This window comes from Neopsephotus bourkii, unplaced genomic scaffold, assembly GCF_033783945.1.
Source record: "Neopsephotus bourkii isolate Nb327-2 ecotype Australia unplaced genomic scaffold, CSIRO-AGI_Nbou_v1 NB_1780, whole genome shotgun sequence".
Taxonomy (NCBI): domain Eukaryota; kingdom Metazoa; phylum Chordata; class Aves; order Psittaciformes; family Psittacidae; genus Neopsephotus; species Neopsephotus bourkii.
This window is the reverse complement of record NW_026902254.1, coordinates 1,932,947-2,005,035: the sequence shown is the minus strand read 5'-3', so window position 1 is coordinate 2,005,035 and position 72,089 is coordinate 1,932,947. Positions and strand designations below refer to the sequence as shown.

The following is a 72,089-nucleotide window of genomic DNA, read 5'->3' as shown; positions in this document are numbered from 1 at the left end:
GTTTTCCTAGATCCTTTTCAAAATTTATGCTTGGTTTGTAAAACTTAAATCTCATGTTACAAATTCTCACATGAATACAGATCTGTGCATACAAATCCCATTACTGACTGCACAGATGGTAATGGTAGAACAATGTATGCAAAAAGTAGAACTTGATCATGTACAAATAGAGATATCATTAAGGCCACCTTTAAAAACAGGACCACGCTGTATACTTTCGGATGCTGGTCATAGTTGTCATCACATCTTCAAACAGACTAACACCTGTCAAAACTGATGCAATTGCTCCTCAGAATAGATGATAAATCAAGTCAAGTCCTTTCCTAGTCTAGCTAAAAGTATTCAGAAACAAAAACAAAAACAAAACCCAACAACCAAATGCATACATCTTGATTTTTAAGACTCCAAATAAAAAAATGCGCTCACTTTTTTTCACAGCCTCTTCTGAAGATTTGCATTTCCATGAGTCAGGAATTATGAATAAGGGGTAAGTACTGTACCTGAATGTTTGCCAACCTCTTTGGCACTCTATACTTAGCTGTTATTGCATTTGATTATTGATGTTAATTTTATGCTTCACTCATGCTGGAGGTTATGTAGCAGTCTCACAGTCTATCCACATCTTCTGTAATCTGTTACTGCCTTCTACTTTTGTCCTTTCTGAAACCACCCGCGCCTGCTTTACATCCTAGTTCTGAAATCACTCCTCCAGGATGATTTCTGAAGGGTGTCCTCAATTCCACCACACTTCTTCTAGAATCCAGTACATAAAACTTATCTGTCTTTCTAGCAGAGTAGTTCAGAGATTTTAAATAAGGTCAAAGAGCCATCAGCCAGAATCTAGTCATACAGTGCTACTGCCAGTGCTGATGGGATGCACTGAGGCAGCGAAGCCAAGAACGAATTACACATATGCAACTTTGAACAGACCTCAGAAGAAAAGGAAACTTATGGATCTTCCAATTCCTGGGAAAAACACCTGCAGCACTCTAGAATCATAAAATCGACTAGTTTGTAAAAAATCTTTAACATCATCAAGTCCAACCTTTAGAGTTAGCTTGTAGGAACCTCTAGTAGTAACAGTGTGGATGGGCAAACAAAGTCTAGGCTTAATTGTGAAGCCAGCTAAAATACACTGAATGTATGGCCAGAGTCATTTATCCAAGGTCATACAGGGATTCAGTAGCATGTGCTAGCAAGGAATACACTTTCCAAATCCCACTCTAACATTCCTCTTCACTGTCTCCTGTGCCCTCTTGTCAACAGGGACATTCGAATATTAGGTTTTTCAAAGCAGTTACAGATTCATATATTAATGGATAGCTCTAAGGATATGTTTTAAATAACCTGAAGCCAAAGGATTTTTCCATGGGTAATAAATGTACTTTACAATTATTATTGTGTCACAAATTCTCCCTAAACATATTTCTCTTGTGTAAACCTCTGAAGTGAACAACTCATCTGGGATATGGAGTCAATAACTTCTTGCTTTCTTTATGTGCTTTGGTTTTTTTCTCACATACTTCTCCAAACTTATATCTGTCTCAGACAGAATTGAGAGGAAAAGACTGAAAGAGGCTTTTGTGTTTGTCTGAGATATCTTTCCAAAAGGAAATATTATTTTCTAATAAGGTGACCCATCTTTCTTCTGTGATGCGAAATCTTCATCTTGCCTCTTACCCACAGTGAGTATACTATCTAAACTTCCACTCAGGCTACCTCACTTACACCACTTACCTTGGTGTTGCAACACTGTACCGCTGTAATCTAACTTCATTTTAGGGTGGCTTTGCTTCTGGGTAGCATCACAAACATGTTCACTACATGAACATCTAGCAGCATACTGACTGCCTGGAAGTGCTATGTGCTGCATCAGGATTCAACAGCACACAGAAAGGAAATATTCAACACTGAAGTTTATTCCCTTTGTTGCAGACCAGTTATAAGCAACAGAGCAACTCAAATGCTGTCAGAAATGTGTTTTTTATTTCAAAACATGCCTTAGGTAACTGAGAGTAATTGACAGTGGGAACAACTCTCCAAATTAGTCTTTAGTTTTAGATTTTTCTGTCTCAGACTTTTCATAGATTTACCTTTTTACTTCTTTATATTTCTCCTGATCTACTTTTTGCATCTCTTCCCACATTACCTCTTCTCCATGGTTTCTTTTCCACGTTTCTTGCAGCACACCCAAATGATGGGAGCCATCATGCAGGATCTTGTTTTAAAGACACTTCCATTCCTTTAACAGCTCCTCTGACTAATATGAAAATGTGTTTTAACAATTGTAAAGCTTTAATTTGCTGTAATATGTAAGTGAACAGAATGGTTGAGGTTGGAAGGGACACCTGGAGGTTTTATCTAGTCCAGCCCTGCTGCTCAAGCAGGATCAACTGGAACAGGCTCCTCAGGTCTGTGTCCATTTGAGTTCTGAATATCTCCGAGGATGGAGACTCCTCAACATCTCTGGGTAAACTGTGCCAGTGTTTGACCACCCTTACAGTAAATAAGTCTTTTTTTCTATACAAATGGAATTTCTGGTTTTCAGTGTGTGCCCATGGACTCTAGTCCATCACTGCACACCACTGAGAAAAGCTGGGCTTTCTCTTTGCTCCCTCCTGTCAGGTATTTATAACACTGATAAGATCCTCTGAACAGTCTCAGCTCTCTCAGGCTCTCCTCGCATGAAAGTTGCTCTGGTCCCTTAATCATCTTTGTGTCCTTTCACTGAACTCACTCCAGCAAGTCCATGTCTTTCTTTTACTGAAGTTCCATACTCTAGGTGTGGCCTTGCCAGTGCTGAGGAGTCACCTTCCTCAACCTTGATGGCAACACTCCTCCTAATGCAGCTCAGGATGCAGCTGGTCTTCTTCGTTGCAAGGGCACATTGCTGGTTCATGTTCAACTTGGTCTCCACCAAGTAGTATCAAAGACTCCTCCCAGTTTTTTATCTCCTGAAAACCTGCTGAGTCTGCACTCCGACACATCATGAAGATCATTAATGAAAGTATTAAATATTATGGGCCCCAGCATCAACCACTGGAGTACACTACTAGTGACTCCAGGTGGACTTTGTGCCACTGATCACAACCCTCTAGGCTTGGCTATTCAGCCAGTTCTCAGTCTTCTTCAATGCCTGCTTATCTAATTCACATTCAGCTTGTCTGTGGGGATGAATCATATACATATATGCAAATCCTATTATGCTGCAGCTCTTTCTCCTTTTCTCATTCTTATGATAGCATGTTAGAAAGCATGCTATCATATCCCATGCATATTTCAATGCCCTTGCAATTCCCAGAGTGGGGCAGGTGTGTGTTTGGATGAAGGAATTCACCCTCTTATTGATATAGGAGCTGTGCAGCTCAGAGAGCAGTAATAGTTGAGTGTCTAATTTTGCTTCAAGTTTTGAGTTATGCTAATTGGTAGTTTTCTCTCAGGGACACAACCATATTTCACTTTTTTCATCTGTTGGCTTCAGGGTAGAACTCAAATTCACAGGGAACATACGGAAGGCCATGTAATTTCTTAGTTACAGGCTTGTAAAACCCTCAGGTTGTGCATGTCATAGAGGCTGTGACAGAAGCTGTAATTCAGAACATGTTATTTCCAGCAGCAGCAGATTGTGGTTTAGGGAGGGGGAAGTTGTTGGGGTTTTGTGAAGCTATGGCACTCCTTTGTTCAGGTTCAGTTCCATCATCAGGATCAGCTCACATTTCCACAAAGAGCAGGATGCTGCAGCTTCTGCTTACCACCCCAGTAGAAACGATACAGATCTGTGAAAAGGGGTGGGGTATTTTTCATGCAAAAGTTCAGTCTCTACTTCATTTTTTGCTGTGGTTATTTTTAGGCACTCCAGACACCAAGAAAATGTTACTGAAGAAATACCCTGTAGCTACCAGATCTTGTAAAGAAATAGCCAACTTATTTAAACCAGTTAGCTCTCTACTGATAGTAACATACTGACAGCAGCTCACTGCTCAGTAAAACCAGAGTATTTACCCCCATAAACTGCAGCTCTCAGTTTAAAACTAGCTTCAGCGGATTCACCTTGGCTGCAGTCCCTCTAGTAACTGAATTAAAGATATGCAGTTAGGTTTTATGCATGGGGTGGAGAGTGAATTTGTGTGCCTGTAGGGGCACTACCATAAGAACCTAGGAAAAAAATCATGTTCTGCCAGGTAACTCTGGTCAAATCTTTACAGTAAAAGTTGTGTGTATAAATGGCAATATCAGGTCATTCTGACTGAAAAATTATACCTATGCTGCACTTGCAGATGTTTTTCTTGCTCAGCTAGGGAAAGGGAGACTTCTTCAATTATCAGTGCTCAGGCTTAGCTAAATGAGACGACTTCACAAATACCCATCTTATGAGCTATCACAAAAAATATAATGCTTGTTTTAGGAAGGTAGGCTTTCATGGGGCTCTGGGCCTAGGAACAAGAAGTGGCAAATCTGATTTATTAAATTATGAACAGTTTCTGAGGTCTTGCCAGGTTTATACTTTGCTATAGCAAAACAGGTTTATACTTTGCTATACCAGACATATACTTTGCTATAGCTTTTATAGATGTCAAGTGTATAGCTAGCCAGCTTTCCATCCTAGTCTGCCCACCTTTTTGAGACTGATTGATCAGTAGCAGGACTCACCCAATGTGAGTCTATAATTTTGAAGGTGTTTAAACACAACAGCAAAAATTATGATAAAGCACAAGTTTGGACCACAATACACAGTATTCTGTAAAAACAAAAATTCACTAATCACTGAATGAACTGCTGTAATCCCTCTTCCAGCAGTAAAACACATGCTTGTGGACCTGACCAGTATAATTTCTGTGGAAAAACCCATGTGTATAAAGTCACTTAGCATCTGTCATATCAGAGTTATAATTAGCAAAATAATACATAACGCAGATGCACATATTTTCCTCTCCTATCAAAAAAACCCAAAACAAAACAAAAACCCAAAGCCATTTATTCCCTGTAACTTGGAAATCAATGGGAAATAAATACCTAAATACCTTTAAATCCATGAGCTTACAATATGTTAAAGTCAACATTCTCTTTCATCCTCGAGCAAAGACATTCTGAAAATCTCTCAAAGCTTTGCTGCAGTCAGGCCTCTAGCACAAAAAGCAAAGCTGATATTTTTAACTGAGACCACAAAGCAAAATAATGTCTAAAATTGTACTGTCTTATGAAAGAATATAAAAGAGAACAACCTCTGTGGTTCACCCTTCCACATACTCTTGTTCTGTGGGTGCAGCATAGAAATGGGGCTAACACAGAGTTTCTGGAGCAAGGCACTCATCCTCTTTTCTGTTTCTATTTCGTTTTCTCACAAAGCTGACCAGAGGGAAGGAACGTGTGGCCGCGATTATCCTCTTCAAGGTCTCATAACAGCCATGCAATATAACACCTTAAAAAAATGGTTTTTAAATGAACAAGTTGCCCTCAAGGCTGAGGACTGGTGAAACCTCCCGTGCTAGATAAAACCACTGCTTTCAGTTCAGCTACAGCCCCTGCTGTGACTGCTCTTTTGAAGTGCTCACAGGTAGGGGCAGCTCAGCACAGAAAGCCCTGCTGTTTTAAAGCAAGAAACCTGAACCCAGGGAGCAGCTTACATTCTACCTCTTCTGGAAAAACTCCCGCTGAGCTACAGGCAGAGGTATTCAAATAGTGATGGGTACATTGGAAATTTTGCAATTGATTAAATGACATTTTGCATGGGAAAGAGGCTTAAATTTAAGCCAAGGTCTTTGCACCAAACTGTAACATAGTTATAAACCGAATTTTAGCCTGTGTTTCAATGCCGGTGGCTTACTTTTGCTATGGAAGTGGATTGCTAACTACACCTGAGACTGAAGATGTTGTGGCATCAGCTGCATCTAAAGTAGATACAGGGATGACTCTGCATTGAAAGGCAAGTCTTTAAGTCAAGTTCCAACTAAGATACAGCAAATTTAAAGCCAATGTTTTAAGACAGCAGGTTTCTTTTTCTGCAGAGAGGAGCTTCAACCCCAGCTGTGAGTACTTCAAAGGCATAGATGCCACAGCTGGAACTAGAGCTAGAATTAAGATGCCAGCTTCAACACATGCTAGGTTTTATGATCCAAAGTTTTCCAGCATCAGTTTTATGAGTGTACACATTTTAATAAATTAGAAGTCATCTATAACACTAATTTTCAGTTTCAAGTATAGCTACACTCAGATGAAGTAGACATTTTAGCATTTTTTAATTATTTACATGTCAGAGGCCTTCCTTTCCAAAGGATCACAAATATATCTCCTATAGTTTTGCAAGAGGCTGAAAGTAAGGTTTGCCTTTATTAGCATGTCAGGTAGAACTGTTCCTATGATCAGTCAGAGCCCCTGAAATACTTATACAATATACTGAGGAATGACTTCACAACCTAGCCAAGTACAGTGTTTACTGCAAAAGGGCCAGTCCAACTATACAGATCTCCCTATCTTATCCCTGTTTCACAGACAGGTAGTTCTGCCATTGGCCATCTGCTGAGCTTGGCATCTAAAGAAAGGATCTAGACATAGGCAAGACACACAAAAGGAAAACTCCCTGCTGGTTCATTGTCCACAGGGTATTGAGCAAACAGGAGCAGAAAAGTATTTTAAGAACAGGCTTTTTGGGGGCTGTCAATTCCAATTTTTAGTCACGAGTTTTCTTTCCTCTGAAATGAAGCTCAACTTTTAAGAGTTTGCCCTTTTATTTCTAATGAAAAAGCTAAGTCAATAATTTACAGCCTTGCTGACAAAAAGGTCTCTTAAAAATCTTCTGAAGTTTTTCTTGGTGAATTAGATTTATTTTACTTTGTATTAATTATTTGGTGAACAAAGGATTCTGGTTTGTTTGGTTTTATTTATATGTTTTCCCTCCTTCAGAAAAATAAATTAAAAGAGGACAAAAATATAGAGGATGGGATGAAATTAGAAGGGAAAACTACATTAAACTGTAGACAGCTTGATGCTTCCTAAGAGTCTCCACTACATACTCATTATAGCTTCCATTTCCTCCCTTCCTCCTCTGGGCAAGAGGCAATACTCCATTTTACTAGCCCACAATGAGAAACAATACAATGTTTTCTATCTGGCTAGTCTAGAATTACTGCCAATTAAGCTGCTCTGTGCAAGAGACATTAAAGGGTATCTCTTGTTCTATACTGGGGTTTACGTTTTGTCTACAGCTACGAAGCTTTTTCAGTCTTTTTAACAAGGGCAGTGCAATGTCTTTGAAGGGATTATATGCTTGCCCTTTTCTTACTGCGACTTAAAGTATAATAGAGAGCTATGGAGTAAATATAATGCTGTAATTAACTGGAGTGGCTCTGCTGATGTTATTAACCATGAGCGTGTAACTCAAGTGGCTTCTGAATAGCCTCAAAGCCCAGGAGTGAAATACAGCTCTGTATTCACTTCATAGCCATCTGTTATTATTAAAATATGCTGGAAGTTTTAAAGTAAGGCATCATGATGAGATGCTGGAAAATGGTTTTCTAGATGGTACCTGATTGCGGGACCAGGCAAAAATTATAATACATTGCTACTAAACATTGGTTTTATTTACTGTGTCACATCAAAAACATGCTTGTAATGCTGATTACCCATTTTTTCCCCAATGATATATTCTTTTTCATTCTAATTCTTCATTCCGAGCAGTTTATGTACTTGCAACATAACTATAGCCTGCATTAGGGCGGAGTGAAAAGCACACAGTTCAAAGCCATTATGGCTCTCTCTGCTCTGTGGTACAGAGCCTAGCTGGTGTGAGCTGTTGCAGCATTATTAAGGTCAACGTTCCAGCAACTAGAAGAGCAGCTGATGCTCCTGTGGTTTTGATCTGAACGCACTCATGATTTCCTTCTCATCTGTTTTCCCTCACATACTAAACATTTATATTTCAGAATTGCATGCTGAAAATTTCGCCTTTTAATTCACATGCAAACACTTAAAAGTTTTTAAGGTGTTTATGCCATCTCTGGCCCCTGGGAAATCAAGACAGGAACCCTGGCTGGGAGAGCAAAACTTTAGCAGGTATCAATCCTTAAGCTTTTAGCACAGAATTGGAATTTCTTGATTTTTTTTGCAGCTCCCCTTATTGCATGCAGCATCACTCCAGTGCTACACTTAGAAGATATTTCAGGACAAATTGCTGAAAAAAATGAAACTGGTCACAAGAAGTTGCTAATCACTCAAAGGAATCTAATAAATTGGGAAAGGCAGACCTCACCCTTCTCCTTTAGAACAGTATTTTGGCCAAGTGCCTCAAGTACAACCAAGTATCCATGAGCCTCTGTCAAGCCACTGTAATTGTCTGGAAAGAACTGGGGGCTGAAATGAAGCCAATCAGTAGAACTGTGAATCCAGTTGCTGATGGGTGATGTGAGCGGATGGGATTGTGGAGCATGTTTAGTCAGATCTAGGAGTGGAGTTTGAGAATAAAGTAACACAACTCTGCCAAGGAGTTTGCCATCAGATGAAGGATGCTGCTGCTATGGACAAAGACCTTATGTTTGTTTGGGGCTATATTAAAACTAGTACTAGAACTGGAGTTAGTGTAAATCTTTCAGAGAGTAAGAACTGAAAAGATGGTTGTGTTGCTGAATGCCAGTGCTACCCACAGGGCCAGCAAATGCATATTATTGAAGGTTGCTTTACAGATGGATATGTTTTGTTAAGACACAATAACATCTGGGGCAAAGGTGAAGGAATTAGATGAGCATGAACTGAATTTAATATGCTGATGGATTTGATTGGACTGGGAGATTTAGGATGAGAACCACCCTGAGGGATGCAGAGCCAGAAGTCAAGGGAGATGCTGCAACCACTAGGGAAGGGGCTTTGCCAGCCAAAGCTCATCATACCACCCCAGTGGGACAAGCATGGTACCCAGGGGTGGTACCCAATGCCAAGCTGGGAAGTCAGCTTGCTGATCAGGGCTACAATCATGTCTGATGAGGGCAATCAGGGTCAGACACAGCCCAGTGGTTCCTGGACAGGTTCAAAGTCAGGCTGGGAAGTCCTTTTGTGAATGAGGGTCTGAATCAACAGGGTTCATGGCCAGACATGGGCATGACTGTGGCTGAGCTGGAGACTGAAATGTCTGTAACATTGTCCATTGGGTAGGGTCTGACAGCCCCCAGGTTAGCTGAAAAGGGGACCCTGGGCCATAGGCAGGGGTGTGGAAAGGCCCCAGGTGAGGCTGGTCAGGGCCATTAAAACCTATTAGTGTCCTTGAGGCCTTGACAGTAGAGATGATGAGTTACAGGAGTCCCTGAGCTATCTTTAGGGTTCAGAACTGGGACTGAAGCTCAAGAACAAAACTCCATGGAATTAGGATGTGGGCTTACAGCAGCAGCAGCATGAGTATGTCTGTGGAAGATTTCACTGAAATATAGTTAAGTTCCACTCAGGGGATAAGTGGTTAGTAAAAGGCATGGTTCTCACCTGGTTAGTCAACACCAGAGGATCTGCTAATCTAGCTGGCCCTGCCCAGTCAAAACTTTTACACACAGTAGAAGGGGATAAAATCCCTGTAGTGCACATAAAGAATATGTTGTGGACATACTGGGCACAGATGGGGTTATGCATGCCTTGGGCAGAGGCAAACCCATCTGTGGGATTGCTTCCTCAAGGACCTGGGTGCACTTGGTGGGTAATGTGGAAGGGTGGGGAAGTCTGATGTGTACCTCAAAGGGATTTGACTTTGGATGAGAACAGCCACTGATTAGAATTGTATGTTTATTGCTATATGATAACTACTATAGTTGCTGTATGTCCTATCAATGGTATTATAGTAAGGGTGAGAATTTCCCAGATTAATGAAGAACGAATTCTGATGAAACCGAGCAAAGTGCACCAGTGATAGAACTGAAAAAACATAGCAGTGATGGAAGCAGAACCGGCTTCAACAGTTTTTAGTATATTAATTTATGTTAGTAAAATAAAACCATTTTCTTGCAGCACATGCTCATATTTGGCAGCCTTTTGGCTTCCAAAGGGCTCCTTCTTCTTTTGGTAGCATCCTGCTGATGCTGCTGGTGACATCTACAGAGAAAAGTACAAGACTTTTGCAGCCCTCTGTCTGCAACATGAAATGTTTATTGCTGTCAAAAGAGAATATCTCTGTGGCTATCATTGACACCTTGACAGCAGGAAGGAAAAATAAAAGTATTGACGTACATGAATACAAACGCAAAATCAAACCACTTCAGAATAGATATTTTTAGTAACAGAAAGTAATTCTTTTGACAAAATGTATACACATGCAGAACAAGGCAAAGAGTTTGTGGAATGGTTCTATAGTGCTGGTTCATAAGGATAAATGTTACTTTCCTTTTAAATCTCCTGGACTTCTTCTTCTAGGTTCTGTTTCATATTCTTATGAAGGAAAGAATACAAAAAATGGTCATTTTGGATGTATAGATGTTATTGAATAAAGCTTTATTTGTTGTAAGTTGATTGAGTTTTACTTTAAAATATAGCAAAACTCTTTTCAGGTTTCACCCAAGATACTGCTGAAGTATCTTCTCCCCTGCAGTGGAGCTTACCAATTCTCATCTGACTGCCTTTCCCAGCATAAGCTTTTATTTGCAGATATTTTGGAAATGCTTCCTTGATATTTAACCTTGTGTTGTTCAATTTGGGTGTGGAGGTTGGAGTTCGGTTTCACTGGCAGGGTATCTCTGTACAGTAGACATTTGGGATAGCATTTTTTAAAGTGTCATGTTATGGCTATATGGTGAATCTCCAGGTCATTTTGCTGTGTTCCTTTATTTAGCCAGAATGTATATCATATGCAATAGCATGTGCATATGAAAGTATTCTGAAGTATGCCAGAATAAGGACATGCAGTAATATAACCGCTATTGAAAATGGCAAGTTAGAAAAGTATTTTCTGTTTTTTGACAGACCCCTATTGCAAAGAAAGAAATTATAGGAATCTGATCAAAACTCTCTTGAAATCAGTAGGGATTTTCCCATAAACTTATCTGGCTGTAGGTCATTCATTGGATTATGAATGAGCTTGCTGATGAAATGATGTAATATTAATGATTCTGCCATCAGTGCAGAAATAGCAGAGGTGAAGGAAATGTTTTGAGAAGGTTATGCCATTAAGTCAGAGCTATTGATTTTTACCAAGTAGCCTAACAACTGTGCTCTCCCCAGATATGAAAACACTATGATTGGTCTCTGCTCCCCTAAGCAATGTCTAACAGCAACTAAAGTTGCTACATGCAAGAAATAAACACAGAAATAAAAAATAAACAACTGAGAATAACTAGAAGAAATTAACTAGTCCAGTGGGGAGCCAAGCCCATACCTGGTTTGATTCCAAAACCACTTCATGCAGAAAGGATGGGTACAGAGGACTTACAGGCTTTATCCCCTTCAAATCTCCGTTCATCACAGACAAACCTGACCTAACCAGTGTGTGCTGATCCAGAGTGTCCAGTTATTAAGAGAACAGTTTGTTTGTTTGCAGTTCCTGGACTCTGCTTCTGCTTCTGTTGAATGCCTTTCAAGGAGAGAACTGGGACAAGGAGTAAAGATCAACTGAAAGTGATGATTTAAGAATTTGTTTGTAAAAGGAAATTTGTGCCACTTGTGAAATGTATCCGGTTTTTATTTTTGCCAGCTGCCAGAACCAGGCACTTACAAAAGCTTCAGAAACAGCAAGCTCTATTCCCCCCAGCCCCTCACCTTTTGTAAGCTTTTCCTGTAGACATCTAACATTTCACCTACACATGTGTCTGTAGCTGTCAGCATGAACTGAAATCCCAGGCAGACTGGGCAGCTGGCAGTGCAGAGCCAGTATCCAGCCATGACTTCTGAAGGGTTTATACCCTGCAGAGTGGGGCACGACTGTTGAAGAGTGAGTGGTCAAAGGCAAGAAGAGGATCAATCAGGAACAGACACAGACGGCAATCTAGGCCTGATCAAGAACATGAGTTTTTTGTATTAAGTTGGATAATTGAAAAAGAGAGAGGAAAAGAGAGGAAAAAAAATCTCCAAATGGAGGTTTGTTTGTTGTTTTTTTAATTTTCAGGGGCACTTAGGCAGAGCGAGAGAAAAGCCAGTCTTCAAACATGAATGCCTACAATGGCAAGTTAATTGAAACATTTAATTTATATGTCAGGAGTGATATGAATGTGGAAATAAGCAAATATAACCTATCCAGCAAAGCCCCTTCTCTTTCTCCCAAACTGTAGCACTTCTTACATTTGATTGTTCCATGTGAGTTCTATAGATCACTACATCAATACACAAAATATTCTGTAAAAATTACAGGTAATAGATACCATTTTCTAGTCAGACCCTTACAGAAGCCACTGGTTTATTGTCTGCTGCTCTCCACGGAGAACTTTGTGGTTAGGAAATGCTGATGGCTGTTTTTCTAACAAAACGCAAAAAGGTAATTTAGGGTTTTTTTTTAACCATCAAATTAATTATTTTTATTTATTTGCTGATGATCCAAAAACTCCAAAAAGATGCATAAAAATGAAAGAACCAGCTACGCAGATACTTGCTTGCTTTCATTTTCACTTGGAAGAATGACTGCTATACTTTCCTCTAATACTGCAAGGAAATTACTCCTGTGAGAATACTTGGAGCAATCATTTTCATCCACCTATAAACTGGATTTCATTGGCAACCTGTAACTACAGTGTAATGCTGCTGGTTTCACAGATACTAAGGATGTGAATATAGGTTTACAGTGCAGTAGCTGTAAAATGGAGTGCTTCAGTGTACACTGTTCTTTTCTCTAGACGTATATTTCTCTCCTACCTTGAGCAGGGTAATTTTATTCTCCCTGGATACTAAGAGCCATATTTTAGGTTAGACTCTATGACTGGGAGGGAGGGATCAAGCACTTATGTTATTATATTTATATGCAGATTATGCCACCTTGACTCAGAGTGAAATTAAATTAAAAAGCTGCTTACCTATTAGCTCCTCCCCTACAGCAGACAGCAAGAAAGGACAGAAATGGCCTTTTCTTTGAGTTCTACCTCATCATTTGCCTGTCATGCACTATAGGTCTGCTCTAGTTGTTTTAAGATTTGCTGTTGTACAGAAGCAGCAAACCATCAGCATAACAGGAAAAAGGAGGGACTTTTGATTCTGGCACTTAACTCTGAACAAAATATCTTCTGAAACAGCAGGTCTGCCTAGGGCTAAGGGGAAGGTTGCCAGACTCTGATATGTGCTAGAAAGAGCATACACCCTGGGTGTAATAACAACACCCTGGACAGTGCTGGGTTGCACAGCACCTCCCCATATTCTCTGGCAAGTAGCTGTAGCCAGCACATCATCCTCTGAGATACCATTTGTCTGGCTTCTTAACTGCTACCAGGATGTTGCTAATCTGTGGAGGAGACGGGAGATATCAAACCTTCAGCTCTGACCACTGAGACTGAGGTACCTCGGTATTCTTTAGGCAAGTGGGGAAAGAAAGTTTTAGCTCCCTTTTTCACACCAAGCAGTTCTCAAAAGGTCTGATAAAAGGTAAATCCGAGATTTCAAGCACTAGTGAGAGAAGCAAGAAGTGAAAAGTTTTTCCTTATGACTTCCCTGAGTAAATACGGGTTTTCACTCTTCGTTACAAAATGCAAGGGCAGACATAAGCAATGTATCCTGAAGTGTGGACTTAAAAAGACAGTAAAAATAGCTTGGCAGGCAACAACATGGAAGCAGTCTGAAAACTGTACTGCTTAAAAGAGAGAGGCAACAGTAAAATTAATTTAAATTATATACAGATGAACATTCTGAAGGACACATATTGCAAGCAGAACTATCTTTAGACGGAATGTTTTCCAATTTTGCATGTCCTCTGAAAGTGTTAGCGTTAGCAGAATCTTCATGAAAAACTAACCCACAATCTTTTCCCATTCACATCTCTGCTCTTTATTCCAGGAGCAACTCTCAGCCATTTAGATAGGAAAAATCCCAAGGGGTTGCACAGAATCCAAGCAATGTAAAAATGAAAATAGTTACAGGGATGCAACCCTAAACCTCCACAAAGTGTTAAATTCATCCCGGGACCAAATTGAGATAAGGCATTGTAAATGAATTACTCGCACTTCTATGGTCACAAACCTCAGTGTTTCAAGAGCCACTTTTTATTGTTACTTTATTACTATAAGCCATTTTTACATACACACTCACTTTAGTATTTAGCTGCTTGGACTGAAAGATGTGAAAGTCCTATATGATAGATTTGGTTCATTTGTGGTTTTCCTCATCTTCTCATAGAATATACTATTTCAGGTGAGTTCAGCAAAACTTGCTGAGAGACCAGTTTTATTCACACTTTAAAATCATTTCTATTTCAGTTCACCATTTGCCTAATCTCCCTGCTACTGTGCCATGGCAGAGCTGCTACTGTAGATAAGAAGGCACTTGGCATAAACATGCATAGTAATATCAACAATAACCATGGGTCCCAAAGCCTTCCACTAGCATTCTTTCCACTGTCAAATGTCTATGGTTACCTTTTGGGTACCCGCAGCCCCTGTCTCTCCTAACAGCATCTCTTCTGCCAGCAAGTCACTGCCCGACAATTTGTTAGCAGTTCAAACTACATGAACTACAAACTACATGCTTAAACACGTACATATTATTAATGAAGCTGCATGGTACTACCTTGTGCAATGTATACTACTAAGGTGACATACAGGAAGGGTTAGGCAAGGAGAAGGCAGGCTCATGATTCATATTATTTTATTCAAGGGCAAAACTTTCATGTCCCACCTCCCTGAGGAATCTTTGCAATGTGATTCAGGTTATATTGCAGCATTTCACAGAATCATATCATAGAATGGTTTGGGTTGGAAGTAACCTTAAAGATCATCTAGTTCCTACCCCCGTGCCATGGGCAGGGATGCCTCACACAGTTTGCTCAAAGCCTCATCCAACCTAGCCTTGAACCACATCATCTCTGCGCAACCTGTTCCAGTGTCTCACCACCCTCACAATGAAGAATTTTTTCCTAATATCTAATCTAAATCTACCCTCTTTCAGCAGACTGCTAGCAGATCTCTTCATTACAGCACATGTTGTTACTGACCCCATTCTCCTGTTTAGCCTGGAGAAGAAACGACTGACACGGGATCTTATCAGTGCACACAAGTATCTTAATGGCCACTGTCAAGAGGACGGGGCCAGACTTTTTTCAGTGGTGCCCAGATAACAAGATAAGGAGCAACAGACACAAACTGAAACACAGGAAGTTCCACCTGAATATGAAGAATTTTACTGTGAGGGTGGCAGAGCTATGGAACAGGCAGCCCAGGGCGACTGTGGCATCTCCCACTCTTAAGATACTCAAAATTCACCTGGACATGATCCTGTGCAACCTGTTATAGGTGAACTTGCTTTGGCAGAGGGGGTTAGACTAGATGATCTCCAGTGGTCCCTTCCAATCCCAGCCACTCCGTGTTTCTGTGATTCTTGTCAGCCAATATCCTCAAGTCTCTTCTTGATTCTTATCTCAATCTATTCTCCACCTAGCCTCTGTCTGTGCTTGGGATTGCCCTGACCCATACACAGGACCTTGCATTTGACTTGAAGTACCCAAAACCACCCTGCTGCTGTGTGAATGTTTTGTCTTATTCCACAGAAGCTGTGGAAGAAACCTGTGCCAAATACCAGATCTTTTCCAGGCATTTCTCTGCACAGCATGGTGTCACGCACAATAACAAAAAACAAATCTCAGTTTTGCAATAATAATGGCTTAGAAGGCACAGTCTCTGCAATTAAGGTTGAGTAAAATATTTTCTTCTACAAGATAATGCCTTAGTATAGTGCCATCCTTTTCTCAGCCACAATCACTTTTCACTTTTTCATCTCTCCCATCCAGTGCAAAGTCACCTGGCTAGGATTCATTACAGCAATTCCCAACAAGATACACATAAAAGTGCATTCTGTGTATCCTACCCGTCACCCTAAATACTTGCATTAACCAGTACTAGAAAGGTGGGATTCATGAGATATTTGCCAAGGGACCCATTTCCCTGATAAAGCTACTTTTAATACTTTTTTAATATTTCGCTTATTAATGCAGTTTGGCACTAAGGAAATGTCTGTATTCAACATTCTTAAAATCTGCTTTTAACCAGTACAATAATTAATTAATGTTCACTGTATTTGTGTTTCTGTGGGGTTATCTGAACTGATATTATGCTGATTGGTTGATGTATTTATACATATAATTTCAAAGGTTGCCAGGGAAACCAAGAGCACTCCTTTTTCTGAAGAAAATAATTCCAATTAATTGTGCCAGTTACCGTTTTTTAATCGTTTTGCAAGTGATCAGTAACATAATTATTCTAGGAGAATATAGCCTTTAATATTTATTATTACATTCCTAACACTTTAGGTAAAAAAGCCCAGAACAAGTCTCCTAGATGACATACTTGGCGCACCACAGCTGTAGTAATTTAAATACATTAATCATATGTGCATCTGTTTTATGGGGGTTTTTCTAATGTCACAACATTAAATACGTTGCTCCTGTGGATGATCTTACTACTGATTCATAAAACTGACCTTTAAAAATTAAAAGCAGACAAAATCCCCTCCATTTTAGGGCAATATCTGGAACATATTTCTGAAAAGTGGTTAGGCCCTTACCTCAGACCCAGGCACTGTTTGTATGCCTGCATCAAAACTATGATCCTGAAATCCCCGTCACAGCTGAAAGGTCAAATGACTCTTCCCTTTGGCTCTGCCTGCTTGTGTGCTTTTGCAAAGCCCTACACAGCCCCTTGCTCACTGTAACCCACGTGCAGTGGAGATGGAAGAGTAGAAGTGAGAAAACATGTGGGCCAAGATAACTACAGCTATAGGTAAAGCAAAAGCAGGTCAAGGGAGGAGATTCTTCCCCTCTACTCAGCTCTCATAAATACCCTACCTGCAGCACCGCTGTCAGCACAGGCCCCCAACACAAGAGGGACGTGGACCTGTTGGAGTGAGTCCAGAAGAGGCACAAAGATGATCAGAGGCTGGAGCACCTCTCCTGTGCAGACAGGCTGAGAGAGTTGGGCTTGTTCATTCTGGAAAAGACTCAGGGGAGACCTTAGAGCAGCTTTCAGTGCCTAAAGGGGCTGACAAGAAATCTGGAGAGGCACTTTTCACAAGGGTATGTAGTGAGTACAAGAGGGAATGATTTTAAGATGACAGAGGGTAGATTTAGATCAGACACTAGGAAGAAATTGCAAAAATATGTAACCACAAAACCAAGTAATCTCAATAATATTTAACCGATAAGGAATTGTTTGGGAATATTTTTAGCCAAATTATGCCATTTACAGTCTCTCATGAAGAAGGATTTGACACAAGTATGGCAGGGCTTTCGAATGTAGTAATTGATTGAACAAAATGTCAGGCAGTATTTAACTGTTTCACATAAAGAACTGCAGTCAGAGGAGAGCTATTTGATACTATAGCTACTTTTGTTATTTCACTGTTGAAAAGGAAGTAGAGAGAATAAAGGTAAGAAAAAATGGGCTTTTCTATCTGTCAATGATCTGTAATTCAGCTACTGACTTAGACACCTTTTATTCCTGGCAAGTAAAATTTACCCTAGTAATAATCCCCTTAAGTGTTGTGAAGTAAACCAACTTTCAAATGGAGGGTCTCACAATATACCTCATCGTTTCATGACTCTTGGAAATCTTACGATTTTTGAAACAGCAACTTTTAGACATCCAATTCATCATAAATTAAACATAATTTATTGCAACAGAACCAATCAAGATGGATTGACATTAATGTAAATGTCATCCTTATTTCTGTAGGTGCTCCATTACAATTTGTCTGCAGTTAAATGTTAGTCAATCATCACTTAAAATGAAGCCTACCCTTGATTTCTCTCCCCAGTATATCTTCTGGCCACACATAATGTAGCTTGAATCTTGACCTGAATGGGTATTGCTGCTCTGTCTGTGCCACTGAACTGCACTGTCATGGGCACACAGTTTAGAGTTTTGTATCTGGTGAGTCTGGATTGAGTATAATAAAAGGTAAAAGTTATAGAACATAGCCAGTTAAGTGAAATTCCACATTCCCCTTAAGTTCATAGAGGTGAAAGTGTGTTAAATTGCTCAGAAAAAAAAACCACCTTTGTGCAGAAGGGAGCAATCTTGCTGTAACACTCACCAGCTTTGGCCCCATAATTAGATATGGGGATTTTAAAAATGGCATAGCTGTATTTTAAAGAAAAAATTGTGAGACTTTTTGTAATCTCTTTAGGCAAGGTAGGGATTTTATTAACATAAATCACCCAAAAGGTCCCAAAAGTCCTCACAGTCTGAACCAATGAAAAGCTCCTGACAAATCCTGTACTTCTGAGCCATTTGTGCTGCTGGTTACCAGTAACACATATGTAGTTCTAAAGGACTCATGAAGATAGCCAGCAGCAGAGGTATTGTGCAGCATCTCACACATGGATGAAAACCAGACTAAACAGACTAAAATAGTTCTCTGCTGCAGACAGGGGAGAACCTGCAGATGGTCACTCTTCAGGTGTGTGTTGGGGAATTTGCCACCAGAAGTGTCAGGGAGGAGGAATGTGGTAAATTCAAAGACACAAAAAAGTCATGTTCACCGTATGTATAATATTCATATGCAATAGATTTTTGCATTTGTAACACACACTGCACTAGAGGGTGTTGCAGAAACGGTTTGGCAAAGAAAAATTCTTTTAAAGGACAAAAAAAAAAAATTATACATGAATGATAATAAGCATAGAGATGGCAGAAATCAGTTACCTGTTTGTATTCCAGATGCTCCAGAGAGATAATTCAGCAGTATAGATTTAACCATTTAACCAAAATTCTCTATGGTTATAGCAAGTCTCCAAGCATTCCTCTCTCACTAACTCCACAGCTGAAAATAAAACCATACCTTCCCATTCTTCTAAAATCTGCATCTTTGCATTTGTGCCTTTTAGCATTTCTACATTGACAGTGAGAAAACTTAATTATTAATGTGCACATTCAAATATTGATTGAAGTGGCGGGTTGTTCTTGTGGGGCTTTTTCTTTTTTTTTTTTTTTAATAGGATTTGGAAGCGTGCTTATAAAGACAATTTGAGACTTGACTTGGCAACATTGATCACAGGATCTGTGAATTTAAAGGAATTTGGGTAGGACTAGGTCCAAGTGATGCTGTTCAAGAGACCATTACCATCTTTAAAATCTGTACGCATTATTCATTGAGATAACCCTAACTCTTTTGATGTGAATGCTGAAGTCTCTGGTCATCAAAGGGTAACACCTGAAATCATCTTGATACGAAGAAAGCAAGTGCCCGGAAAACATAGGGTTAAGATACTTTTAACTTACATCTAAGATAGAGAACAATGTTTGTGTTGTAGGTCTGTGGTGTGATAACAGAATTTAGTTATCTTACTAACAAGAGTGAATTATTTCTTTCCACCCTTCTAATGAGTGACCATCCTTCTAATTATCAGTTACTTTGGAGACAGTGACTCCCAAACATCTGCTAGCTTAGGATACTCCTTGTCTGCCCTATCCTGTTACGAAGGTCACACTGTTCTAAATCTTTGCCAGCTAACAGAAACTTGCAGATACGGTTGGTTTCAGCTAATTTGTGATTAATGGGGCATCCAACTGTGCCAAAGGTGAAAAGTGCACCCTAAGGAAGACTGCTTACTTCATCTTGAAGACCCCTGCCCACATGAGGAAGACTACTTCATCTTGAAGACCCCTGCCCATCACCATCAGAGGGCAGTGTGCAAGCACCAAAAGGGAGGAGACTTTAATAATGAGTACCTAAACTAATTGTAATATCCCCGCCAAACTCTCAGGAGCCTAATGAATGTGCATGCTTGTGTGTAATAAATATCTGCTTGCTTAACCCCTCGGCGTGCAAGTTAGGAGGAGTGATAACCCTTGCACCCGGCACCATAATAAACATATCGGATTTATAACTCTGAGTTGTAGAGTCTGATTCCATGCTTCAATCTCAGTGTTTGTTTCAAGGATTTACAGATCAGAATTATTTTTACTTAGTAGAATAATGAGCTCTAAGTGGGGCTCAAGAGCAACTAGAAGTAGAGAGGCCAAAAGAACTGGTCTCTGTTGCTTTGATAGCTACATTGCTGGTGTTTAGCAAGTACTTTACTAGCAATAGAGAAGTTGAATAGGTGTTCCTGTGTTTTAATTTCTGTTCAGTTGTACAAGAGTTTAAGTACCTATTCTAAAGAAACTAAAACACTGGATGCAGAAATTCAGTTTCCAGCTTTTCATTCTCTCAACAGGAAACCATTCTTTTTCCCACAGAATCACAGAACAGTTAGGGTTGGAAAGGACCTTAAGATTATCTGGTTCCAGCCCCCCCTGCCATGTGCAGGGACACCTCACATTAGACCGTGTCCCCCAAGGCTCTGTCCAAGCTGGCCTTGCACACTGCCAGGGATGAAGCATTTACCACTTCTTTGGGCAACCTGTTCCAGAGCCTCACCACTGTCACAATAAAGAACATCTTCCTTGTATCTAACCTGAACTTCCCCTGTTTAACATAGTTGAAAACAACAGAAAATCAGCAAAATATTTATAAAATAAAAATATTTGAGGTAGAGAATACATTTACATATATGCATTTCCCAGATTTGAAAATCTTTCAATTCTGTTCACGTTTAATGCTTCTTCCCCACTTACTGCTGCTTGCTAACAGTACACTTTGTTCAGTTCTATCAGAGCTAACAGGAAAACGATAGTGCATCGCCCAGCAAACAGCAGGAAGACAACTTTGCCAAAAAATAAGTAAGTAAATAAATTACTTTTTAAAGCACTGATAAGTAACATCAATACAAGTTTTATTATCGATGGATTCATGCTTTAAGCTGCAGATAGCAAAAGACCAGATGACTTTTATGTGGTTTACAGCCTCCTCACTGAACAGGAAACCACTCAGCTTTACTCTTTGTTCAAAAGCTGCTGCTAACCTAAATTATTTTGTAATTCTAAGAGTGAGACATTTGAAACTCAAAGATCCATGTTGGTATTTCAAAACTTTGGGTAATTTGAGGGTGGATGCTTAGATACGAGGCAAAATGAGCACGCATTAATGCAGTCTTAATGTGATTCCTGGCCATATCTTCATTGAACAATATTTTTTAGCTGTTGTTGTTTTTAATGCTAAGCACTACTACTGTGATGATCCATAGATGTTGCTGGACAGGCTGATAAAGAGCTAAGGTCCAGCGAGCAAAGAGGTTGATGGTGAGAGAACCATCATCCAGTGCACCAGAGTAAGGTCAAGATCCATTTATGTGGTTTTTCCACACTCGATATATCTCTTATATTCCCTATGGTACAGTAATATCAGGATGGAAAAATACCACATCAGGACTGGGGGAAATTGTTTTGCTTATTCTGCTGGCTAGCAGAATGGGAAGAGCGCCATGTGCACTGGCGCAGCTGCATGCTAAAGAGAGGTTTAGCTCCTATCTTCCTAAGCAAATTCATCCCTTGAACAATACTGAATACGTTAAAGCATCAATAAGGCTGTTACAATATTTATGTCTAAAATGAATGTTTGTAAAATGAGCAGAGCTCTCTGTAACTGCATCAAACTTGGAGCTACAAGTAAACAGAAATGTAAGGCTTGACCCAAGATTGTTGAATTTCTAAATCTGCCAACTCATTTTTCAGATTTTATTATTATCCTTGTAGCTTTTACTCGTTCTGTTAAGCTTGACTCTTCAAGACGTTCCATCGAACAGTGGATATTTCTAATATTTAAATGGATTGGGCTTTTTTTTGTTTTTGTTTTTTGTCTATAGATCTTGCTCAAACATATGTGCAGCAATGAATTTGGACATACATCCAAAAGGTAAAATTCTTTCACTACTGAAAATAGAAGTACTATATTGGGTCTTTTTACCATATTTATGACTTGGAGTCAGTGATAGTTTGTAAGATGTAGGTGCGAACAGATCAGAACACTGTATAACCATAAAAGCTAGAATTAATTGTACGGAAAAAAGAAAAGACATGGATACCCACTAAGTGGAAATTGCATAGCCACTAATGAAGAAAGCAAAAAGGTGTTTCCTTCCAAAGTACTGCAAAAAGTCATCCTCTTGTTGGAAAACATTAATTTGATTGATAACTTCAAGAAAGCAACTGAGGGAACTTCCCTTTTTCCTCTGCTGCCAGTCATGAAAAACTCCCCCCCTTTTTTTTTATGTTTAAAAACAATGTGACAATTATACAGGATCTCAAAATCTGATTCCATGACAGATTATCATCAGCAGTAAGCAAGTGTTTAATTGCATTGATTTCAAAAGTAAAACACTGCTCCTATTTAAATCAGTGGAAAATGACACCAATTTCACAACTCTAGCTAAGAGATATTTAATGCAAAGCATATAAAATTATCTAACTAAACAGGGGTGCAACTTGCCAGATGAATGTATTCAGTATACCGTATCTTTATTGTGTTATGTGAAGTTTCCTTAAGTGCATTCGGTACTAAACAATACAGAAAATTTAGATCTAGGGCTGGAAAAGCAGTTCTGGAAAAAATACCAGCAGCTTATCACCCTGTTGCAAACCTTTTATCCTCTGTGGATAGCTGGCCCTATCACAAAAGCTCACCATAACTGGCATTTATTCGCATACCTTTTTCACAGCCTGCCTAGCCTTCTGCTTGGTCCTGGAATTAAACCTATGCAATTCCAGAAGCTTCTACTTGTTTTACCTAACCCCTCCAGAGGCTAGAGGAAGATGCCCATATACTTAACAGGACAAGGTTTTATGCCATACTTTTGGACCAGGCAGAAAAACAGTGACTCTGAAAACTCCTATGCAGGTTCTTCCTTGCAGCATTTCCAGCCTCATTTTTCTCTCCTGAAGTGGTTGGGAGACACCCTGTCAGGATCACAAGGTTTATTAAAATACAACCCACAATACCGCTTTCTGACACTGGCTAAAACAATACGGTGACTAAAAAAACAGTGTGTTCATGACTCATGGAAGTCTATGGGAACAGATTTACCTTCTGCTTTCTCATTTAAAGAAGGGCTGTTTCTGACACTGGGTTTTAATGTACAGATTGCTAACCTGTCACCCTTTGGAACAGACTTTTTTAAGATCACTATGAAAAGCAGGAAAGGTTGCCACAAAATGCACACCATTTTATTCCCTTGCAAATTAAAGACAAACTAATTCTCTTTTGTCCTTTGACATCAGGCATTTTCTCTCAGCTGGCAGAAATACACCCAATGCCTCCCTATTTTTGTAACTGATACACTCTATTAATTTCACAGAAGACTGTAGCAAAGCAAAAAAATATTTTCAGACTGAATAAAATATGATTAATCCCTATTGCTTGTGGAGACTGACTCCTGCCAGCTCTAAGACTTCAGCTTGCAGTGAAAAAACATTGATGCCAGAAGGTCCAGCTGATGGCAAATACCTGGTACAAAGATTCTGTCCTCTTTCACCCCTGTGTAACAGCCAGTTCACCAGAAGCCAGGAAATTTGAAGATGTCCCTACTCATTGCAGGGGGGGGTTCAATAGATGACCTTCCAACCAACCCAAACAATTCTATGATTCTATGATAAATTGGATGTTCCAGGGGTGAGACTCTTCAACAGTCTTCCTTTACCCAGGTGACATGCAGTGCTTCTCATTCTGAAGGCCGACATGTACAGTGTAGCTGACAGTGAAATTTTCATCTTCACTACCAAAATGTCATCCTTAAATAAGAGGAGGAGCAGGTTCTAGATGGTTTGCACACCTCAGCTAGCACAGAGCAAATATGTGGGCATTTGTCTTATGTAAAGGGAATACCCACAGTAGAGCAGCAATGCTGCCTCTCCTTCATTTGCACTGTGCATAGGAGGAGTTAGAAGAAAGGGAGAGAGAGAGGGCTGGAGTTCCTCCAAACCATGGTGATTCCTGCATAACAGAATAGATTATATACTAACCTGGACATCAAAGTGTAAACTGATGCTGGACAGTAATAGATCACCCTAAAGGCTTGTGTCAAACAGTCTCTTTTAGATTAAGCCATGAAATAAATGCCTAGAAACTTTTATATTTACCACTGTTACTCATTTCTTACTGTTGAAGAGAGAATAACAATGCATTTAAGACACTGACTGCCTTTTCCATTATTATGTTGGTACCAGCAAGTTATCCTCGTCTGCACCAGTTTTCCTCAGTGAAGTCACTGATTTAACTGGGCTTACTTCTGATTTGCACAAGCGTAACTAAACAGAAAATCAGACAACTAGTTTGCACAAATAATTCTCCCTCCTCTCCCCCCGTGGATGACCCTCCAGCAATAAAGTACTCTGCATATGGAATAAATGAACATTCAATGCCATCTGCTGGGGTACACAATACTCTGCAATACCAGGCTCATGCAGTATCCATAACTTAAAAGTACAACAGTGACAAATGTAAAGAGGCTGCTCTGGTAAAGACTGGCCTCTTTCACAGCTGGAAGGGAGGGTTGCTACCCATCCTTCTCACTCTTCAATACAGGGTATAACACCTGGGCCAAATATGGGTTTGGTTTTAACTCCCTCCTTGCCACAAAAGCATTTAAGTCAACAACTCTCCCTTCCTCCTAAGCATTAGAGCATGCTGTAATTATATATTATAGGTTAGGCTTAAGAGAAACACTTTCATGCTCTATGTCTAAAATCAGGCTATTATGTAGCCATAGATGCAAGATTTGTGAAACCACAGGTAGCCTAAGCAAGGACTGCTTCAACAGTGCAGAACAAGAGCACATACTGGGCAAGGACATACCATGGCTGTTTTGCATTAAACAGTCACTAGATTAAACGTGTAAATCAGATTAAGGGCAGAACTTGGCAGCCTCTACTCAAGTGAACTCACTCTCCTGTTCACCAGCGATTTGGCCCCGTAACTCATGCTCTCCTGGCTATACCACGAAACAACTTCCATGGGCTGATGGCCACTACCTGGCAGCTGGAATGTTCTCAGTTTTGGACAATGTGAATTTAGAGCTTCTCAAGCTGAAACCAGGACTCCAATTTCCTGGCCAAATGCTGTGCTACTAAAGAGAAGACACCAGCACAACTTATTTTCCAGTTCAGTCTTGAAAGCAGAAGATCAGATTTTCTTCTGCCCCTAAGGGAACAAGAATGTTTCTATGCAGAAGTGAGATTTCCAGACCAGGATCCCCAGGCTAACTGGGGTGAGGCCTTACCACTCTTCTGAGATGTGCACCAAGGAACAAATCTCAGAAGAGAGAGAGGAGCTCAAGCATATCCTTCTCTGGGTACTTTCTGTGGGTGGGCTTAGACATGCTAGTGGTTGTGAATCCCATTTCCACACAGCTAGTTCCTCATGCATGGCATTTGTCAACAAATTCATGGCTGGATTTGCTTTCTCCTTGATTTTAGAATTTGTAAAATACTGTGCAGTTGGAAGATTATTACTCCTTTATATACATTATTGGTTATTGTATCATTTTCTACAGAATGAAACCTGCTGACATTTTTTCTCCATTTCATACAGAAAACAAAAGAACTATTCCTGCTAATACCTATAATTTTGTAAGTATCACCCTGTTCTTCCTAAAATTTTACTTTTATTTTCACTCCTTGGTGTGTGTTAATACTGTCTTGGCTGTAACACCGGTAACAGACAATGTAATCCTCTTTTTTAATGCAAGATAATGCATGAGAATTTTGAAGTATGTATGAGAACCTTTACTTTGTTTCAATGGGAGCCAGATTTGAGAAGTGACTCACTCACTTGTCAATTCTATACTTATGGTCTGAATCTAAAATACACCTTTATCATAAGATCATGTGAAAATAACAGGATTCGATTTGGAAAAAGTATGTAAGTCATAAAACTTAAGGTTTAATGTGAAACCAGTGCAAATGAAAGCTGAAAAGCTAACAGTACACATTTCAATGTCTTCCCATTTGTATCTGAAAGCTGGTTTTGAGTTTCAGCTCAAGCACATAAGAAAAGACTGCAAACACATTACAAGTCAGAAAGATGAAAAGAAAGCACAGGTCCACTGCTTAATAAGCAAGTTGAACAAGTAAAGGATGACTACAGAAGGTTGATGAAATCAATACGTTGGCTGCTTCAGGTTTCAGGAAAGGTTAATTACAGTCTGACATTGTATGGGATTAATATCAAATAGGAAGCAGTAATAGCATGGAGCAGAATAGGGAAGGAACAGCTAGGAGAATATTTACTTATGCTTAAGCACTTAAGGAACTATTTGCAGTAATTTCTGAGACATTAATTGATTATCTTTGCACACTCTCCAAGGAGTCCTGAGTTCCTAAAGCAATGGAAAAGAACAGTGGCAAACTTAATTTCCTACAAGAATGAAAGCAAATCCTGAGGTTCCTTGGGTACCTGAAGAGACTGTTAAACAAAGTCAGTCTGAAAGCATCTTTTAGAAATAATAAATCTGATTATGTAAAAAATTTGTAATGTGAACATAAAGAACATCACATCGACTCCTCAAACCAAAGTAATTTCCTTCTTAACAGAAATATGACCATAATGGGAAGAAAGAAGATGGTAGAAAAGACATATCTTGATTTTTCTTCAGTCTTTGACAATTTCCAGGAGACAGTGTCACAAGTACAAACCTGGAAACCTGGTCTAGATGAAAATGTGTGAAGTGTTTGCACAGTTCAGCCTAGCTGAACCTAGTTCAGTCTGCTACTGAACTGGAAAGTCATACAGCAGCAGAGTCTGCAAACCCAGGTGTGCTGCAGGGGTCTGTCTAGGCTGTGGTGAGGGTTTTTTAAGTACTGTTATAAAAAGGCAAACCTCACCCTGAAATGGACTGTCAAGAGCACTTCTTGGAGGTCTGCCTGATGTTGCATTAAAGATGCATACAACTTGCAGAGAGTTCACAGGAAAATAACACTGGGGATAGGAGGTTTAAAATCTTTTCAATTGGTTGATAACTTGGGAAAGCTTTTAACATTTCTACTTGCCTACTGAGAAGACTAAAAGGAAACATAATTATAGGCATTAAGGATAATAAAGGTTGAAACAAGGTGGATAGGAGTATTTTTTGTGTGTGCCCTTTGAGCATAAAACAAATTGCTTTAATTTTTAGCACTCAAGAAAAAACATGAACTGAAAGGACAGTTAGCTGGTGGAAGAAACCTCAGGAAGCTATTGATTCCCCATTGCTAGTGACTTCAAAAAGAGCTTAAAACAATCATGGAAGACCCAAGTGTGTGGATGCAGCCACACAGTCTCTGGTAGCAAAATATGACTCACAGAGACATTGGGGCCCCTCAGCTGAATTCACTCATGAGTAATCTCAGCTCTGTCCTCTGTGTGCATGTCTCCTCCTGAAAGAAGCCAGCAGTTACGCTCCAGTGTGTAAACAGTGAGTATGAAGGGTGGAGCAGGACTCCATAAAATAATCTTGACTAAATCTAGTATAAGTGTACAGAAACATCCAGAGACATCCTGAGACACTCTCAGCACCACATTTCTGAGGGCTCCACTTGCTATCATGTTCACTTGGACTGCACAGTTGCTAGCAAAAATTCCCCAAAACAGTGCATGTTTTTACTTTAAAGTGTGACATTTTTGATGAGCTAGTTAATACGTTCTTGCAAGTAACATATGTAAACAGTCAGTACAATATAAATACCACATGGATAATACTATAATGAAAGGCACAGTTTCAAATGTCTGCAATGATCATAAAATTAAACACTCTTCTTATATTTTAAGTGTGGTGACAAGCCAAATTCCGAGAACTGTCTCCCGAATGGGTATTTTATTAACCTAAATCAAAAATTTAGATCCTCAATATCCTTGCTCAACTACTTTTCATCCCTTCAATTTCTCTGCACAAAAAAAACCCCACTCTGGTTCTGGTAATCAAGCATTTCCAAACCTGAAATTAAGTTTTAACTTAAATTTATTTGTATTATCTGCATATCTCTTTTTCTATACAGAATGAAGATTTGAAAATCAAGGGCAAAAATGACTTACAATCTTCCTCCAAGGTATCTGAGGAAGAAGAGGGTGATTATGAGACTGTAAGTTCCTCCACTCTGGAGGCCATCCATGCTTTGAAAATCCTTCCTGCCAAACCTCTACAAGAATCTGAATATGCAGGTAATTCTTGCTGTCTGCAGGAAGTGAGACAAACCTGGAGGTAAACAGGAACAGTACAGTTTTGGGGGGTTCAGTCTGGGTATTTTTTTTAATTAAATGATTCAACGAACCAACGAATGGATCTTTCACAAACAAGCAAACTGTGGTGGGCAGGAAGAGAAAGGCTTTATCTGCATCTTCATATTCAACAGTTACCCTTATCTCCATTAGATTACGTTAAATTAATAATTACATAATCACATAATCACAGAATCACAGAATGGTTTGGCCTGGAAAGGACCTTAAAGCTCATCCAGTTCCAACCCCCCTGCCATGGGCAGGGACACCTTCCAATAGATCAGGTTGCTCAAAGCCCTGTCAAGCCTGGCCTTGGACACTGCCAGAGATGGGGCAGCCACAGCTTCTCAAGGCACCCTGTGCCAGTGTCTCACCGCCCTCACAATGAAGAATTATTTCCTAATATCTAATCTAAACCTATGTCTACCCTCTTTCAGCAGTCTGATTTTCCATCAGACTGCCAAGCAGATCTGTTCATTACAGCTACATCTTGCAGATGACCCCATTTGTCACCCTCTTTTACTGATTTTTCACGACAACTGGTGAAATGCAGCAAGAATATTCTTTGTATGGCACCTTGCTTTTGTGATTTTAGTATTACCTTTGCAGGAGAAATTCTAAGATCCCATTCCACCTGGAATGTGCAAAATAATGACTGTTTAAACCACAACCATTTCAGAAAAGCTCACTGCTATTTAAACCTAGAAAACCAGGATGGAAAATGTATTAATGAAACTTCCCTCCAGATGATAATTTGCAGATGAGAAAACGTAGTATTCTTTTTAAACGCTTTCTCTGCCACTTTCAAGTGACAATAAGCAATTACTTGGAGTGTATTTCTCAGGAGTTCTTAGCCTTGCAGGATAGCTGCATTAATCAAGTTTGGGTTTACTAAAGCCATTCTAAGTCACATTTAATGCCCAAACATACATAGACAATTAATATTCCATTTATGGAAGTGAAATATCATCCTCACTATCCATGCTCAAAGCCATTATAAACACTCTGTGGAGGTATTAAATCATTCAATAACTGGGGGGAAATCCAGGATCAATATATGTATGAAAGCTTGCTCCAGTTCACATCAGAGTCAGCAAATATTTTTGTGGGAGTCTGATACTTAAAGCAAATAGGCCAATTTTAACATGAGAACATTTATCCATGTGTGAGCAGATCACAATCAATCTGCACATCCAGATATTCTCCATTATGTTCCACGCGCTCATTTGCATCTTTTATTGGGAAATCGGAAGTAAATTCAAAATGCTGGTTTTATTTTGGTTAGTAGAAAAGACTTTCAGTCAGCACCTTACGTTGCTTATGTAAGACTGTCCTGAAATACCAAAAGGGCACCATTTTTGTTTTGTGATTTCAAAGAAAACACATTAATAAAAAAACTCTATTTTGCCTGTGTATTATGCCCTGTAACTATAATGTGGCAGGATACAAGAGTGAGGAAAATTCTGAGAATGTATTTCAGAAAGGCAAAACTCAGTGCTAATGTCCCATTCGCCATCTTTCCTAGACAGATAATGGTACACTTCACATACAAAATTAATGATTCAAAACGCCATGCTCATGTGCAACCTACGCATTTCTTTTAGATGGCCATGGGTGCAGTATTCATTAAAAGACAAACTGAAAATTGAAAAGCTCTCTAGAGAGTAAGCTCCACACACACACCCCTTGCAAAACCAGAACACCACAATGGCATTACCAAGAACAAAGTTTCAAATGAAAAACAAATTCACTAACCTATTCACAATTTAGGTCAAATGTCTGCCTTAACTGTCTACCAGCTTATGAAGACTTTTTTTTTTAACCACAATAAGGAGGTTAACCATGAAGCTTTTCCCAGGGTCATGCTTATGTCCTCAATACAATAAAGTAACAGTTCATTTCTGAGAAGAAAAAGATTAAAAAGCAATAAAAATGGCAAGATCTGACCTGAAAAACCTATTTTGAACATTAAAACCTCTTCTTAAAGTGTTGTGTTACTGAATTACTCAGTAATGCAATTACTTGGTTTTTCTTCCTCTTTTTACAGATAAACGTTGTTTAAGGCCTTCAGGTACGACTTCCCCAGGGAACACTCAGCACACATCTCAGACCCTTCAGTCCTCAGCTGTAAGTAAAGATCTTAAGCCCTATTCACAAATAGACTTTGATTTTCTGTACTATCATTTAAAGTTATGTGCAGTCTGTTTACAGTCTTAGCCACATAACATGCGTTTGTACAAGGTCACACAAGTTCCTGTGAGCTGTTCCTGTTTCACTTTGCACCAAGATCCTCACCACTTGCTTTCATTTTTTGACTGCTAGGGATCTACCAAGTATTAAGGGCATCCCAGTCAGGAGCTGTGCCATTTCCACCAGCCATAGTTTCAAGGACGATGACTAACAACATATCTTTATTTTGTTCTATTAACAGAAACACACATCTGTTCTGGAGGGGAGGAGCACACCAAGTTTTAAAGGTATAACAAAAAAATCGACCCATTTCTTCAATCAGAAATAGAAACTGTTGCTTCCATATTTAGCTTATCTACATAAGCAGAGATTGCAGATGATATACTAGGCATGGTTTTCAGAACAGCAGCTGCTTTCCAGAATAATCATACTGCAATTTTCACAGTACTGTTTCAGCTATCGGACATCAAATTATTTGCAAAAGGAGACAGATTTATCTTATGAGCTCCCTATTCCTTAAGGGGGAGAAAATAAGACATTCAATTTAATAATCCGGTTTTCCTTTTCCCCACAGTCATAAAGACATAATGGGGAGGTGCAGGGGAAGCCTATGTCTCCTGAACTGTTCCACCAAAAGACTGCAACATCCCTGCTAAGCTTTACTTCTCCTGATCTCATGGGTTTTGGCTCCTTATCCTTCTCAGGCATTTTGTATGAACACATTGTAAAGCATAATCTAATAATTATTTTTAAATAGTAATATCACCTTTAGCAATTCCTATTAAACATTTACATCCTAGGGTAACTATTTACAAAAGCTATCTGACAATGCTCTCCTACTACGAATACGCTAATTATGTGGTATATCACCTACCTTATACTTTATCTCCACTGTTTTTAACTGCAAATTTGCTTCAAAATCCTGTAATTTTGAGTCACAACTGTACCTTTAGTTTTTGTTTCTTTTATTTCTTGTGGTGATATTAGAGACAGATTGCTCTCTTACTCTTCAAGAATCTAATGAGGTGTCCAACTATTAAATCCTTTAATTGATGGCTTTACTCAATCATAAGATTATTTTAAATTTAGGTTTCCATAAACTTTTCTTTATTCAATATACTTTAGATGTAAAACTATCTCACAAAGCCAACTACTGAAGGTTTACATATCTGATTAACCTTGAAAAGGAATTATATTTTTTTCTTATCATTTTCAAATCTTTGAACCACATGCTAAATATGGTGAAAAGGAATGCAACTGCCAAGCCAGGAAAATACGATCTTTTCTACGTTTGCTACAATGTCTGATTTTCTGAGAGTAACATTATACTTGATCAGCTAGAAAAACAACACATAGATTTCCATGCAAAACAGAATTTACCTTTTTCCTTTTAATATAAAGTCAAATAATTCTTACAGGTTATGAGAAAATAAGCACTATAAGCTTGCAAAATGAAAGGTCAGATTAACTTTTGCGAGAAAATCCCGATGTAGTTTGTAAAAAAGCCGAATTGAGAGAAATTTGACTAAGCTTCAAAATCTGCAGAAATTGGTTGGCAAGGTCCCAGTGACAGTTTGCCAGTTTAGATAAAGCTTCAAATTCCACCAGGATTTATTAGGTTGGATCTACATCTCCATGAGATGTGTGCTGGCATTAAGAAAGATGAGCCACAGACAGTGCAAGCAGGTAAAATAAACTCTGCATTTGAGAACACAACTTACGCATATTTTTAGTACATCCTGAGCTAATAGTGCTTATAGAAGACTAGTATTTTCAGATAATAACTACACCATTATTGAAGGCCAGGTTGGATGGAGTCTTGGGTGATGTGGGTTAGTGCGAGGTGCTCCTGCTCACGGCAGAGGGGTTGGAACTTGATGATCTTAAGGTCCTTTCCAACCCTATTCTACGATTCTGTGACTCTAAATGTATGCCAACATTTGTGCTATTAAGTGGCTTTGCCACAAGATGGCATGAACAGCACAGAAGAATTTCTGTAAGTTATTTTCTAGAATTGTTAAACATTTAAGGTACCATTATTTTATTAAGGCCAGTTTGTTATTGTTTACTTGAAGAAGAACTTAAGATACATTGCATCCCTGCTTGTGTTAGTTAGGATTTCAGTACATAGGACTTATGAAAATATTTTCAGAATCTAAATCCAATGCAAACAGAGTAAGATGGGGGGTTTATTATTAAGATGTCCTGTGTTCATTTAAATAATCAGCCAATTTTGGTAAATTTCACTGCAAAAACAAATAGATCTACTTTCACTGCTTTTCAAGATTTTTATAAATTTCTGTGCAAAAAAAAATCAAAACAGGCAAAGAAAATGCATCCCAAAAAGCTTGATAAGATGCATATATAAAGCCTTTGAACAATATTTAAATTTACAATACCCAAAGAAATATCACCCTCAAATTTTTCATTCCAAAAGACAGGAGTAAAACCAAAGTTTACCCCATTTTATCAAGTGTCATGGTCATTTTTTAATTGCATTTATTTTATAATTTAAGCAGAAAAAAAAACCAACAGAAAACTGTTTTTTTCCTGCTTTAGATGATTCTTCTGTCTCTTATGAAATGAATATTTGTGAGTGATACTAAAAGATTTATTTGCTACATCACAGGTAGTTTCTCTATATTTCTATGATCACCATAATTATCTAAGTACACTTAGTTTTGTGTTTTATATGGAGAGAAACACAAATGGTTGAAAATAAGATGGACCTGAATCCGTCTGTGAGCCCATACTTAGGAAAGACTAAACACAGTACAGATCACACAAAATCTACTTGACTTGTAACAATCCTCATCCAGAGCCCATTGACCTCATGTACAGAACAGCTAAGAGAGAAAACAGGCACGTCAGTGACCTCTGTCTCAGGGCTAGGCTGTGACTCACCTCCATTCCCACACGTAACAATCTCCTAGCTAACCTTCAAAGCTTCCAGCTTCTTCTAGGTTCACAGAAATTAATGCTCCTCACTAAGTAGCAGGAAAAGTTATGGAGATAAGGATGTGAGAGGTAGGATGAATGATGTGGAAACAGCAACATGACCTTGGAGCAGAGTTCTGGAGACAAAGCCAGATCAGGGTTGGGGGATTTATTATTGTTATTATTACGGGCATTCTAACAACCAGAATAAAGCTATATCTTTATTTGTGAATTATATGGGTAGCAAACTATTAACAATTATTAAAAATTATTTTTAGGAGAACAAATAAAAATACATGGATCCCAGGTAAGCAGAATATCTCATCATTTGCCATTTAATATGTTTTTAAAAGCAGGCTGCAATTTTGCTAACACTATCTAAAGGATATGAGAACTCATATCTGCAGTCCTACATTATCTCATTGACTTACATTCATGGGTTATGTGGATGCCTTTTACCTCTTGGTGATTTTAACATGGCATATTGAACTATGATAATATGTGCTGCAGAGCACATATCCTTTGACACAAACCCTTTGAGTGTTGACACAGGCATGTCTGCTTCATCTACCTCTTTACATTTCTCTTAGTAAAACAGGGAAAAAGCTGACAGAGATTTTTGTTTCCTCTCTTTCCCAGGAGCCTGTGCCTCCCCCACGGTAAGATCACTTAAGAGATTGCTTGTCTGCACTCCTTGGGGAACACAATGATAATGAATGCTCACATCCATCTGCACCACTCATGGTAACAGATGACTGGAAGTGAGTCAGCATCCTTTTACTACCTGGCTCTGTGTGGACTCCTTTATGTTCTAATATGAAAATAGGGAGAACAAAACATGAGCTGTAAGTGTTCATAGCAGGAGCTCAGGCCCGCATCTTCAAAATCAACTTGGCTAAGCCTATGACCAAGTCAAAACTCTAGAAATCTTGAATCTGGTTCAACCCAGGTACAAACTGCTGGGAAAAAATACCTTCCATTGATTTGTGTTGGTGCCTTAGGCTCTGCTCACCATGATATTACTGACTTCATTGCTCCTTACATCTTTCTGCCAAATTTTTTTTTTGCTACACATCTAAATCATGTCCACAGAATTCAACGATATTACTACTCACTCACACAGAAGATTAATCAAGCTCTATTCCACAAATGTACTTGTCTGTTATGCCCACTAACAAAAAATTAATCACTTCTCTGAATTTTTAACCCCAAACAACAACGCCTACCACCAAGATATCCTTCCAACAGGTTATCCAGGATTGACAAGCTTACTCCTCCGTGCCTACACTGACTGCCACAAAAACTATAAAGAAGTTCAAAATATGATTAGCATTACGGACATATTTAGATTATTCCTCAAGTTAAAATATGAAATTAGAGCATAAAATGACAGCATAGCTTCACATTCCCTCCCCAGGGGCCCAAGGGCAGCACAGCATGCATGCACCTCCAGTTTAACTCACCCAAGCTCTGTGTGCTACAGATTCCAGCTGGAGCTGGGCTGTGACTGGCTGGGCCCAGGGCATGGGCAGAGTGTGCCCACACCTGCCAGAAACCACTGGGCTGGCATTAGCTGCAAGTCCTCCGGGATGAAGAGTATTTTGTCTGTGTGTCTGAACTGCAGTGTGCTCCCTGGCTGGGCCTTAAATAACACCCATACCCACCCAGAAACACCAGCACCAAAGAGCTGTACTGGGCACACAGTAGTGAAGCGCACAGAAAAGGGGGTTAAGTGGCATGTAACACAGCACAGTAATGCCTTGCAAATGTAGAATATTATCGAAAATACTATTGCTATTGAAGGGCTTCAAGAGGCTCCTGAACCAGAGCTAAGCTCGGCAAACATACATCAAAATGCTCTCAGAAAATTCCAGTGGTTTACTTCTTGCCCTTAAAACACAGTCCCTGTGCCTCTACTGCCTCTTCAAATTCTCTTTTGACTTCCCTAGGCCTCTGAAGACACTGCCAAAGCAGTATCAGCCACTTCCTCCAGAGCCGAAGACAAGCAGCCAGTTCTTTCACGCGAGGAAAGCGCTCAGCCAAGCTCACACTTTTCCAGTATCAGCAAAAGACACAAGGTACGCCCGCATTCCTCATCCTCATTCCCCGAGAACCAAAACACTCTCCCTAGTTAAAACACAAGGCTTTACCTCCATCACACCTCTGCTTTTACTTAAGAAGAAAAAAAAAAGTTACTCTTTTGACAGCTGTGAATAACTGGGAGAAGTGGAATTTAGTGTAATGTGACACTAGCAGTTTTTCAAGAAAAAACTGCCAAAACAGTGGTGAAGAAGGAGTAGAAAAGTAGGCAGAACATTCATGGACACTGTTTAAGGTTTGCTCTACTTTTTCTTACTAACATTTAGAGGGTTTGCAAACACTTTTAAGCGGAAACAATTGCATTTGTTTAGCACAGTTGGTGAATCAAGGGAAGGAGGAAATACACTGACCACACCAGAGAAACAGAAATTAGCTCTACATCCCAAGGACATTACATTCAGCAAACAAAATGACTAATCTGTAGCCAGAAGTCTTTCTCCAGCCCTTAAAACAAATGAATCCAGGCTACAAGTCACTTCTTGCTCTTTTCATCTTGCCCTCTTTTGCCGTACAACACCCATGTTCATTCAGCATCTTAACACAGTAGTGTGGATGAGTTCTGAAGCACAAACTGCTTGTGTCCAGCCATATGACCAAGCATACACATCTGTATGGTTATGAGTCTCACTGCTATTTTCACACAACATATGTATGTAGTCAGAGGCGTATCTGCTCTTGCTGTGTGATCAAAATGCACATTCATAAATCAGGATGGTGGAGGACACATGCTAGAAAGACAAATGACGCACATCCAGGGCCCACAGGGTAAAAAATGTCTCTCAAGGAAAACCTATTGCAGCCAGAAGTTTGGACACAACTGAGCTGTGTCAATCCTGTCCATTCTTCCTTAAATGGTGTAATTTCAATTCATCTGGACAGAATTTTGATTCATTTTACAAAGGTCAGTACAATTCCTGCAAGTGGAAGCTTACAGATAAATGAAATAATCTCCTGCTTATAGTTAAGGGTATACCTAAGGAGTGAGCTCTAAGTATGGTCTGGTGGGATTTTTTCCTGAATGGTGCTTAAATTCTTTCATGGATTAGCTTCTAAAAGCTGTTGGTTAAGACATTTCATTAATATGAATTAGCTTCATATTCAGGTGTGTGATCTGACCTACAGCTGCAAACTTCCCAGTCCTATGACTGATCCCCTCCCTCAGTACGGCAGCACATACATTGAAAGCTCTGTGCGAACCGTTATAAACTGTGTTTGCCAGCAGACATCAGTACACAAGAGAACATGGATTTGAAAGGTCCTTTTATAAAGACAAATTCTGCAATATAAATACATGGTATTTCTTACTCTGGAAGTAAACAGCAGCAGCAAAAATCATAATCACCAAACTCCACTTCTCATTGCAGTTATAGATACCAAAATATTTCTAAGTTTGCCTGGGGGTCTCTTTATAGTACTAGGTTTTTAATCACATGAGTAAGAGAGCAATGGCACAGACTAAGACCACTCATGATCTGGGGAAGGCACACAAGCACTTCACTCAAAATATTTCTTGCCCATATTCAGTCCAGTCACAACTTTGTAAGGAGAAAACATACATACAAGCTGCAGTGTGGAGGAGTACAGCACTACAGCTGTTATCTGCTAGACTGTAAGCAAAGCTGTCAAACCACAGATGTGATTTAGGAGTCCCGTTTTCCAACAAGATTTGGAAGACTTATAAAATTAAACACATCGTTATTTACACACTCTATAAATGCCATCATAAAAAAAAATAGTAATAATGATAGGTACATAGAATCATAGAACCATAGAATCATAGAATGGTTAGGGTTGGAAAGGACCTTAAGATCATCAAGTTCCAACCCCCCTGCCATGGGCAAGGACACCTCGCTCTAAACCATATCACCCAAGGCCTCGTCCAGCCTGGCCTTGAACATTGCCAGGGATGGTGCATTCACAACCTCCTTGGGCAGCCTATTCCAGTGCCTCACCACCCTAACAGGAAAGAATTTCCTCCTTATATCCAATCTAAACTTCCCCTGTTTAAGTTTTAACCCATTACCCCTTGTTCTGTCACTACAGTCCCTAATGAAGAGTCCATCCCCAGCACCCCTATAGGCCCCCTTCAGATACTGGAAGGCTGCTATGAGGTCTCCACGCAGCCTTCTCTTTTCCAGGATGAACAGCCCCAACTTTCTCAGCCTATCTTCATATGGGAGGTGCTCCAGTCCCCTGATCATCCTCGTGGCCCTCCTCTGGACTTGTTCCAACAGTTCCATGTCCTTTTTATGTTGATGACGCCAGAACTGTACACAATACTCCAAGTGAGGTCTCACGAGAGCAGAATAAAGGGACAGGATCACCTCCTTCGACCTGCTTGTCATGCTCCTTTTGATGCAGCCCAGGATACGGCTGGTTTTCTGGGCTGCAAGCGCACACTGAAGCCGGCTCACGTTCATTTTCTCATCGACCTACATGCAGGGTCCTGGCATGTATCTTAGAAGCTTTGGTGTGATTTGAAAGTTTAATGCCTGTGGTAATCTGGCCATGTGAATGGCAATTCCCTGGCAAGGCCTGCAAGTACACCTTTATTACCCTTGAACTGTACCATGCATCCAATGTCCTCAATACAAGTTTCACGCATCAAATAATGACCTTGGAAACCAAGCTAACAAATTTCAGAAGCTAACACAGGAGCAACTATCCAAACTCAAAACAGTTCCTCTCCTTTCTCCTAGACTTCCTGAAACATTCCCCTAGCAAAAAATTTCCAAACTTTTCACATCTTTAAACCTCCATGCTGATGTTTTGAGCACAGACACCAAAAAGAGACTCATTCTCACTAACAAGTGTTGAAAATAGCTCCCAAAGTTTTCTATACTGTATCTTCCTTTCATGCTCTCTCTGATCTGGCAAAATAACTCCGTGGTGTTCTCTTTCGCTCCAGAAGGTAAGCTAAACTGGGACTAAACCCTGCAGCCTTCAAAATACTACTCAATGCTTATTCACACTTCATGTTGCTAAATAACTTCTAAACTCTTGTCCTCTGCCTCTTACAAGATATCTGCTGTTAAAAAGCACAAGTGTTCACCATACCCAAGACATCTAACAAAAGATGTTATAACCGATATTGTCACTTTTTGGAGGGAGAGTATTTTCTGACGAACCTACTTAGGAAAAGAAGATATTCCTGTTGATCAGCATGTCAGAAGGCAGAAATATACCTAAACACCTACTTGAATCAGGAGGAGCACTCTCCATTCCTCGTTTCCTGGTTGTACCTCCTTTCTTCTACACTTTCATTCTTCCTCTTTAAAAGTTTCATTTTTGAAACCCTTCAGTCTTAAAGGAAGTTATCTCCACTTATAATTGACTTTAAAGTTCATAATAAGACATTGTGGCATGACATAAAAAGTGCTGAAGAAAGCTGATAATCATTCATATCTCTTCTCCCCTCCTCCCAGAATAAATTCTTAATGATGACTTCTCTCAGTTGACACAATGAATTCAGTGAATGTGATTCTTTTTTATGGAAGCCCATAACCTTCTCCTGCAAAAAAAAATGGAAAAAATAACCAGCCTCTGCACTTCTATAGCAGTAATAAAATCCTTCTCTTGCCAAGGGCTGTTAAATTTCAATGATGTAATCAAAGTATTTAAGTACCGAAAACTATTTTTATTTTATGATAATGAAGTGGTTTGTATAAAATTCTCTTTTCCAGACATCTATCTGTTAAGGAACTAAACAAAGTAAGTAATAATCTTTGTATATATTAGGACCATAAAAACCATACACATTCTATGGCTGCACAGCCTCTCTTGTTAAGAGTATTTTAGCCTATTTGATAAAAATACTCTAGTGATCATATCAGTTTGGGGTCATAAAAGTATCTTTAATGTGTGTAGAATTTTCAATGCCACTATTTTCTGAATGGCAGGTCAGATCCTGAAGTTGCTTGCAGAAATAAAAACATATATTCAGTGCAATGCTACCTTTCAAAGCATCCACATAAAAGCGTATCTGGGAACTGCCAGATGTTGCAGATGCCTATGAATGATAAGCAGTGGGAGAGACATTCTCCTCCAGAAAAACAGAGATTCCACAGATTTTTAAAGGCATAAAACTAACATAAGGCCAATAGAGGAGTGTAATAATATTACTTTGATGCAAACACAAGGCTACCTCAAAAATAAGATGTTCCTTTTAAATAAGAGAAACAAAAATTGACAAATTTTATATCTAGAATGAACCTCATCTGTTATCCCTCAGCTCTTTTCTCCCTCTCCTCCCCTTTCTCCTTACCTAGGGCCTCTTACAAGCCCTGTGCAGCTGGCTGTGTTCAGGGGACAGAACCTGAGAAAGGCAATGGTGGAAAGGCACCTATAGGCATATGTAAAGCAGAAAGCAGTACCTTATAGAGACTGGCAAAGACAAGTGATTTTTTCCTTCAGATCCCAATTTCTGTAAAAAAAAAAAAACATTTTAACAAATTCCTTCACTTTCTGCTTGAGCCAGCCAAGTAAAGCAGAGGAAACAGTTTTAGCATTGAAGGAGCTTAGCTATGGCAAGTGTTTTCCTGTAAGATGTATTAAGAGATACAGTCCCTACAATAATGTTCTATATACTGCACTAATACATTTCTATTGTATCGGGGTTTTATGTCATTGTAAGGGAAAGGAGGACAAAAAGGAACTTCTATAGTAGTTAAACTCAGCCATTTCCTACCACAGTGGGCTGTAGCACAAATCTATACATTGGGCTAGCTCTAACTTTCAGATCCTTTTGAGTTTTTCTTTTCCACAGTTCTGAATGGGAAGCTCTCCCAGACTTCACTCCTCCTGTGGTTAGAACCTCTTTTTCATTTGAAAGATCACTGGTTTGATTGCAATATTGTAATTAATTGTAAAAAAAAAAAAATTACATATTGGCAAGAAAATATTTTAACACAAAATGCTCTGTCTCATTCTAAATACTGACTCATTATAAACAAGATATGAAAACGCCCCCAAGAGCAATAAATATATTACTCCCATAATTAATATTTCTGGCTGGGCACCGTACAGCTGCACACATCCTGCAATTCCTAACAGGCTCTTAGTCTGAATACATCTCAGGAGAACTACTTTGTATCTCAGAACATGGAAAAGATAAAATTTAATTTGGATCACTTCCCATTCACGTACATCTGAAGACATAGTTTCAGTGTAGCATAGAGGAGGAGACTGTGCTCTCATCAGGGTTTCATACACCAAATACCAGATCAATAGGTTTGAGAGTAGGACTGCCCTTCGCCAGGACCCAGACAGGCTGTCAGGAAATGGTCAAAAGAAGCTCAGTTGGAAAGGACAAACAAAAACTCCTGCCCCAAGATGGACTGGCCCCCTTGGCAGCAGCTTTGCTCTAAAGGACCTGGGGGCTATAGGCTGAACTTGAGCCACTGGTATGCCCTTAGGTGGCCATAAAGCTAACAGAATATTGAGCTGTATTAACAGAAGCAAAACCAAGGGATCAAGGGAAGGGTCTATTCCCTTTTCCTCATCATTCACTAGACAACACCTGGAGTACTGCACAAGGTTGCAGCTGACAGACAGTTGGTCAGCAGAGGCTCACCAGTAGAGCCAGGGAGTGCAGGGAGTACCTCCCTGTGACATGAGGCCGGTGCCACTGGGCTCCCTTAGCCTGTAGGAGCTGGCTCTGGTGGAACCCAATAGTTTGCCAGTACCTAAGGGACGACTATCAAGGCAGAGCACAGCAATTTACAGGGTGCAGAGTGGAAGTACTAGAGGCAATGATCTTGAAACGAAAGAGGTTTCAACCAGAAGGAAGGAGGAAAAATTAATTTTGAGGGTATCTATGAGGGTCTTGGAACAGGTTGCCCAGAGAGGCTGTGAAATCTGGAAGTTTGCAAGACCCAGCTGGTCACAGAATCATAGAATGATAGAATCATAGAATCAAGCTCATCTCACAGTTCACTGCTTTAAGCAGGAGCTAGAGACCTGCCTAGGTCCCTTCTGACCTGAATGAGACTATGAATTTTTAAGTAACAAGTAAACATTATCCAGAAAGTAACCTTTAAGGAAGGCTCACAGTGCAACATCTACAAAATTAAAACATTTTATCCTTTAATATTTATGTATTGCAGTCTTGTAACAAATTAACAAAATTATTACTATTCCCATAATACAGAAATACAGTTAATTTATGAGTTAAGTTCTAGTCTTCAGACACCTGCCTATCATTGACATCTTTGTAACATAACATGCTGAATTAGACTCACCACATTGTGATTTTGAACAAAGTACCTGCCATGACAGTCAAAATAATTGTACCGTCAGTTAAGGAGCCTGAAAAGAAATGACTAATTTTAATCTTTGGATACTGTATCTCCAGTCAATCAAAATCAAACTCTTGATTTAATACAAGATCAATGAAGGAAAACCATACTGAAAGTTAAATTGGTGCACAAGTCAATGTGAAATGGTGATCATTGCAGTAAACCATTATGTTCACTTATAGCCTTAAAAATTCAGTTCTCATTGCCAGGGAATGAGATCAGCATTCAGCCTGAGTTTTTGACAAAGTTATCAGGTATTACTGATTGGATGTCTGTATGTTGTTTTAAAATTAAAAGAGAGTCGGGTCTGTTGGGGTAAGTTCAAGTTGGTAATTGGAAGAAAAATATTTACTATGTTATCATTTTATATAGGTATCTGGAAGAGAAAAAGGTTAGTATTTAATACTATGGTGTTAATTTGCTTCTGTTTATATTCCAAGAACAAAATATTCTGTCAATAAAATTCCAAATTAAGTAATCAGTATAAAGCCCTGACATCTACCCTGCTAAGTAGCATTAGGCTGTCTGGCTCTATATTTAAATGAGTAAGTGATGTCCCTCAGGTACACGTCTGCTGAGAACACAGAGATTTGAAGTTACCTCAACAGTTGGGGAAGATAACAGAAAAGGGCAACTAATTTGCATTAACTACAGCTATCTGGGAACCAGGGTATCGCACTTGTTCTAAGCAAATCAAAGTCTTAAGGTTCTGGGGAAAAGGAGAGTGCTGGAACTTAAACCTGAGGGAATGATATCCCAAACAGAAAAGACTGGATCAATCTGATCTGCAGAGAGAACATTTCTCTTCATCTTGCTCCTCTTCCATAATTTGATGGTGAGAGTTTTGAAAGAACGGTTTTTTTAAAGCTACAAAACAAAAATGCTTTGAAAACATGCCAATTCTTTAGATGTACATTCAGCTTTTCAAAAACAGCCTAAGGCACTCGCTGTGTACATGTGCATGGAAGACCCATTTAAAAAAATGTTATTCTGAAATATTTTGAAGATAGGTACAGGCTATGTGATTTTATGCTGTTTACACCTTCATGTTAAGGAGTTCATAATTTCCTCTGGAGTTTCCTTTTGCAGATTAAGGCAGTTTCCTGATTTTCAGCTAGAAATAGTATTGACTGCATTAATACATTCGATGCCTATCTATCCTGTCCTATAAAAAGGATTTATGAACCCTCCATATACTTCTAGTACACCCTACTATATTATTTACCATTATGTTAAGCCATATTTGGCATCAGCAAAATCTGTAAGATTCACTACATGCACAAATGCTTCCCACTGAAATCATTAGCTTAGTCATTTAAGCCAGACTGATGCAGCCTACGAGGTTTTCCTATTGAATTGCCTCTTCTTTATATATGAACTTAGTTAATTTAGTTCACAGTAGTTACTAGATACTAAGTTACACATTACAGGAAATAAGTTCTTATACTTTTTATTAATAGTTACAGAGTTGGGGAAGAAACCTGAAATATATTTTCAAGCACAAGAGTATAAATCAAAGCATCACCCTGAAGCCAGGTAGGAATATGAGAATTTCATGAGTTTCTAGTGCATGCTTCAAGGACTAAACATTCTACCCTAGAAAATAATACTTCACTATGAAATAAAAGCAAGATGTCACCTTCTGGTGCCATGTAGTGATATATTATGTCTTGCCCTGATGCATGACAAGAACCGTCTTTGGAAATTGCTTTCAAGCTATTGTAATTGCACATTCAATTTTTATCTTTAATAGCGTACTACTGTATTATATTTTTGCCTCACTTTCCACGATAGGGTGTTAGACACACTGTATAAAGCAGCTCTTCTATCTCAAACCACTTCCTCTCCCTTTTATTTCCTATTTTCATCAAAGAATACACACCTGTCCTTTCAAAGGTCAATTATTCTTCCATAGACATCTGCCACAATTGTTCCTATTTTTCTTTTCTAAATGTGCTTTATGTTCTTTTATGCTCTAAATGTGCTTTTTAAAACATGCTATATACTCCTAAAGTACTCAACAAAAAACAAAAGTACAGGATAAAGCATATGGAAGAATATGAATGATTCAACATCCTTCCTAGAAAAATACTCAACCTTACATCTAGCCCTGTTTACAATGATGGCATTTCTCTGAGATAAAATTATTGTCTGGTGTAAATATGACAGTATTTGTGACCCCTACTATTTTGTTTCTTTTTGTGTGGCACCAGTGGCTCTGTTATGTGAAGTTATTTGGTCGGTGCTCTTCCCAGTGTAACCATTCTAATTAACAGCACAACAAAATACCAGCTGGGTACTCAGCAGCAGTTTAGAAAATCAGACAGGACAGGGAGCAACTGCTCCCTGGGTCTTCCTATAGAAGGATGGGGAACATCAAGTGAAATTAGCAGGGAACATGCTCAAAATGAACAAAAGCAAACTGTGCTTCAGTACACATGCAGTTAAAATGTGAAACTCTTGCCAAATTCTCTTACGGAGGGTAAATATTTATTTAGCTTCAAAAAGTGGCTCATGAAATTAATGGGAAATCTGTCAAAAGATGCCAAATAAAAAATGACCACCCAAAACTCAGGAAGGCCCAAAGCTGCAATTAGTAGAGGAAGGGGTATATTCTGGGGAAGCACAGCTTCTCTAAGCAAAAGCTCTCTAATTTGGCTCTTAAATACTGCTGCTATCAAATATTTTTCTGACTTCTCTTTCATTCATTGTGGTTTTTTTTCTAGCCTTCAGTGCAAGCAGAGCTCTAAAAACATTTGCAGCTCAGGTAAGAACTACAGATTGATTTGAGAACTAGACCAGGCGCAGATAAGTAATAAACAGATCCATGTTTCCATGTGCGTATGTCTCCACTGATGATTTTCAATGCACCAAGTTAGTACAAAGGGAATGTTAAAGCAAACCAGCAGAAAACAAGTAAAACAACGACACAGGCAATAGCAGTGAAAAAACAAGCAGAGTTACTTGCACAGCTACACCCCACGTCCAACCCTGAATGCAAGTGATGAATCACTGTAGCTCCCAAAGCCAGAATAGGATGGGAATGTGGACAAGCTACTAAAGGATGATGGGGACAGGAAGAGAAGGCAAATTGCTTGGGCATAGAAAGAGCCACAGAGAAAGTGCATGCTGTGAGCACAACTGTCTCTGCTATTTCAGAGATGAAATCAGCTGGGCTAAATGGAAGCTACAGATGTTCAGCACATTATAGAGCACTTACTATGGGTTTAATGCCTTGTGTAAACAAATAAACTGATCTTTGATGAAACTGCTTTAGATTTATCCCAGATTCCTAGAGGGAAGGACTTGTAGATGCCATCATCAGGCAGGTCTGTCAAATAATTATGTTTGAAAATAGGACTTCCTCTGGACTGTGTGGCTTTACCTAAGGGAACATACTGGAAGTCAACATTAATATTGTTCAGTTTTGGTCCCCTCTATACAAATAAGAGCTGCTGTTAACTCCATCCCAGCCAGATTCGGAACATGAGCATGGCAAGATTATTTTCCACTTCTTCTCCCACAGCTTAAGACATACCAGAAAAAAAATTGCACAGAACACATACAACACCAGTCACAAAGCAAACAGGGTCCTAGCCATAGGGGTCTCTTTTTAAAAAAAAGTATGTGGGGATAGCCACCAAAAATGCAATGTGAACACAAATGCCAAATCAGAAGCCAAGAAGCTGAAGGGTGACATACTCATATTTTGACAGCTCAAACTGATTACAGAAACAAAATGTAGATGTCTGGTCCCAGACCCTTTGAACAGTGATTTAATTTCTGAACGGACTGATAGCCTGCTGAAGAATGGCTGTTTGACTACTGTGATCAGCAGACATTTTTTACCGTCTTAAAATCAAACATAATGCTGTTATAAACCAGAACATGTTAAATGAAACAAGGGAACACAGTAAAAACTATTATTCTTCTGTAAAAGAATGTCTTCCACGTAAGATTTTCTTAGCATTCTATCATACACTATGTACATGCAGAAAAATAATAAACTGGTGAGCATGAACAACAGATAAAGCATAATGAAATACCACTTTGGCAAACAGTGCTGTCTCTTGTGACAGTAACCAGAAAGAAAAGATGGAAGCCACTGATTACAATTTTTCTCATTTACTCCAAAAATAGACGCTAGGTCATTTCTACTATCAGCATGGCATGAAACAAACAAAAATGCGTTCTATTGTAGAGCAGGATATGATGGTTATCTTTATTTAACCATTTTATCACCATGTCACGTACCTGCAAACTGCATTTGACCTACATACACTGAAAGCAAACCCTTGATTTTTTTCAGGCTAGTTCCACTGAATTCTCTTAGGTCTCAGCCCGAGCCTCCCACATTACCCCATGCTTTGTGATCCTGACCCATGTCAGCTCCCCAGTGATCTGGTGAGCTCAATCTGGCTGGTAAACGGCAGCCTTAAGTCTACAGACAGCAAATCACATTTGGGAGGGCAGTTTTCAGATATGTACACTCCCTCAGTCAGCTGCCATCCCAGCAGTGGAGTATGAACCAGGAACATACAGCCAGAGACCACCACCTTCGTCTTATTGCAAGAACACCCTCACTTCTTGGCCCTAAATTTTTTAATTGAAACAAGCCTCAGAGCACACTGAAGCTCATCAGCATGGCAGAACCTCTTGAATCCTTTAAGGTTTCAACAGCTTGGCAGAAATAATGCTAGCTGGTAACAGGATAATAAGGGGCTTTAATATGATCCAACGCAAAAATAAAAGGGGCTCAAAAGGTGACAGTAGAACAGAATTAACCATTACACTTCTTCTATCATTTTATTTAGCATTTGCTATTTTATTAGTAGTTTAACATTTTGCTATGTGCACAAGAACCTGGCAGTGACATCAATTAAAAACCACCAGGAAAACAATGTGTTAAATTTCTTGGGGCATGAGTCTGAAATCACTGGTGCTGCATTAACACAAGACTACTCATGACTGACTGCTCTAGATTTTAAAGGTTAATATCACAACAGTGTATTTCTAAAGTGTAAATGCTATTCTCGGACTTAATAAATAAAACTGACAGGGTAAAATGTAACTATGACTTAAGCTTAAAAAAATACAACTTTTTTCCTTCTGAATTTACTTTCACAGGGTCCGTGTTAAATGTAGCAAATTTGTCAGTGAAGAAGTCACCATCTCCTACACAGTATACAGCATGCAAAACTAAATCAAAACGTTCACTTGTAAAACTGGAAATGCAATCCCCTACCCAATCCACTGAAAAGGTAACTTTGCTTGATGGAGACAGGTTTTTAGAAAGCAGGATTATCCCTGTAGGGTACATACCCACACAACGTTAAGAACTGATGTCTTCTGAAAATCCAGGAGGTTAAAATGGTCTGGAAGCTGTGGGTATTCAGCACCCTTGAAAACAGTCCAATATGAGCTCTTCAAACCAAGGATAAGAATTTATATGTCTAATTTGATTCAGACTTCCTAACTGTACTTCTTGATGGAAAAGTGTTACAATTATTTTTATAACTGCACTAACTTGCTCTAAGTGCAGATTTGATATAATCTGTTTTTACCAGCCTTTGCTTCTGCCAGCTGTGTTTAATTTCTATACACTGATTATGCTATCTTAAAATTAAGGACTTAAACAAATATGAATGGTACATTGGAGAATATGATCGCCATGAAGTAGAGAAGGCACTGTTACAGGAAAACATTGTAAGTACAATCTGTCCCAAATCCTGGAGTGTAAACTCTTGGAGAAAATATCTGTAAATTGTCCACAACGGCTTAAATGTTTTGTTGTGAGCTAACCATACAATCCATAATTTTAATCTGTGTCATTCAGGATGAGACATTCTTGGTTAGAGATTGCTCAAAGAAATCAAACAGTGAACCGTATGTTTTGGTTGTCTATTACGGAAGAAGAGTATACAACATTAAAGTACGTTTTCTGGAAGACAGCCAACAATACGCGCTGGGAACAGGGCTTAGAGGAGATGATGTAAGTAAAATCCCATCTACTGTTACAAGTCTATTGTTTTTGTGTCACATTTCACAAGTCTTTAATACTAAAGTTCAGTGGCAAACTCTCCCACGTAACAAACTTGCTGTGACATTGAAGTTTCTTTTACAATACTCTCACTTCAAGTGTACCTCAAAGTTTCATCAACTTAAAATCAGAAAGAATTTTATATACATAATTAAAAACAAATTTTACATTGACTCAGTTTTAAATCAATGTGAAAATTTTCCAAGTACTTCCAGAATACTTCTATGTAACACCTGCAAAGAGGAAAGAAAAGTCTTCCCTTTACAGGTATACATACTTTGTTGCAGATTTTTTAATTTCCTATAAATACAAGCAGATATTTTAAAACAGATACAACTCAACATATCTGACAGCAAGGCCTGTGGCTATTATTGCTGCACAGTATTTCTTATTGTCTGTATTTCTTATTGTCTGTCTCATACACTAAAACAGGAATTAGTTTTGTTTTTTTTTTTAAATGAGAAAATAAGACAAAAGTTGTCATGGATGTTCAGAAGCAATTAAATCACCTGAGACCCCACCAACCAGTTTTTCAGACATGGTAAATTTCAAGTAGGAAATCCTTTTAGATTAGTAACGCTTTTTTATATAATTAAATTCAATTATACCTATGACAAGTCCAATTGCCTCCTATAAGGTTAAGTAACATATGCTGTTTCTGCATGTCTTACACAAAAAAAAAGTTAAACCTGAAATAGTCATCTCTATAAAGACAGGATGTGGGAAGTGAAGGCATAAGATTTGCATGAAAAACAGTTTGCGAATGAGCTCTGAGGCCTTGGTGCTTGACAAGCCCTGGGCCAATGAGTTGGGGCACTGAAGGCCAGGGAAGATCAAGAAACAAGCCTTGGGGGGACAGGCCGGGATGTATTTGTGGCAGGAGTCTCAGCTGACGATGTGGGGGTTGTGAGAGCGTCTGCAGCATTGTGATTGGACTGTTTACCTGGAGATTTTAACAGGGGACAATGAGACTGAACGTTGTATGTTTGTGCAGGTTGGGAAAGTACCAAATGGGGATAAAAAGGGCTTGGTTGTAATAAAGTTGGATTTGAGTCTCGATTAGGATTTGAGTCTCCTCATCAACTTGAGTCCATGCCGTGAAATGCCATAATATGATACAAAAAAATTAGAAGAAACTTAAAAGAAAGCTCAGCTGTGCAGCAAAAGAGCAGAGCAACAACCGATTATGAGGATTATTAGCTTTGTAAATGAAACAGAAATCCAACTCAGGGAAAGCAGCAAAGCCTCTGTAGCTGCATCTTCAATTATATCCTTTTCATGTGTGCCAATACTTTGAAAACTTTCCTATAGATAACTTACAAAAACCTGAAATCAAAACTGACCCAAGCTAACTTAAGAAATTTGGCAGGTCCAAGTTTTACATTTGGATTATTACTAGAAAACATGGAATAGGATTCATGAGCTTTCAGAGATGAGGGGCAAGGTTTACTGACAAGTTGTTCTTCAGGAACATTGGTTTAAAAATAAGGGGGGGAAAAAAACATCTTTCATTGTTCAAGCACACCAAAACAGTTTGGGAAGCAGGAGGATAGAACAAATAGAGAACTATACTGCAGTACTGCATCGTCTTGGCATTACGGCAGTGAACCATCAAGGCTTCTGTAAAACACTGGCTCATTTCTGAACTGAACCTCCCAGATAATTTTCTGAAGGTTTACAATGATAGGGAAGAAAGTTTAGTTTTCTGTGGTTCTTACATTGTTTAGCCTTCAACAGCCCTGATAAAAAAAAAGGCTTAACCACAAACAGTGAGTGGATAGAAAAATGGAACTGAAATATGGCACACTACAGCACAATATAGTAAGAGTACAAAACACTATAGAGACCTACAACTAAACTTTCACCATTTTAACAATTAAGGCCAATAGAAAAGTACCTGAATAACATGTGAACAGTTTTTTCTGAACTAAAAGGAAGGAGAACACAATCCCTTCCCATCTCAGGAAATACCAAATTATATGACTTTTTCCAACATGTGCACAGAAATCACGTGTCTTGAACAGTAGGTCTTGACTGACAACGGTCAAATTGGAAAGTCACAATTCCAGAATAAGGATTTCAAGCACCTAGTTAATAACCAACAATATATCTAAGACTTGTCTCTACCAGGTCAAATCTGTAATCATGACACATTAAGCCTTCTTTCTTGAGTATTGTTTCTTTTTAATTCACAAATCTTCCCATAGATCAACTACAGAAAAATTTCAGAACTGCTTTGCTAGTCAGCTGTGGCTAGAGAGCCACAGAGACAACAGACTCTACTTCTGTGCATTATTCTCAGCAGCAGACATGCACATAGAATTAACCGGGAATGAAGAACATAGGCAACCATGAACAATCAGTGGCACCAACCATGCTCAGAAGATCTACTTCCACTTCAAACAGTCTCAAAGGACTCACAAAACCTCTTTCTTGAAAAGTGCCTCCTCAGCTTTCCACAGCTTGCTTAAGGTTCTTACCTCAGGGGGTTGAAAACAATTTGTAATGCTGTGAATTACAGCAAAATTGCTGCCTGTACTTTTCCAGAGCCTGTTAAAATGCTTTCCAGAGTGCTCTATGTTGTTCCTCCACAGGGACACCCTTTGTTACACTGCATTTTGCAGTATGTGATGCAGACAGACCAGCTGCTTTATCTAGAATAACTGAGTATTCCCTCATAACCTGCCAAAGAGAAAGAAACCTAAACAACAACAAACACATGCAGACCTATTAAATTTCTCCCCAGATGGTGATTTTATTCACAGGTTCAGCTCTGCAGTGTTTGTGCTTTTGGATTAGTCTATTTTCATCCATTAAAAATACATTTTTCCTTACACATATTATTCAAAGTTTTCCCTGTCCTACTGCAACATCTAATTTTTCATGTATAATTTATGAGATGTTAACACTTTGTATCATCAAAGACCATTTTTTATTAACAATTATTTTTTAAAGCATTTTAAATTCAACTTTCATGAGAGCTTTCATTATTAACTCTTATGGAGCCATAAAGGGTCTGTAAGACCATAAACAGGAAAAAAAGCATTGCCCATCAGACTTCTATGTTAGAAGGAACTGAAGTTCCACACAGCTAAATTAGTATCAAGCTAGAATATAATGAAATACAATTGGAGAAGGGGGGGGACACAGACCAAAACACCACAATGCTAGCAGAGCTGTATCTTTTGTTAGCAGTTTAGCCACAGATGTTCACATCTCCATACATATTTAATGTATTATACTGAGCTCATTAAAGTCCAAACCACATAAAGCTATAAAGATCAGGTCCCAGATGATCATAAGCTTGGAATTTAAGCATTTACATTCAAAACTGCTGTCCTGAGCACCCTTTACTTAGCTGCTGCCTTCTCTACTCCAGTCAGTTTCAATATTAAAGATCCAGAGATCCCTGTAACAAAGCTTATTTCATACACATAGTTCTTTTGAAGAAATCAAAACCTTGCTCACATTTAAAGCTGATCATGACACAAAACTCAAGTATTTTTATCTCCCTTGCAAAACTAGATCTGCCACACACAAAATACATGTTTTAGCACGTCTGCAGCATGAGGCTGAACTCACAGTGCAGTAACTGAAAATCAAAGGCAGAAGTAGGCTCCTCTTCAATTCAGCGCCTGTTTTACAGAGAAGCTTAGAGCACAGCCTGACCTAGATCTCTGGATCTTGCTGTTCTGGCCATAGATATTTCCTCTATCCTCACCACTCCCTACCACCATTTGCAGCTGATTTTCGTTTTCAAACCATCAGTCATACAAGTCATATCATTTAAGTTAATTTCAAAGTCAGTGAAAGGGATTAGCTCCATCTGCATTCATCAGTCATAAAATTGCCTGACTCATCAGAATAGATGAGGGAGCACTTTCACCATGCCCTCCACTGACAGTGTTATGTCACACAGTATCACAGTATGTTAGAGATTGGAAGGGACCTCAAAAGATCATCTAGTCCAATCCCCCTGCCGGAGCAGGAACACCTAGATAAGGTTACACAGGAACGTGTCCAGGCGGGTTTTGAATGTCTCCAGAGAAGGAGACTCCACAACCTCCCTGGGCAGCCTGTTCCAGTGTTCCGTCACCCTCACTGAGAAGTTTCTTCTCAAGTTTAAGTGGAACCTCTTGTGTTCCAGTTTGTACCCAATTCCCCTTGTCCTATCATCGTTTGCCACTGAGAAGAGCCTGGCTCTATCCTCGTGACACTCCCCCTTTATATATTTATATACACTAATAAGGTCAAAAGCTAGAAACAAGAAAATGGACTCTACAGTCACCTCTGAGGGGATGCTCCACACCTTAAATGACGGTCCCAAGGAAAAACTGTTCTCATTCAGAATCTGCAACATGTAGTCCGGAGTCCTAACATCACCCCAATACAATTCAAAATTACACCTTTCACAAGCAATCCTTGAGACATTCTTCCTATCTTGGCAGAACAGTCTGGAGACCAGCAGCTAGCATATTCCTATGGCAGCAGAGATCAGTTTGAGTCTCTTCAGATAATGAAGGGAAAATAATGAATCAAAGTATTGAATTTTCTTCATCTTTAAATCTAAAAAAGCATAGGGTGGCATTAAAAGAGCTGAAAACCTAAAATTCTGGACTATCAGGGCTCATCACCATGACATCTAAGTCAACTTCATGTTCTAGCAGCCATGAAGAGACTCAGAGCTTACTATTTTAAACGTCACTAACTCTGAGTACAGGATGAAACAAAACAGGAAGAAAAAGAAAACCTAAGTAACATTGGAGACATTTTTCCTTCATTACCAGAGTTACAACTTAAAAGGTACACTAACAAATAATGTGACACAAGCCAAGCGAAACCAAGTTAAATTTCCAAAGCAGGTGAACAATTACAGTAAGACTTTTTACCCTTCCAAGCAACAAAAAACATTACAAAACAGGAAGAGAACTCATACTGATGAAGAGTAGGTTTAGAATTGAAGAAAATTAGGATTACTTTGGTTTGGCATGAAATACACATCCCAGATTTCCCTAGATGTCTAGTAGTAACAGTGACCTTGAACAGAAGGCAAAGACAAAACAGCAAAGTGGAAGAAATATACAGAAGTAAACATTATCAAAAGTTGGAAAACATACTGGTTTGGAGATCAAATAGTCCTCATCTTAAAATAATTCAGGAACAATTTCATCTCATCACAGATTTAACTGGATTCTTGTTAGCAAGGTGTGGATCAGGTGGAGATGACAGAGACTAGGAGATACTATCACATATATGAATGCCATGCCTAGAGTAAATGGGATATAAGACAGATACAGGATAAGTACTAATGTACCAGTAAGCTTTCATTACTGTGTACAGTTCTACTGATATAACGATGAGTCTCAAGACTAGCTCAAGAGGAGAAAGAGTGGTGTGATGATAGCTTAGTGGTGTGATGAGAGCATAGGGAAGCGAGCCATTTAAGATGAAGCACTGCTACCTGTTGGAATGGCAGGATTAAGAGACTCCCACACCAGGACACACGGCCATGAGGATGATCAGAGCACTGGAGCACCTCCCATATGAAGAGAGGCTGAGGAAGTTGGGGCTGTTCAGCCTGGAGAAGGCTGAGTGGACACCTCATAGCAGCCTTCCAGTATCTGAAGGGGGCATATAGGGATGCTGGGGAGGGACTCTTCATTAGGGACTGTAGTGATAGGACAAGGGGTAATGGGTTAGAACTTAAAACAGGGGAAGTTTAGATTGGATATAAGGAGGAGATTCTTTCCTGTTAGGGTGGTGAGGCACTGGAATGGGTTGCCCAGGGAGGTTGTGAATGCTCCATCCCTGGCAGTGCTCAAGGCCAGGTTGGACGAAGCCTTGGGTGATACGGTTTAGTGCGAGGTGTCCTTGCCCATGTCAGGGGGGTTGGAACTTGATGATCTTAAGGTCCTTTCCAACCCTAACTATTCTATGATTCTGTGTTAAATACCTCACATAGCTTTCTACTGCTGTTTGATCAGTTCAGGAACCTTGAACCACACCTTTATCATTTCAGGAATGAGCTTGGAGGATGTCATTTTTTTGAATACCAGAGAACAAGCCTAAAACCCTGCTAAAATCTTTCTTGTTCCAATCCCAAAAAGGGATTTTATAGCAACTTTCTCAGTAAACTGAATGGGAAAATAAAAGATATTTAAAAAGGTACAAAGAAACCTGCAGCGTAAAGTACTATATACTGCTAATTAAATGTAACTTTTGACAGTGAGTAATGATTTATATTTGCTGTATCTTTTCAAAATCTATGATTACATCTGGCATCACAAACTTTTATATGTGATACTGCATTTTCAGGGCTTAGACATGCTCCCGCTTTTGCCCTAAGCAGCCACTTGCTTTCTCCTACAGAAGACACGCACACGAAGGAAATAAGAGGATCAAAATCTGGTGCTTTTCCTTTCATGATTTCTTCCATTTAATCTAATCTAATCACAATTCTATGCAAAGCATTACCTATTTCAAATACTGCCATTTCCATGTTTTTAAATGTTATAAATAAAGCCATCTAGCAATTGCATTTTCAGTCACTGATTACAATTTTTCTTTTTCCCTCAGAAATTTAATTCTGTGAAAGAGATCATTGACTTCTACAAATGCGTTCCCATCACACTCGTTGACGGAAAGTATAAGTCAGGAACGCAGAGAGAACAATGTTATCTTACATATCCATTTCAGTTGCGCAACAGATGTTTTCTGCCTTAATGTCACCAATTTGCTTGTATAGAACAATTATTTAAATGTCTCAAAAAACAGATTAGCCTTTGAATGAGGAGCTCCCCGTAGTATTAGGAAGCACTCTACACTGCTCCACTGAAAATTCCTCTCCAAGTGAGAACACAAATCAGCTCAATTTTTTTATTCATTTTTAACTTCAAGGATACAGGTAAAATATATGCCACTGTATTAATTCACAGGAAATCATAAACAGACCGGTACCTTGACAATGATTGAGCAATTTGCTTACCTTGCACTCTACCTTCTAACACAAGATGAAAACTGAGCGCAGTCTTACTTACTTAAATGTTACTGCAGCTGTTAGCAGCAAAACTTAATAAAACATTCTAGTCACATAAAAAAAAAAGTATTCTTGCTTTTGAAAATACCCATGAAATGCTACTTCTCTGAGTCCTCACTGTCTAATGATTTCATTCAGTCTATGCATGTGTTTGCACAGGAACAACCTGTGCTCAGCAGCCACTGAAGTCAGTGGGTGTCAGATGATGCTCCCAGGTATTGGAGCAGATTATAAAGCTAGCTTTAATTATGTAAATTCTATTACTTAAGTAACACTTATTCTTTAGCTTAAGTAGCAGATACTCCCTATCAGAGCCTTCAAACACTTGGATAGTAAAATCATTATGCAAACAGTCCCTTTGAATTCATACCACATGCGAATAACAGAGATAAAAATCATCAGTAGGAACTCATAGATGTGCTTCAAACTAAGCACGAAAGCATGTTCCAATTAAAAAATACAGTAATATTTATTCATATAATTTGAGGTTCGGAAGGCTTAACTAAATTCATTTTAAATATGAAGGCAAACTTCAATATCTCTCTGCAAACCATCCATAATCTTCTTTTTTAAGCACACTCAGAAGTTTAACTAGGCAACTGGACTATATCAAGAAAGCAACTTCAGTTACTCTATCCTTACAGAATAGGAACGAGAATAATAAAAGCATTCAAGCCCAAAACAAGACATTCCAGTTAATGATGTAGTATGTAGTGGCACAAACTAACTCTAAAAAAAAGAAATCAGCAGTTGGTTACCTCCTCACAACCTTTTTATTTCTCAACACTGCATCAGAACACAAAAGAACATTCACTGTAATTATTTCTTCCAAATCACTGAGACTGTTATACCTCAAGGAAATTATTCTGACATTACATTATCTAAAAATGAGAACGAAAATGAACAAAACACAAGCTGCCAAGTAAGAGTTTGGCAGAGCTCATAAAAAGGAAAAGAGGCATGTTGTAATCTCCTTTAAGAGTTTGTATCTTTAAGAGAATGTTATAATTTTGCCAGTGAAAACTCATACGAAGCAAATTCAAAACTATTTATTTAGTAGCTTCTACAGAAACAAATTCATTCAGACAGGAACCTGAACTGAAGGAGTTAAAACAAAGGAGTAATTTTAACCACTGTTTTTAATTATGTTAACAATTCCAATATTTATTACATGTGCCATGCTGTAATTGTAAAACGGAAACTGTTTTCACAACTGAAAATGCAAACAGTACTGTTAAGTTTGGCATCAAAGTATATGAAGTGAAAAAAACCCTCAGTGTACTTATCTAAAAAAATAGAATTCCATTTGAATACAAAATGAGAACTGTCATTTCATTTTTCTTGACAAAACTGACAAAAGAAAATTTGTTCTGTGGAACAGGTTAGTCTGATACAAATAATACAAAAGTTTTCCATGTGTACACGATGAAAAAGATCTGTCTTAAAGCACCAACTATCTGAAGGACTTTTAACACTGTATTGCAAAATGATGGGAAAGCAACATTTTAGCTAGTTTTGAAAATAAGCCTCAGTCAGATGTAGTTTTAAAATATATACATTTCAATGCAGACACAATACTTTATCAAAACAATGTATAATGTGATGAAGTATATTAAAAAAATATTCCCAGCTTAAACTGCTTACAAAACTGCACCAACAGTGAAAACAGTTAGGGACCACGAGCTTTTCAAGTGTAGTCCCAGTTAAAACATAGAACACACATCCAGCATTAGAGTCAGTATTGATTTTCTTACCTGTAAAACTGTAAGAAGCTATTTTAACTGTAAATATGTGCTTCAAAATACTGCATCCTATATGGTTTAAAAATTATTTAAAATTGACAAGATGAATAAAAACACATACTGTTCATGTACAGAAACATTAGACTTCAGTGTCATCCACCCCTCTTCTTCACTAAAAACTTCAAATTTGGCCCTGATATAATAAAGTGTTTAAACAACTGAGTGATGCTTACACTGAAGTCGGTAGATACACATTAGACATACATATGTAACTAGACACATGCCTGTATGAATTAAGACCTACAAAAAATATATTCTAACAATATCTAAATTCTTAAGATTAAGAAGGATGAAAGATTGCACTGAAAATCTGGTTCAACACTGTCAATGTAAAAGCTGTGCAGCATCATTTGTCATTTTGAAAGTCTTCACCTTCAGCAAGTTCCCTCTGTAAATATGCATTAACTCACCAACTAGAGTTCTAACCAAATGACCAATTATGTAAACGTGTTTCTATCAGGCTATACACACATGGTGATAGAAAGTTTATGTTTGGCTATTACTTCCTTAGATTTCAGAACAGCCTTGAGTTCATACAGTGAAAAGCTTCACTCCTATCAGTCCAAGCCTGACAATATTCCAGCTCTTCCTGTTCAGAACAAAGATGGTACAGAAAGCTCACAGCGTTGTGCTCTCTCACATCTACCCAGTCCAGGCTAGGTACTAAGTACTAAACAAAATTAAACTTTTCACAGCTATCTGAGCTACTGTAACACTGATACCACAGATTGTTCATTTGCGCCCCTGTATCTCCTCTGAAGTCAGCAGAAGTGGTTTTGTTTCACTGAAACAGAGTACTTCCTTTTAAGTTTTACTTTTTGTATGTGATGCTTAACTTGCCACTAAAACCTATCATACACAATTGCTACCCACAGAGGATCAGAAGTGCTTTTCAGTACATGTATGCTCAATTTCTGAAACACTACGCTGTACTAAAACAATCTAAACCCTGTTAAATTTACAAAAGGTATCATCATCTAGGATTTTAATCCACACAGACCTAGCACAGACAAGTTACAGCACAGTATCCTAGCACACACAAAATGGTAACTAGAAAGATGTTTGCATAGCAAATCTTTTCCGAATTTCTCCTATGGACAGATGAATTCCAATACAGTTTTCAAACACGAGAGTGCAAAGTAGTGCTTAATCCTATCAGCTTTTCTGTATTTCTACCTTTGCTCTCTTCTTCCACTTTGCTCACAGTACACACCTTTTGGCAAAATAAAGCAGTTATTTGAACTTTCCTTTCCAAGCAAGTTAGTGGCACTCAAAAATAATAGGGGAACCTTCCACTAGTCTCTCACTTAATGCTTCTGTGACGGAAGAGAAAGAACATCCCAACCCTTGGTTGCCTCTATCAAGTGCCTCTGTCCATGACTTATCCATTCTTCTTGGTCCATATATACTCTTCCACAAAACCAACACTTAAACAGACACTGAAGTGTTTCAGCTGGTGAAGTTTCCACCACTTGATAGTTGTTTTTATGGGTCTTTTTTAGTTTCATTTTTAGCATACTCCGCTTTTTTGCTTGATTTCCTGTCTCAACGTTCTGAAGAGTAAGACGCTTTCGATAACGTCTGACACCAAGACAACTACTTGTCCTTTTTGACAAAACTACTTTCAATACTTGACCTTTATACTTGTTGATAGTCTTCATGACATTAATTATCTCTGGCGTGTCAACATCAGGATGGTTTAGTACCACAACTGGCTGGTTACGACGAGGGCATTTTATCAACTGATTTGTTCTCAGAGGAATAAGCCGAAGACGTCTTGCTGTCAAAAGATACGACATGTCAGAACTTGAACTGTTTTCTGACTGTGTTCTTGTTTTCCTCTTAGGAAGTTCCCTGAAGCTTGCTTGTTTTGCCTTGTTTTTGGGACCTATTTGACTTTTTGAATAGGGTTTGCTCTGCTTACTCACATTACTGCTTTTCTGCAACAGCACAGCAGTTTGTTTGTTATTATTTTTAACACTTGCCTCTCGCTTTGGCCTTTTCCTGAGTGATATACTTCGGGACTCTGAATTCATCTCATTCTGATTAGGTAAACATGGCAAATTACTGCTAACTGTCTCAGAAACACTGACAGGAACTGGGCGAGGCAGAAACATTTCATTGCAATACACAGAAGGAGCTGATGTTTCACTCTTGTTTTCTATTCCATCTGAGTTTTGACTGTTAGTTGCATTCAGCACTCTCAGCATTGTCCCTTTGGGGATAAACACTGGAGTAGCAACATGGGAATTTTTAGTTACCCTGTTTTTAGATGTACTTGCAAATGTAAGCAGCTGATCTTTACTGGGTTCTTCACTACTCATCACACTGTTTCTACCATGCACTTGAGGTAAAGATGCAGGCTGTTCCACTTCAGAGGCAGAAACAGCCCTCTCACAGCTCGCTGAATTTTCTTGAGGGGAAACCACTTTTTTACTAGAAGCCTGACATCTCAATGGCATGGACTTCATGTTAGATTCAGCAGCAGACATGAGCTGAGCAATCTTTCTACACAGCAATGTTGCTGACTTCTTATTGCATGTTGAGTCATCCCATCTGACACCCTCTGGAACATTTTCAGTCCCAGAGCTAAGAGAAAATACAGATGAAATAACAGGTCCCTCAAAAGGATTGCCTTTATTTTCCTTCTTCTGTAGCTCTAATGATTCCAGACAACGAGCGTTCTTTTGACTTATGGTTCCAGCTCTCTTTACTTTGCTAAAGCCAAAAGTCATGGCCTCACAAGGTGGAGTTTTAGTGACATAGAAGTTTTTTCCTGCTTCAGAAGATGTAACAGATTTTTCATCAAAACCCTTACCAGCTAAATGTGTTTCTGTAAAGCTGACTGGCAGACTCCTACATTCTTTGTCATCTTTGTCATCCCTCTTTAGAGGCAATGTATCCTTTTGTTTAATGACTGCAGAAGAATTTTTTCCCTCCTGACCAGCCTCTACTGAAGCGTTCTTGGAACTTTCATCTTCAGAAATAGCAGCATATTTTGGAGGGGATATATCCACACCTTCGTAACAATGCAAGTCATAATGTAAGTTATTTTTTCCATCTACTTTCCACCTTGAGGATTTAAAATCACTTTTTTTTTCCGTATTATTCATCACCAGAGACGGAGAACAAAGTTCTATAACACCTGAATGGATATCAATACCCTTTACCAAATGAAAGCATAATTTTGATGCATCTTCCCTCTGTATACATACAGAGTTACAGTCCAAGAGTTGAGAATCAGAAAAACAAAGACATTCAGAATTTTTGTCATGTGTATTATCCAAATTAAGCTGGTTAGTGACACTGGATAATTTGTCTACATTCACTTCCATCATTAGTAACTCATTTTGAGATACAGAAGATGTTTTTTTTCCTTCTGCAGACTGTTCTATACCTTGATTCTCAAGTTGTTCTTCAGCACTGTTTGCAGGCTTACAAGTTGCTTCTTTCATAGGGATTAATTTAAGAACAAGTTGTTGTGCTCCATTCACTATTTTAATCTCTACTATTTGAGCTAAACAGTTAGAAGGAACTACAAATTCAGATGGTGCAATTACTGTTAAAGGCATTCCAGGTTGTAAAGACTCTGTTTTTGGAGAATAAACCTCGACTTCCACACTTTGATTCTCACATATGCCTATTTCAGATGGCCCTAATATTGGTTTATCCTGGACTGGCGCTGTGTTTACAGTACATTCTACATCATGAGACAAACTGGCCCTTTTAGTTGCTTTACGTGGAATGTGACAAACCATATTTGAAGACGAATTTGAATGTTCATTCTGAAAAGGAATTTTATCATATTTCAGCTTCTCAAATAAAGTGCTTTGAGTTGGCTTCTTCTGCTTGTGGTTTACGGCATTATTTGACAGTCGTTTTGTGGGTGTTTCATGTACTCTTCTCGTATGCTTTACTATGTAGTCATGTCTAACAGCACCATATTCGCAGTACTTACACTGATACGGAAAAGTTCCGGTGTGCTTCACCAAATGTCTCTGGAATTCTCCTTTGGTGTAAGATATGTAGCTACAATGGGAACAAATAAATTTAATTTCTTCATGTTGACTTACGTGCTTTTTATACTGTAACGGATCCTTTGTTGAAAATCTGCATTTATCACAGTAGTATTTACCCGGCAGAAAGTTTTTAACTTTAAATGTTTTCTGGGGTTTACTTGGAGATTTTTTTTCTCGTTTTTGAAAGTCTACAGCATTGGCACCTTCAGGAACAAAATGGAAAGCTGCTGGTGGAAGGTGACTGCACTTCTTGCAGATGAAATTTTTGTCTTCAGTCCACCCAAGCTCCTTACGCTTTTCTATATCTTGCACTGCAATTTTCTGAACACTTTGGCACTTTATACAGCTTATCAGTGACACCTTATTGCTCTCGGCCTCAGTCCCTTGGTAACAGCAGTTCTGGTCATCATTCCCTTTGGATGGATTCACTTTATCCTCTGAAGACTGCTTTGGGGATGTAGTTAAGGAATTATTTTTATCATTAACTTGGCCAGGGTATAACGTTGGTAAAATTTCCCTCATTTTTTTCAACTGCATTTCAGAAGATGTGAGTCAGCACCAGTTTTGTCAAACACAGCAGCAACAGACAGAATGTCGTCTTGGTATTAGTCTTGTGTATGTTGCTTATCAATCATTCAGGTCACCAATCTGCAGAATATACACTTGGGAAGAAACGGCACTCAAGCAACTGCATCCATATTATATTCCGTGTTCTTTATTTTATTCAATCAACTTGCAGCACTAAAGAATAAAAAGCAGAAGATTAAGTCAGTTACAATTCACTGACTGCTGAAATACAGTGACCTAATAATTTAACTATTAGTGGACTACAACTGGATTACAAGGTGCAACTCTACTGTTAATAAACCACTGACTATTCTGCGCATACAAACATGAACTCCAAGAAAAACATACCCAATTCAATAATCCTTTCACATCTGTTCTTATTAAAAATGTTGATAAATTCATACAATTATCTGCTATGCATCAAAACCTAAAGAGCTCATGCTATGTATTCCATGTCGTGATACATTTCACGTTTAAGAAATGTGTTCAGAAGCCTAACAAGACATACAGTTGGTAACAGAACTGATGAATATACAGCTCTTAACTCAGGAAAAGATATTATGAAACACAAGTGTCACTTGTGAATCACAGTAGGATCACAAAAGGAGAGTGATTACAATGATTAGTAGAAACACACAACTATGCGTTTGATTTTGAACACAAGGGGTTTAAGTTAGCATGGAATTCCTGAAGTATAGAAGGAATCGGTGCCAATGTTTCAGAACCAGTCTTTAACAGTAATTCATAACAAGATGCAATTTATACTTCACATGTTCTGAAAGTAATGAAGTAAAAATAATCTGCAGCTGCAAAATTAATTACTTTCACTTTTATTAATATCACAGTGTAATCACTTCTCTGTATGAGGACAAGCACATAAATAATTCACTCCATCCTGATAATACAGAATGTGTCAATCAAGCAAAATAAACGCAGTGGGAAGCAGGAGAACAGTAATATCAGTGTAAGACCACCACATTAACTAGTGCAGTATATTTGGCCCCACAGGTTCCAACACTCTTACTGTCTCTCTTCTGCATTTAACATGAACAAGATCTCAACCTTTAAGCTTTTGCCAAGACCATGAGACCACTGCTATTTGGAAAACAAACCACTAACTTAGCCTTCTGAGAAACACATAAACCAATACAAGGTCCAAAACTAACACCAACAAGTAAAATCTGCCCAACATCTTTCTTATTCAAACATTCTTACTTACAGACATGATGTTGCACAGATCCACATTCATGTATAGAACCTACTTGATGAGGTTATTTCAGAACTCCTTTAGTTTTCAATACATCTTACAGAAAACATATGCTTCTGAAATCCAGTTCCTCTCCAAGTCTATCAACAGCGAACAGGTCCTGTTTTGGGCTCCAAAAGTACAGCACTGAGATCACCTAAACAGCATCCTATTACAATAATCCTACACAAATGAGAAAAATTTACACTATGGTACATCTCCCCAGTGGCTTGAGACAGGAGTCAGCATCTGATCCAGAAAGCTTTTCTGGCAGCTCCCTGTGCTCCATCTGCCAGTAACTGCTATAAGAATGCTGACCTAAAGATGCGGCTCTGCAAAGAGCAAGCATACGATGTAACCTCAAATAACAGAAAAACTAAGTTAGAAAACTGGTTAGGGACAACTCTTTAGCACATGGATGGCTGCACACCTGTAAAACTCCTCAGTAGGCAGTTCTTAAGACTGTAGTAACTTCATCTCATTGCAATGCAGACAGTTGTACACCTTTATGTGCAAAACCTCTACTTCCCAAAAAACAAATCACTGGCAGCCTCCCGGGAAAAAAGCAAGTACACATGACTACTGCAATCATGATCTGAAGATTCACGTTTTTAAATAATTCTAATGTTCCTAACATTATGCCCTCTATTACCCACATTCCAAAGAGGAAAAAAAAAAGCAAATGCTTCTGGTAGTCTCTGATGGACCATTCTTTCCCTGCTACTACACTTCTTAGACTTAAGATGAACCTTACTGACACAGTAGCGCGATGGTAAGCCTATGTTCAGGAGATCCATTGTTTTATCTCAGGAGAAAGACAGAGATCTTGATTAGCTCAAGATCCAGACCAAAGACAGAATCATAGAATGGTTAGGGTTGGAAAGGACCTTAAGATCATCTAGTTCCACTCCCCTGCTATGGGCAGGGACTCCTTCCAAGACCATTTTGCTCAAGGACCTGTCCAACCTGGCCTTGAACACTGCCAGAGATGAAGCATTCATATTTCCTTGGGCAACCTGTTCAGTACTTCACCACTGTCACTGTAAAGAACTTCTTCCTTATATCTCATCTAAATTTCCCATTTCAGTTTGAACCCACCACCACTCGTCCTATCACTACAGTCCCTGCTGAAGAGTCTCTCTCCAGCATCCTTGAAGGTCCCCTTCAGATACCTGGAAGGCTGCTATGTGGTCTCCATGCAGCCTTCTCTTCTGCAGGCTGCACAAACCCACTTTTTTTAGTCTGTCTTCAAACAGGAGGTGCACCTAGCAAAGATGCTTTGAAGATTCCTACACAGCTTTAAGAAAGACCTAAAATTGTGTTTGAAAGGAAAGGGTGAAGTTAGATCAATATTTGCCTTTTTTGCTGTTCACAGCTATCAAATGATACTGAAACTGCCCTCCCTCTGAACTGATCAAAAGGTAAGTATAGAGCACTTTATGCCATCAAAATCCTTGACCACAAAAAAGTTTTAAAAACACATGGAGTTTTCTTATATTCTTTTAACACTGTAAACTTCACCTTATGCAACAACATGAAAAAGGATCCACTACCTTTAAAGTGCAGGAAAGTACAAAAAGCACCGTGAAACGTTTACCAGAAAGATCTGGGTTGCTCAGTCCAAGAGGATACTCGGAAAATTTAAGAGGTAATTTAAAGAACAGGCTGGTAATATTTCTAAACTTTACTGACTCAAACACCTTTATATATGAATGTGAAAACAAACAGGTTTGTCATGGTTTAAACCCAAACGCAAGTTCTCACCTGTGACAAATACCATGTTGCTAGAATCTAGGTTTCTAGTGCTGGAGTTACTGCAACTGTATTTCAGATGTACAGTGGGTTGATTTTAGCCAGCAGCCAAGCAGCTACACAGCTGCTTGCTGGCTCCCTTCCCTTCCCTGGTTAGCTAAGGGAGCGAATTGGAGAAAAAGAGTGAGAAAGCTTATGGGTCAGGACAAAGGCAGTTTAATAGGTGACAGAAAGAGGCGGAGAGGTTATGCAAAGGAAATCAGTCTCCACCTTCCACAAGCAGACAGATGCCTAACCAGTCTCCAAGCAACAACCTTGGAAGCCAACCCCCACCTCTGCTCAGTCTTCCTCTGCTTGCAGTTTTCACTGCTGAGCATGACATTATATGGCACGGACTATCCCCTTGACCAATTCTAGTTGGCTGTTCCAGCAGCATGCCCTTCCAGTCACTTGCCCACCCCATGCCTACTCAGTGCAGTGGAGGCAGAGAGGGGGGTAAAAGAAAGCCTTGACATTGTGCAAACACTGCTCAACAACAACTGAAACACCGGTGTTTTATCAACACTGATTTAGCCACAGATCCAAAACCCAGCACTGTACAGGCTGCTGTGAAGAAATTTAACTCTATCCCAGCCAGCCAAAGTACGAGGTAAGAAAGAACTGAATAACCATTGATGCTGAAGTGACGTCTCCGCTGTCTTCACACCTAGTTATTCACCAACCCTTCCTGGACACTGAACAGTTAAAAAGAAAATATTTTATGCAAATAGGTCCACTTTATCGTTATTTGGGATAAACCAAGCACAAAAGTACACTGTAAATTTATATATATATATATATATATATAAATTTGGGGGTTTTTTTGCTACTTCAGAAAAATGAGATCATCAGCATATACAGAGAGGTGGTCCAATCCAACATCCATTTATTCTACATGGGAAGGAAGAAAAGAGATTCCCCTGAAGATTTGTTTTGTCATTTAAAGAGTTAACAGAGACATGCTTCAGAAGATCTAATTAAAAGATACATACTCCATTTTTCAAGTTACAATCAAATAGAGAGCACTCACACCAATTCAAAGATATCATTAAAGGAAGATCCGAAAGTCTGCAAGGAGTTTGAATGGCAAACTGGGAATGTTTGGCTTCAGTATGGCTGAAGAATGGAGTAAGAAACACTAGCAATGTTAAACTCAATTCCAGTCACCGTTTTTACAGGAATGGATTCAAAAAAATTTGTAAAAAATATTCTGATATACAATAAAAGTAGCTGAATTAGGAGAAATTTTAAAAATTTACAGGCCGTAGTTTTTTGGGAAAAAAGTAAATTGGAACCAAAACTTAGAGGCACATGGAAAAAGGACAGCAGAAGGAAGATAACACAGCCTTTCTCACTCACTCCTCCTACAAAACACCTACAATGCGGTGATGTAAAGAAGTTGGGCATTTAATTAAAAAAAAAAAAAATTACCACCTTTCACACACTAGTATATCCTGAACCTTGCTGCTCAAGACAGAGATCAACAGATCTGCAGGAGTCAAAAAGCATTCCAAACAGTGGATATCACATGTGCATAAAGGTCAGAAAACAAGGATCAATTAAACCCAAGAAAAAAAGGAAGAAACATCCTCTGCAGCCTGTCAAATTCATAAAGCACAAGGGTTTTTTGCACTGCAGTAGATTACAAATCATTGACGTGGCCACTGCCAGACAAGAACTGCCACTGTCTTCCCATTATTCTATACTCCAGAAATATCCATTTACTTCAAATATATTAATCCTTTGTTCATGATTTCAAAGAAAAATATGTATTCTTCAGTGGTTTAGCTCCCTTTTTATCTCAAATTCTACACTACTATCAATAAAATGGGTGTGATGAGCATCATGCATTTATCATATGTGACCAAATAAATAAGACCTGACTTTGGTAAAGCACACACCTCTCACACACTAAGTTCACAAACTGCATCGAACAGTCAAGGCCAGCAGCAACCAAGTCGCAACAATCAAGTATTGAAAAGCCCATATAAATCATCTCTTAGGAGAAACAAGCTTAAACAGGATTGGAAGACACTGAGCACCACTGCATCAGGAAGATGCATTGTGTAAAATCTGAGTCTCTGGAAAGCTTAAATCTGTGTAGGTTTAAAATTATCTGTCTGTATTTTATAACATTATATATAGCATACACTGCCCATTTAGCACCAACTGACTAAGCAGAGTTAACTGGTCTACTGATCCAACTATGTGGCCAAGTACCAGTCACTAATTTTAGGCCTAATGACTGGGAGACATCCAAAATGCTTCATTCAGGTGTAATATATAGTACTAATTAAAGGAATTGATTCTGTATTAAGAACAAGAGATTCAAATATATCAAAGAAATTTCATCTACAATTATTTCTTCTTAAAAAGACATCCTGTTTCACAATAACAGCTAATCACAGTCATAACACTTTGAATCCTAAGTGCACTTTAATTTTTTTCCATCAAAATGAATGGGTAATGTCAATGCAGAGAAATAAGAAGAGCAAAGAATACACATTAGGTTTTTAGAGCTTACTTTTATTATAAAATATATATTTATTTCACTCTACAGAAAGAAATATTACATTTAACATCTTTACTACTTATAAAGTTAAACAAAATATTGTTTAAAAGTAGATCACTTTTCTGAATGCATAGGTGAAAAAATGTTCAATTTATTGACATTTATTGTTGTTGTATAAAGGCAGGTACATATACGTATTGCAGTGAAATGGAGATCTGCTTCTCTGTGGCTCTAGGACTGATGCTTGGCTTTATCAGTATATGAAAGATATACATTTCTGACATACCATTCAACTGCTTGGTGGTCTTGCAATAAGCTTAGTTATTCTCAAATAACTACTGTATCACAAATAATATTTTAAGAGAGATGTTTATACAGTCTTGTATACATACATATACATACATTATATGTATGATAAAATTTGAAATTTATGCTGCACATCTCATCGTTTCACTCAACTTGCAACCATTTTCAAAATTTTTCTATATATCCAAACAATAGTGACTAATATTCAGCATCACCTTACTCTAAGCTTTAAGGCCTGTATGCAAGAAAGCAAAGAAGTATGGCACTGAATAAAATGGGAGAGGAGGAGGGAGAGGTCCATTAAAACTATATATTCCTTCATGCCCAGCTCGCAAAACACTCATGTGGATGCTAAAATTCACTTCCACAGACTTAATTCTTGCTAGAATTAGCCATATGCTATCTGCATATGCAAGAAAAGGGCCTTGCCCATGACCACCTACCGTGGTAACAATATAGAACAGAATGCTAGCAAAATCCTTAATATACCATTAGTCTTCTTAATAATAAAACAGACTTTTTGGTCGAACATATATTTCAGGACACTTTGGCTATAAAACTGGATCACTTATTTAGAAGAAATCCAAGTCGTTTTATACGTCTAAATTATCTTAGGTGTCCAATGTAACAATGTGTTATATCTTCTTACAACAAAATTTAATGTAGGATTTAATTAAGCAAATCCTACACACAAATACCCTGAAGAACACAATTTACAAACAAAGCACATTTTTTTTCTGTTTTGCCCAATAACACAAGTTACTAACCAGAAAGCTTCTTTCTTCAGGAAGACGACCAAGATGACAAACCTGGGCAACAGCTTTACAGTCCAGAAGAGGCTGAAGCAGCCTGATGGCGTCCACGAGACAGCAGCACCCGCCAGCCACCACCACAAAATCCCCTTTGCTTGGGCAGCCAGCTCACCCGCACAGACGTGCTGCCACCCCTCGGAGGGCAGAGAGGGGCCTCCCTCGCTTCCGGCCCGTCTCCGCAGGCCGAGAGCCGCCGCTGACCCGGTGGAGGCGGCCGGCCGGGCGACGGACCCTCCGCAGGCCTCGCAGCCCTCCACCCGCCGCCGCCGGGGTGGCGCCTCCGCCCGCGCCGCCGCGCAGTGGCGCCGCCGGCCCGCAGGGGGCAGCACCGCGCAACCCGCCGGGCCGCAGCCCGCGCTCTCCGCCAGGACGCCGGGACCCCCGCACTGGTGGGCAGGGCGGCAGCAAGCAGCGTCAGGCACGGCGCTAGGCCAGTTGGCACCGGGAGAGGGTGTGCGAGTCTCACCTGGCTCGGAGGAAGACGAGGACATAGGCGGATTGCCTCCATCAGGGGCAGACCCCGCCACCGCTCCCCTTGTCTCCAGGCGCACACAAAACGCCGACACTCACCCTCCCGGGCCCGCAGCTCTCGCCCTAAGGTACTTACCCCAGCGAGGGCGCGGGCGAACCCCCCGCCGCCGCCACCTCAACACGCCCCACCACCCACCGCGGCGACGGAACTGACCTCAGCGGCCACGGCAGCGCCGTGCCACCCCATTGGCCAGCGCCGCAGCTCGGCTCCCGCCGGCGGCGCCGTGTAGAGCTCTACTGAGGGCCCCGGGCGCGGCGGCGGCGGCGCAGGCGCGGTGCGGTAGGCTGGAGAGGGCTCCAGAGCGTAGCTGGCACCTCGGGGTGCGCCCCTCTGTTACCAGTGTGGGGCCGGGAGGACACAGCATGGGCTTTGGGGGACGAAGCTGGGCTGGTGCTGAGGCACCTGCGAGGTGCAGGCGAGGGTATACATGATGTGCACCATCGGGTTGTTGCCTGGTGGCTGTGCCTCAAGGGTTCTGACAGGACAGCAGGCGGAAGGAAGAGCGGTTGTTGCCAATAATGTCTCTACACTCCCCTCGGTACCACCGTGTTTTAACTAGCCCATGGTGTGGGCAGATATGACGCGTGGATTGCTCAGTTCTGTAGTACGATGACGTAGCAGTTGTGTATTTTCAGATGCTTCCTATAAAATCCAAATTTCCTGTTAAATAAACTGTTCTTAGTCAAATTCAAAGGGAGGAAGAAGGATTTTAACTGCTAGCATCTTGCCCTCTAAAAGTACCTTTAATGTCATTGAAGTATTTAACCACTCTGCTTAAAAAGAAAACCACATTTAACAGGGGGCTCAAAGTCTTTCCGGGTGGCGTCTGTAAAATAGCGTATTTTGGCACATGCCTTCAAGTTAAACTCTGTTTTGTTGACTGTTCCATTAGCATGGATTTCTCTGTGATAAGAGGAATCATGAGCAAGTTACAACTTCCAATCAGTTCTGCACTGGAATAGTTGGAAACGGGACTTGAGCAATCCTTACTATTGTCTACACACAAGCAAGGATCTTCAGGGATCTCGGATTTTGGAATGGCCTCTTCAGGTCACAGAAAAAGGAAAGGGAGAGCTAAAGCTATCATACAGGGAAGTCTGGGGTAAAACAACCTGCTCAGCTATGGATTTCTTAGTTCCAAAATGAGATTCTGCCCTCAGCCTGTTACATGTATTGATCAGCAGAGTTAACAGCATTCTTTGGAACACTGTAGTTTATTGGACATTTTTAAAGTCTGTGAAGAAAGTCTTCTGGCTGATAAAGCCCATTGGGATTAGAAAGCTTTTGGCAAAGACTGTCAAAGAAACTTAGCAGTAATGGCGTAAGACCAAATGTCTTGGAATTAATAACTGGTTAAAGACAGAGCACAGGAGGTGGGAGGTAGTGTGTGGTACTTGTAGTATAGACATCACAGGTACACTGTTGTAGCAGTCCCTGCTTGGACCTGCTTAACATGCTTGCAAGTGATGTGGGAAAGGAGCTAGTCACTCAAGTGACAGCTTTCTGATGATACATGAAGCTATTCAGTGGCTTAAGGAGAAAAGGTCACTGAAGATCTGCAGAAGTATTTACTAGGCAGTAAAATGACAGATTGTGTTTTGGATAGAGAAGCGATGCACTCTGGAGAAGAACAACCTAACTTGAAATACAAATTATGAGCTCCAAGATAACTAGTTCTGTGCAAGAGCAAAATCTTGGAATTGCAATATATTTCTGTGCAAATCTCACTTCAGTGCTTAATAAAGTTCAGAAAAATGAGCTGTATCCTGGGATTTGAAAAGGAGCAGAGAACAAAGCATCCTTATGCAGCTGTGTAATTTCATTATCTGACCACATCTTGAAAGCTGTTAGTGGTTCTGGGTTCCCTCAGCTCAGGAAAGACAGAATAGGAGTGGGAAAGGTTCAATGAAAGGTAAAAAGGATGATCAAAGGTACTTTGCTCTTAACTTCCATGTAAGGAACAACTAAATAAGCTTCTGTCTGAAAAAACAATGATATAACAAAGGGCTAAAAATCATGTGTGTACATTGTAATGTAAAGAGTGAGAGCTGTGTATGTGAGTCCCATGAAAGCCACCAGGTACAATTTGCACTTACTGATTTTGGTCAGCTACTCTGAAAAGGTGATTATGGGATGTTATGAAAATTCACTTTCCCAACTCTTATGTCAGTCTTTATAATACGGAAGTGTATTAACTTTGTTCATATGTATTGTTTCACATTATACACTGCAAATGAGGTAGTGAATTTTACTGGAGGCTTTGATATTGTTCATGCTCATCTAAAACAAACTAAAAGCCCAGCCCTGGAAATAAGGACTTTGTTTCTTGGAAGCAGGGAACTGTCCCCAAAGGATAAAGGATACCCATGGACAAGCAGATAAAGACAGCATCTTAACCCCTCTAAAACATCTTTGTAACCCTCGCATTGTTCTCTGGCATTATAGATAAGTAACTCTTGCAAGACTGACTCCAGGAACGTCTGAATGAATAGGCAAGGAGCAGGAACACAAGCAGAAACACAAGCAGAAATACAGCTGCTTTGCAACTTTCACTATGATTAGGGTTAGGGTAGTGTGAGTCTTAGTAATTAGACAAGTTATGTTGTACCTGAATGGTTGAAGGGTGTAAAAATCACATTCATGGTGACCCAGTTTGGCTGGGACATCTTGTGCTCGTGAATAAATATTTACCCCTATAATTCTGTACTTTGATTCCTAACCTCTCTTGATCTGCTCGAGCCAGTTGGAAATTTTGTAACAGTGAGCTACACTTAGCAGATTGTTTTCTTCAAAACCAGCAAAATTAGAAACATTCCTAAAATAAAAGATAATATTCTGAAACAAAATTCATGAGTCAATAAATAGTTTGCTAGTTATTTTTGCAGCTCATCTCTCTGTATCTGAAACAGTCCAAAGTGTGACAAATAGTCTTCATATCCCTAAAATGGAATCAGTTATCTGATACAAAGCACTTATAAAGCACTTTTACTGCTCTTTCTTAGATATGTCTAGCTAGCCTGCTCTGAAGTTAGAAAGGTAATTGCCTGTAACAAATGCAAATAGATTGTTCAGTGTTTAAATAAGGACAGACTAAACAACGTCATTCAGAAGAGGCTTTGTTATGGAAAGCTTGAGAGTCAATTTGCATCTTCCTCAGTGTTTTCCAGCTACGCAAATTCAGTCCCTTCCCTGCTTTTTCTAAACTTGCCTTCAAAGCTACTCCATTTCCTTTCCTTGTGATGTGAATGCTTCCTGCAAAGATGAGTCAGACGCAATCAGATCAGGTCACAGCTCCTCTTTCTTGTTTAGGCTTCATCCCTGAACCTATTTAGACTACCAGAGAGGGAGTAATTCTGCTGCACTTACCACCTTGTAACTCCTTTTGTGTTTGCCATTTGCCAGTCTACTTTAGTGACCTCTCAATTCCCAGCTCTTCTTCTCAGTTTGTCCTGTGACTCACCCGCCCTGCAGGGCTAGTTAGGCAATTGCTGAGGACCTAAAGGAAGAATCCTCACTAAGTGGTAAGGGTTGTTACCCAAGTAGGAGATGCTGGTGGTAATGCTACTAATTGGCAAATAGAAGCAGCATCCAATCAAGTAGCCTGTTTTACTTCACAGTGGGTCTTAGTTTCCACAGCAAAGACACGAAGCCCTCCCTGCATCCTTTGCACCATTGCTATCCACTCTGAGTCTAG

General features: G+C 39.2%; 2 protein-coding genes across 3 annotated transcripts; one reads left to right on the top strand and one right to left on the bottom strand.

Moving 5' to 3' along the window:
* Positions 1 to 26,562: 26,562 nt before the first annotated feature.
* On the top strand, positions 26,563 to 54,663 carry CLNK (cytokine dependent hematopoietic cell linker). Its single transcript, XM_061379967.1, has 15 exons — positions 26,563 to 26,643; positions 27,990 to 28,152; positions 30,257 to 30,336; positions 30,641 to 30,686; positions 33,615 to 33,643; positions 33,976 to 33,995; positions 35,286 to 35,414; positions 39,120 to 39,147; positions 42,105 to 42,123; positions 43,193 to 43,268; positions 44,459 to 44,499; positions 46,860 to 46,993; positions 47,361 to 47,438; positions 47,569 to 47,724; positions 54,349 to 54,663. Exons 1-15 carry the CDS (start codon positions 26,563 to 26,565, stop codon positions 54,493 to 54,495), a joined length of 1,227 nt encoding a protein of 408 aa, XP_061235951.1. The 3' UTR covers positions 54,496 to 54,663.
* Positions 54,664 to 55,841: 1,178 nt separating this feature from the next.
* On the bottom strand, positions 55,842 to 68,606 carry ZNF518B (zinc finger protein 518B). 2 transcript variants are annotated; one of them, XM_061379920.1, is made up of 2 exons: positions 68,471 to 68,606; positions 55,842 to 61,370 (listed from the first exon to the last, which is right to left on the bottom strand). In XM_061379920.1, the coding sequence occupies exon 2, from the start codon at positions 61,164 to 61,166 to the stop codon at positions 57,918 to 57,920; it is 3,249 nt and encodes a 1,082-aa protein (XP_061235904.1). In that variant the 5' UTR covers positions 61,167 to 61,370; positions 68,471 to 68,606; the 3' UTR covers positions 55,842 to 57,917. The 2 variants fall into 2 exon arrangements, with proteins under 2 accessions (XP_061235904.1, XP_061235905.1); XM_061379921.1 differs by lacking the exon at positions 68,471 to 68,606 and adding an exon at positions 68,330 to 68,444.
* Positions 68,607 to 72,089: the final 3,483 nt, after the last annotated feature.

Coding starts and splice junctions, on each gene's coding strand:
- CLNK (XM_061379967.1), top strand. CDS start 26,563: ATGGGAAGAAAGAAGATGGTAGAAAAGACATATCTTGATTTTTCTTCA. Junction 28,153..30,256: donor ACAAGAATCTGAATATGCAG/GTAATTCTTGCT, acceptor CTCTTTTTACAG/ATAAACGTTGTTTAAGGCCT. Junction 46,994..47,360: donor CTACCCAATCCACTGAAAAG/GTAACTTTGCTT, acceptor CTTAAAATTAAG/GACTTAAACAAATATGAATG.
- ZNF518B (XM_061379920.1), bottom strand. CDS start 61,166: ATGCAGTTGAAAAAAATGAGGGAAATTTTACCAACGTTATACCCTGGC.